The sequence below is a fragment of the Salvelinus sp. IW2-2015 genome, linkage group LG32, assembly GCF_002910315.2.
Source record: "Salvelinus sp. IW2-2015 linkage group LG32, ASM291031v2, whole genome shotgun sequence".
NCBI classification, from domain to species: domain Eukaryota; kingdom Metazoa; phylum Chordata; class Actinopteri; order Salmoniformes; family Salmonidae; genus Salvelinus; species Salvelinus sp. IW2-2015.
Genome location: NC_036871.1, coordinates 37,174,677 through 37,234,707, shown reverse-complemented (window position 1 = coordinate 37,234,707; position 60,031 = coordinate 37,174,677). Strand labels below are relative to the sequence as shown.

The 60,031-nt window shown below is 43.9% G+C and overlaps 4 protein-coding genes across 4 annotated transcripts; 3 read left to right on the top strand and 1 right to left on the bottom strand.

The window, feature by feature from the left end:
• Positions 1–2,153: 2,153 nt before the first annotated feature.
• LOC111956459 (zinc finger protein 502-like) lies at positions 2,154–10,176 on the top strand. The gene is made up of 2 exons (XM_070436589.1): positions 2,154–2,178; positions 8,149–10,176. The coding sequence occupies exons 1-2, from the start codon at positions 2,154–2,156 to the stop codon at positions 9,054–9,056; spliced, it is 933 nt and encodes a 310-aa protein (XP_070292690.1). The 3' UTR covers positions 9,057–10,176.
• A 1,958-nt stretch (positions 10,177–12,134) lies between these two features.
• Positions 12,135–28,147, top strand: LOC111956282 (zinc finger protein 436-like). The gene is made up of 2 exons (XM_023976729.3): positions 12,135–12,495; positions 26,972–28,147. The coding sequence occupies exons 1-2, from the start codon at positions 12,303–12,305 to the stop codon at positions 27,754–27,756; spliced, it is 978 nt and encodes a 325-aa protein (XP_023832497.1). The 5' UTR covers positions 12,135–12,302; the 3' UTR covers positions 27,757–28,147.
• Positions 28,148–32,189: 4,042 nt separating this feature from the next.
• On the top strand, positions 32,190–47,832 carry LOC111956458 (rho GTPase-activating protein 20). The gene is made up of 16 exons (XM_070436796.1): positions 32,190–32,698; positions 37,634–37,719; positions 38,950–39,120; positions 39,237–39,386; positions 39,788–39,829; positions 39,939–40,107; positions 40,235–40,301; positions 40,451–40,636; positions 40,863–41,044; positions 41,171–41,335; positions 42,342–42,466; positions 43,348–43,537; positions 44,410–44,512; positions 44,646–45,296; positions 45,332–45,648; positions 45,752–47,832. The coding sequence occupies exons 1-16, from the start codon at positions 32,603–32,605 to the stop codon at positions 46,583–46,585; spliced, it is 3,534 nt and encodes a 1,177-aa protein (XP_070292897.1). The 5' UTR covers positions 32,190–32,602; the 3' UTR covers positions 46,586–47,832.
• A 1,580-nt stretch (positions 47,833–49,412) lies between these two features.
• Positions 49,413–53,561, bottom strand: LOC111957215 (adrenodoxin). Its single transcript, XM_023977987.2, has 4 exons — positions 53,036–53,561; positions 51,956–52,080; positions 51,692–51,821; positions 49,413–51,151 (listed from the first exon to the last, which is right to left on the bottom strand). The coding sequence occupies exons 1-4, from the start codon at positions 53,212–53,214 to the stop codon at positions 51,043–51,045; spliced, it is 543 nt and encodes a 180-aa protein (XP_023833755.1). The 5' UTR covers positions 53,215–53,561; the 3' UTR covers positions 49,413–51,042.
• Positions 53,562–60,031: the final 6,470 nt, after the last annotated feature.

Here is a 60,031-nt window from a genome sequence, read left to right as displayed (position 1 = left end):
ACTCCAGGCAGCTGCGACAGTAGTCTTCCACGGCCCTCCTCATCCCGGGCCAGTGGAACCGGGCGACGATCCGTTCCCGGGTCTTCTCCATTCCCAGGTGCGCCCCCAACAGGTGGGTGTGGGCCAGCTGGAGAACAGTTCCCACTTCCTGTCTGGGCAGCAACAATACCTCTCACAGTTCCCCCTGCTTGCGCAACACCTGATACAAAAAGGTTATTCTTGATTTGGAAATGGGAGTATTGCCAGTCACTCACCCCCGGAAGTAGCTGTCCATCCACCGCTATCACTTGGGCTGCGGCGGCTTTCAAGTTAGGGTCCTCCCACTGGGCCATCCCGAATTGTCTCCTCAGMTGGCCCTCAGGGGGTGTCTCGACTGGCCCCTCGAAATCGAGGAGGGGGAGGCTGGGCACCCCCTCTGACTCTGGACACGTAGATACAGGTTGGTCAACCGTTTGCTTCCGGGCCACACAGACGATGGGTCGTCCTCACTCTCGTCTTCGGACGGCTCGTACCTTCTTCCTCAGCTCATGACCCCACAGGGCCGCGAACAGTGGACAATCTCATCCCACTAGGAGAGGTACCGGCAACTCTGGTACTGCACCCACCATCATCTGGCAGTTCCCTTGTGGCGTCACGATGTTGGCCCATACGGTTGGATACCACTTTGTGTCCCCGTGAACACAGGAAATGGACATCTCCCTACCCCGTTCAGTCTCCTGGTTCAGCAGGCTCGTGGTTACGAGGGTAACCATACTATCGGAGTCTAATAGAGCTTCCATGTCGTGTCCGTCAACCTTCACCGGGACCATGGGTGCAGTTGATTTGTGGTGTGCCCAACAGGAGGTGACGTAGTTCACTGCGTGACCCACCTCGCTTCCGGGGCTTGCTGATGGCATAGACCCCTCCTCTCGCAATTCCAGGCGCCACACTCAAAACACCTTTGGTCTCCATCAACCTGGGGTCGTCGGTGGCGGGTCGGCCCTACCCCAGCCGTCTCTCCACGGGTTTGCGGTCCTTTGGCCCTGCCGACTGTCGGTTCAGGGTGCCCAGCAGTGGGGCTGTCCTTCCGACTCCTCGAATGGGTCGTCGACTCGGCCCGGTTCCCACTRAGCAGAGCCTGAGTGTTCTGATGCGTCTCCACTGCTTCCAGGAGGCCCTCCAAGGTCTGGGGCGCGCATAGACTCGCTGCCCTCTTCATGTAGTGGGGTAGTGCCCGTAGGAAGCGATCCAGGACCACTTTGTCTAGGATGGAGAGGGTGGGTACGTCGGTTAGGAGCCATCCCCTGGTGACGCGTAGTAGGTCGCTCATCTGGGCTCGGGGGGATGCGTCGGCTACGAACCTCCAGTTGTGGAATAGTTGAGCCCGATGGGCCAGGCTGTACCCGTGGCGGCTGAGTATCTCCCGTTTGAGTCCATTGTAGTTAGCTGCCTGTTCATTGTTCAGGTCCCAATACACCTTTTGGGCATTCCCAGAGAGAAACGGGTCCAGCAGACTGGCCCACTTCTGCCTTGGCCATCCTTCCCGTAGTGCTGTCATTCAAACGTACAGAGGTAGTTTCGATGTTTCATCTTCTGTTAGCTTGATTAAAAACTGGTTTGGATGTGATTCAGTAGACGCTCCTCCTTGTAGCTTCCTGATTTCCTCATGAGGCGACGTTTTGTAGCCGCTGTTCCTCCAGCGTTCGTTCCTGCACTGCCTGTTGGGCTTGTTGGGCCCGGATGAACTGAGCTATCAACTCGTCCATGCTGATGCTGCGTAAACGTCAACCCTGATCTGAACACATTGTCAGAGTGCCCGCATTCTCCACCACTTGTGGCAGACCAGGGGGTTGGGTCTAAACGTTTACACAGATCAAACACGGATAGAGTAGGATTAGCTCAGTTTCAAAGGTGTTTATTAAAATAATAGTCCAAAGAAAAAAAATAGGTCTCCCCCAAGAGACCCTCTCCGGGATACCATCTTCTGGGCTCCTGTATCCTGTGGGATCAAAACTGAACTCCCTCCTGTTACCTCTGGTACCATCCCAACTATACGGGGTCCTTTCCTCCCCCAGTCTCTCCTGTGGCTGCCCTTTTGGCAGCTTTATGGACTTATACAGCTGGTGAGCAATCAGCCTTGATTACTCACCAATCCCCAATCAGCCCAATTAGTCATGGCCGGAGATCCCATGAGACCTGGTACATCCAGCAGATGGAGCCATCGCCTCGTGATCTATACGCCGTCTGTCACCAGGCCTCGACGAGTCTCCCCCTGGTGGCTGACCTGCTGAACGCCACAAGAGATGCACAGGAACAGACACACCATACACACACTAGCACACACGTTCACTGTAATATTGTTGTATGGTGGTATATACATTTTGTACTGTAGATATGTAGTGGTGTAATAATGTTATATGATGTACTGTTTGGAAGATTTTCACTTCTCTCATTGATTCTCAAACCCCAAACCCCGGCTTGGTCTGTTTCACAAGGATCCTGGAAGTTCCAAGATGTTGCGCCTCTGGGTTTTACGCATCGATCGCACCAACAGTGGTTTGGCATGTTGGTACACCAGAACTACATTCATTTCCAATGGAACACTGCGTTTGCCTTGCAGCATTGCATTGCAGAGGCAGTTGCAGTGCGTTCTGTGTGGTGCATACGTTCGATTTATCGAACGTATGCATCAAATTCTATGAGTGGACTTGACAGAAAGTAGCAAAATATGAATGTGATTTTTTTTGCACACACATTCAGTAAAAATTTGTGATTACATAAAAACAGTTTGATTGCATAATTCTTTACATTTTTTATAAATTTATTTGCCAAGTATATTATTTATTCGATGACATCCTCAAATTAATTGTGAGAGCCTATATATAATTTCCCTCCAAAATGCAGTTTTGGAGCGAAATGCAATAATAAATAGTAAAGATAGGCAGAGTAGTGTAATAAATATCATTTATTATAACACAAGCATATTTGCTAATACATTGTTATAACTAACTTCTTTCCAAACAGGGTTCTCACAACTCATAGCAGATACGGAGACCCACACACACCCAGAGACAGATGGCTGACACAGGCCTTTTCATAAAGACTGATAAGAAAAGTGGTGCCTGGTACTGCATATCACGAGAAACTGAGACCCACACACACCCAGAGACAGATGGCTGTCACAGCCTTTTCATAAAGACTGATAAGAAAAGGGGTGCCTGGTACTGCAGATCACGAGAAACTGAGACACCACATACCCAAGGACAGAGGGCTGACGGAAACCTTTCATAAACACAGATAAGACAGGAACATCTACGCCCACACAAAAACTCCTCTTCAGTCTGAACATTTTACAGAGACACACAGAAATGTCAAAATAGGAACATCTACGCACACACCTAATCTCCTGTTTTAGCTGAACATTTCTGAAGACAAAGAACTCTACTCAGAGCCAATGGACAGTGATACTGGCCTGAAGGAGACCTCGCCCAACTCATCAGAACCAACCAGAGGACCAGAACTTCCAGACTCAACCTACTTTCTGTACTGTATAAAATGTATATGCACTCTGTTATCAGGGCTTCTTTCAGAGATTCCATTTGAGCTTGATGAAAGGGTCCGTGCACGCTATTTCAGATATTTTTACCTCTGAATAAATTGCTTTTAATTAAACCTAATCCACCCTGTCCAGAGTCTCTACTTCGTCTCAGTTCTCCAGTAAACTTGTTTTCAACAGTAGGCTCTTTCAACAATGAGACCAACGTTGAGAAGGTGGTCTTGATCGCGTGTTGGCCGGGACCAGCCCCGCCGAAAGCGCAGGTCGTGTGGGTCCAGAGATGGTTAAAGTCCCGAAAGCAGGCAGGGGAGTTCCACCGTCTAATTCAAGAGCTTCGACTGGTAGTATCTACCATTTCCATGACTATTTATCTAGCATTCACTCTTTCAAACATGAAAATTTGGTAAAGTTATCAAGGGTAGTAACTAGCATAATTATTTGACTATTTTTCACACACACCTCATTGGCTAGGTTAGCAAGCTAGGTTAGCTAGCTAGCTAACGCTAACTAGCCACATCTAGCACAAGCTCACTACTAAACTGACCTGGCAATCCTACTATCGTGGACACTTGTCTCCAAGCAGCATTTTTGTGTTATGTCCCTGTAGCTGTCAGCAGTTGTGTCAAAAAGACACGGTTTTGAAGATACTGCGAAAATTATTCTCTCCTCCATGTGTCCAACCGCATGCGACCATTTGCAAAAGGTACCTGCATCAGTATAGTTGCCTAGCTGCGCAAAATGTTATGCAGCAGTGATGCAATGACGCAGTCGGTGTGTTCGAAGCGTAAGTTGGATTTATCGAACGTATGCATCAAATTGTATGTGTAGATGGCTTTGAAGGAAATTGTAGCAGAAGGTGAAAGTTAAACTTTTATTGCACACATATCCAGATGATGCTGCGTACCATTTGGCCCAATGACGCTGTAGGTGTGTTCAAGATGTTAGAAACTTTGTGGGTGCACTATGCAGAAATCGCTCCGCCATTTATTGGTTGCTCAAATTGTAATAGTTCGCCTAATTTAAGTTCGTGACAAAACAAGCAAGTATAGTGTAGAGAGTCGCCGTACCATCTCAACCTCTGAAATATATTTTCCATAACCAAAAACATTTTAATTTCAGCTATTTGAAGCTGGTGTACAAAACTGAAAGAAAATATTTGCTTTCAATGAGAATGATAGATCTATAACTAACATTCTAAGTGAATTTGGTCGTGTTGCCCAAAAAGTTAAATATCAAATCAAATGTTATTTGTCACATGCGCCGAATACAAAAGCTGTAGACCTTACCATGAAATGCTTACTTACAAGCCCTTAACCAACAATGCAGTTCAAGAAATAGAGTCAAGAAAATATTTACTAAATAAACTGAAGTTAAAAAATCAAATCAAATCAAAAAGTAACAAGAAATGTACATAACAAATAACGAGGCTATATACAAGGGGTACCGGTACCAAATCAATGTGCGGGGTACAGGTTATTCGAGGTAATTTGTTAAGTGACTATGCATAGATAATAAACAGCGAGTAGCAGCAGTGTAAAAACTAAGGGGGGGTGCCATTTGGTGACCATTTGATTAATTGTTCAGCAGTCTTATGGCTTGGGGGTAGAACTGTTCAGGAGCCTTTTGGTCCTAGACGTGGCGCTCCGCTACCGCTTGTCGTGCGGTAGCAGAGAGAACAGTCTATGACTAGGGTGACTGGAGCTTTGACCATTTTTTGGGCCCTCCTCTGACAAAAAGTTACATATTGCAGCTTTTAATTTTACTAGGTAAGTCAGTTAAGAACAAATTCTTATTTACAATGACGGCCTACCCCGGCCAACACTCTGGGCCAATAGGACTCCCAATCACGGCCGGTTGTGATACAGCCTGGAATCGAACCAGGGTCTGTAGTGAGTCTAGCGTAGTGTAGTCTAGCACTGAGATGCAGTGCCTTAGACCGCTGTGCCACTCGGGAGCCCGGGTGCTTTAATTAGAAGGTACTAAAAGACAAGGCAAAGGCATGAAAAAAAAGTGGTGTTTTGTCTGGTTGGGACCCATATTGAAACTGAGGGCAAAACTTGGTCCCGGTAATGTGGCTCAAAGATCTCGTACCTTAATTAACATAAAATATTTTGGAATATACTTACTGACAACAATGGTTTTCCATGAAATTCTCCAATACGGCAGGTGGCGCTATTGTAATGCAGTCTTTTTTTCACCGACCAACTTTAGTGAAACGACAACAAGGTCGCTATCAGCCGGTACGCAGAGTCAGAGAGAGAGGTTTCAACCAACATTTCTTTAATAAAACGAACAGCTTGACTTCCAAAAACCAAGCCATGAGGTTGAAGGAATTTTCCGTACAGCTCCGAGACAMGATTGTGTCGAAGCACAGATCTGTGCAAGGGTACCAAAACATTTCTGCAGCATTTGAAGGTCCCCAAGAACACAGTGGCCTCCATCATTCTTAAATGGAAGAAGTTTGGAACCACCAAGTCTCTTCCTAGAGCTTGCCGCCTGGCCAAACTGAGCAATCAGGGGTGAAGGGCCTTGGTCAGGGAGGTGACCAAGAACCCGATGGTCACTCTGACAGCTCCAAAGTTCTTCTGTGGAGATGGAAAAACCTTCCAGAAGGACAACCATTCTCTGCAGCACTCCACCAATCAGGGCTTTATGGTAGAGTGGCCAGATGGAAGCCACTTCTCAGTAAAAGGCACATGACAGCCCGTTTGGAGTTTGCCAAAAGGCACCTAAAGGATTCTCTTTGGCCTGAATGCCAAGCGTCACATCTGGAGGAAACCTGGCACCATCCCTATGGTGAAGCATGGTGGTGGCAGCATCATGCTGTGGGGATGTTTTTTCAGCGACAGGGACTGGGAGACTAGTCAGGATTGAGGGGTAGATGAACGGAGCAAAGTACAGCGAGATCCTTGATGAAAACCTGCTTCAGACCGCTCAAGACCTCAGACTGGGYCAAAGGTTCACCTTCCAACAGGACAACAACCCTAAGCACACAGCCAAGACAACGCAGGAGTGGCTTCGGGACAAGTCTCTGAATGTCCTTGAGTGGTTCGGCCGGGGCCCGGACTTGAACCCGATTTGAACATCTCTGGAATAGCTGTGCAGCGACGCTCCCCATCCTACCTGACAGATCTTGAGAGGATCTGCAGAGAAGAATGGGAGAAACTCCCCAAATACAGCTGTGCCAAGCTTCTAGCTTCATACCCAACGAGACTCAAGGCTGTATTCGCTGCCAAAAGCGCCTCAACAAAGTACTGAGTAAAGGGTCTGAATACTTATGTAAATGTGATATTTCCTTTTTTTGTCATTATGGGGTATTTTGTGTAGATTGATGAGGGGGAAAAACAATTGAATCCATCTTAGAATAAGGCTGTAACGTGACAAAATATGTAAAGGGGTCTGAATACTTTCCGAATGCACTGTACTGTACCAACGTTTACTACCTGAATTATTGGGATCATCTGGTTACCACCAGTGTTTGGAATACATTGAGCTCGTTGACAAAAACAGACCATGGGACACCTTTTCACACAGAGATGTATTTGTCAAAGGTCCGCGGTGGGTCTGTGTAAACTATGCGATTATATTGGAGAAAGGTTTATAGCAGTGATTGTCATCTATTAATTTACTGTTATAGTATTTCTAAGTAGCAGCCATATCAGCCAGGGAAACTAAGAGCATTCAGATTTTTCTGCCTGACTGTGGCACTCTTTACCTGAGTTAAGATTATCTTGTGATCACAACAAAACTACTTATTTTACTAAACTAGAGATTTAAATAAATTGTGATTTTTCAAAAAGATAGGCCTGAGTGACGTGGACTGTTTCCTCACCTTATTCTCCTTGTGGTTATCCGTGGTTGCTGGTTACTCAGATAAAAACGGAATGAATCTGAACAATCTCACAAGTTCCAACTTTGGCAGACAAGTTTCAAATTCATCACATTAAAACATCTCAGTCAGATCACGTGAAGGAGTTCCCATAGGTCGTTTAGCGACCCTTTAAGAAAACAAACGAGAGCTAGTTACGATGATTGACTGAACAGAATCCGTTTGTCTCCACTCAACTCTCGCTGCGCGACATGCATCATCAATTTTGTGCACCAGGCGTGTCCGTATAGCCTCTCCCATGCCAAAGAGCTTTGTCTCTTCCTCGGTCGTTACTAGTTACCACAGCCACAATGCCATAAATCCCGCCTTTTCAAAAATGATTCTTAAAATGTTAAACCTAACCACACCTTAAATTAAGATCAAGAAGCAAAATGTTCGTTTTCACAATTTAGCCAATTTTGACTTTGTGGCTGTGGTAACTAGTGGAAACCCTCTTCCTCTCTTGCGCGCCCTTGAACGCAACTCCTGGTTCGCCAACATTGCTTTGTTAAGTCACGTGCTGGGGTACCGGCTATAAGGCACTCCTGTCCTGTAACCAAAATCTAAAACTGACCCTTACCTTAATCCTAACCATAAARTTAACCTAATTTGAACTKATTCTGAAATMAYATATATTTTTGTAGGTCAGGAGTGTCAGTATAGTRRTTTCCGTGCTGTAGTGTAGACTAGTCAACAAACTAGTTTTKTTTTTGAGCACAGAGAGGCCTTCCTAACAAAATTACAGATATTAAGTCTATATTGATTGAATATATTTTTTCCCCTCCAGACTTCCAGCTACTGTCTCCTGCCGTTCCCCCTGAGCAGCAGAACTGTGAGCAGGAGTGGAGCCCCAGTCTAAGGCAGGAGGACCCAGAGCCCACACAGATTAAAGAACAACAGGAGCTCAGACTCAGTCAGGAGGACTCACCTCAGCCCTCATATCTGTACCAAAACCAAACTGTGGATGATGGAGAGAGGAGCACTCTAGCTATCATCATAACTGAGGAGATCAAAACAGAAGCTGATGGAGAGGGCTACAGAGTAGCAAAACCAACCAGTGATCAGCCCCTCTCAAATCATCCAGACTACTCTGCTGCAGTGGAGAAACCATATCGGTGTCAACAATGTGGCAACAGCTTCACACGTAAGGGACACTTGACCATCCATTCAAGGATACACATAGGAGAGAAATCTTATCTGTGCAAACAATGTGGCAAAAGCTTCATCCAGAAAGGTGACTTGGACAGACATACAAGGGTACACACAGGAGATAATCCATATCAGTGCAAACAATGTGGCAAAAGGTTTAGCCAGAAGGGACACTTGACCGTCCATTCGAGGATACATACCGGGGAGAGACCATATCAGTGCAAAGACTGTGGCAAAGCCTTCAACCAGAAGATAGAATTGACGTTGCATATGAGAGCTCATACAGGAGAGAGACCATATAGCTGTCCTGTATGCAGGAAAGGTTACATCGCATTAAGCTATTTAAGACGTCATCAGCGTGTTCACATAGGGGAGAAACTTTACCAGTGCAAAGAATGTTACAAATGCTTTGGTTATAAACATCGCCTAACATCACATATGAGCACTCATACTAAAGGGTATAAATTATATTACTGCACTGAGTGCAATAATAGCCTGAAATGAATCTGAYATGAAAACAACAAATGAATACTTTGTCATTGTGAATTTCTTAATACGTCCAACTTCTGAATAAAAATGTTCTCTTTTCTGGCAATTAACAACAGAACAAACTGAGTAATGTGTGTTGAGGGGAAATCACCAGTCAGTATCAGATTGGTAAACTGAATCTAGCGCTCAGTTTCAGGGACCTACCCTCCAGGACACTGCTGGCTTCAGGAAGTTCTCACAGCTGTATCTAGAAAGAGCACACACTCCTGTTCTCCGTATACACAAATAACAACTGTATGCAAAAACAGTGACCTCACCTTCATCAAATACCTGTATGCGGACGACATGGCTCTGGTTGCTTGCCTGGATGGCAAATCCAGCTCAAGTTTCTCCCAGTTAATTGATGACCTCGCGACATGTTTTGACAATAGCTTCATTGACGTCAATTTCACCAAGACTAAAGAACTATGCCTCGGTGGTAAGATGCGGAATAATGCAAGCAAACACACACTGACCATGGTGTAAAGATCCCTGATCGAGAGTGTTCTCACCTTCATCTCCACCTGGTATGGGAATTGGGAACCTCTCGTTCAGGGACAGAAGTAAAATGGCAAAAGTTGTCAATCAGGTCAGCAAAATAGTCAGCAGCAAAACAGCCACAACTGCAAGAACTGTACACACAGAACATTACAAGGAAATCACTCCAGGCCTTCAACGACCACGCCCGCCCACTGCATGTATCCTTCCAAATGCTGTCTGGTCAGAGATGAAAGGTGCCACTCGCACGGAAGAATGGCTGGAGAAATCCCCTCCGCAGTGACAATTCTAAATAAGATGAACTGACATGTAAATACTTTATGTAATATGTATGTTTTCATCCATTTAATGTAAGCCAGAGCGCCAAAGACACTTTTCCATTCTGTGCAAACTTAATGGACCAAAACGTTTTCTAATCTCATCTTTCTAAACAACAGGAGTTCTTATTCAATTGTTTAACAATGACATACGAGACATTTGGGCCGCTATCACATCTGTACTGACAGCTGCATGTTAGAATATTGATGTATCCGATCACATTTGTTTTGACATAATCCAGGAAACAAACTKCCTTTCCAGTGTAACCCCCTAGAGTCCATTGACACATCGGTGCGTCAATCTAAGTAACATAATTAAAATCTGTCAGTTTAAGATGGAGATGTTTGTTTTTGTTGCATCGGATGCTTCTCAATCCGCCTATGTTGCACTTCCGCATTTGTGGTAAACGGTGGCAGAGCTAGAGCGGTGTTTGTCAAACCATGTGACATCGGTCTTCTCACAAAAATGTCTTATCAGTGTAAACAATGTGGCAACAGCTTCACATGTAAGGGACACTTGACCATCCATTCAAGGATACACATACGGGAGAGACCATGTCAGTGCAAAGACTGTGGGAAAGCCTTCAACRAGAAGATAGAATTTACATTGCATATTAGAGTTCATACAAGTGAGAGACCATATATAGTAGCTGTCCTGTATGCAGGAAAAGTTACATCTCGTTAAGGTACACTACATGACCAAAAGTATCTMGACACATGCTCGTCGAACATCTCATTCCAAAATCATGGGCATTAATTTSGAATTGGTCCCCCCTTGCTGCTATAAAAGCCTCCGCTCTTCTGGGAAGGCTTTCCACTAGATGTTGGAACATTGCTGCGGGGACTTGCTTCCATTCAGCCACGAGGATTAGTGTGGTCGGGCACTGATGTTGGGCGATTAGGCTTGACTCGAAGTCAGCATTCCAATTCATCCCAAAGGTATTCGATGGGGTTGATGTCTGGGCTCTGTGCAGGCCAGTCAAGTTCTTCCACACCGATCTCGACAAACCATTTATGTATGGACCTCGCTTTGTGCACGGGGGCATTGTCATGCTCAAACAGGAAAGGGCTTTCCCCAAACTGTTGCCACAAATTTGGAAGCACAGAATGGTCTAGAATGTCATTGTATGCTGTAGCGTTAAGATTTCCCTTCACTGGAACTAAGGGGCCTAGCCCGAATCATGAAATACAGCCCCAGACCATTATTCCTCCACTAAACTTTACAGTTGGCACTATACATTGGGGCAGGTAGTGTTCTCCTGGCATCCGCCAAATCCAGATTTGTCCGTCAGACTTCCAGATGGTGAAGCGTGATTTATCACTCCAGAGAATACGTTTCCACTGGTCCAAACTCCAATGGCGGCGAGATTTACACCACTCCAGCTGAATATTTGTATGCGCTACGCGTTTCAGCAGTCCCGTTCTGTGAGCTTGTGTGGCCTACCACTTGGCGGCTGAGTCTTTGTTGCTCCTATATGTTTCCACTTCACAATAACAGCACTTACAATATACCGGGGCAGCTCTAGCAGGGCAGATATTTGTTGGAAAGGTGGCATCCTATGAGCTCTTCAGTAAGGTCATTCTACTGCCAATGTGTGTCTATGGAGATTGCATGGCTTTGTGCTCGATTTTATACACCTGTCAGCAATGGGTGTGGCTGAAATAGCCAAATCCACTAATTTGAAGTGGTGTCCACATACACTATATATACATGAGTATCTAAGATGTCATCAGCGTGTTCACATGGGAGATCTCCTACCAGTGCAAATAATGTGGCAAATACTTTAGTTTGAAAGGAAACTTGAAGTCTRATATGATCACTCACAAAAGGGGTTACKTAAAAGCTTCAACCTGAAGTGAATCTGAAGTTAAAACAATAKATGTATACTTTGTCATTGTGAAMTTCTTGYCACATCCAACTTGTGAATACGTTTTATATTATGTTTTCTGGCAATTGATAACAGAACTAATTGTGTAATTTGTGGAGAGGGAAAAGCATTAGTCTATCAGATCTGTAAACTGAATCTAGCTATGACTCAGGGACCTACCCTCCAGGACACTGCTGGCTTCAGGAAGTCCTCACAGCTTTCTACAACAGAGCACACACGCCTGTTCTCCGTATAGACGACATGCTCTAGTTGCTTGCCTGGAGGGCATATCCAGCTCAAACGTCTCCCAGTTCATTGACGGCCTCCGGACGTGGTTTGACGTGCTCCAAGACATCAGGTGGCGCTAATGTAATGCAGTCTTACACCGTCCGCGGTTGATGAATAGAAAACACAGCACGTGACATTGTTGTTTYCAAAGGTATCTACTAGGTAGCGTAAACCCGCTAGGCTGAAGCAGACAGACGTTTCAACATTTCTTTGATAAAACAAACAGCTAGACTTGTATTGCCCTCGCCAATATGTCCAAACTTCAGTTGCTGAATGTGTTCGTRACCGAGCGTTTGTCGGCGGCTGCTGTGGAGATATTCGGGGCCGTAGAGAAGACTATAGCAGAGTATCGGGAAGAAATCTTCCGTTCAGCAGAGGAGAACGAGCGTCTACGGAGGGAGATGGACATGATTATCAAATCAGAGATACAGTTATACAGAACAGGTCTGTAGCGAGTTAACGTTCGAGTTATAACATTTTAGTGGTAGAATAATGATAGACCATTTATGTGGCACGTTGTGCAATTCTCACCCTGACCGCAACTCTGGGGAGTAATCATTAGTGCAAACAGATGCAAAATTAGAATTTCTATTAAACAAATTCAGGTAGATCCCTCCCCGTTTCGTTCCGTTTGCTTCCGTCTAAGAAACGTTTTGCAACAGAATTAATGAATACACCCCTGGTTTGCCAACGTTGCTTCATTGAATCACGTGCTGTAGTGTAGACCAGGGTTGCGTTCAGTACGACAGAAAGGGGTGCAACGTTGAATTTAACGGAAACGGAACGACTAGTTGAAAAAGTTGTGATTATGGTGGCCCAGAGGGCAGTTACCATGTGGTGATGGACGACTTTTTGCGATTTCAGACTGAGGGGATTCGATTAACCTGCCCGGGTTGAACCGCTAGCCCGGGCTGGTAAGGGAAGCACGCCCTACTCAAATCGAATGGTAATCTGCGCTGCTCGGTCATATTGTCAAAAATGGAGCATGGTGCATCATTCAGGAACATTCAACATCTCTTRTCCATAAAATATAAAGTACCAGTCAAAAGTTTGGACACACCTATGCATTCAAGGGTTTTTCTTTATTTTTACTATTTTCTACATTGTAGAATAATAGTGAWGACATCAAAACTATGAAATAACACATATGGAATCATGTAGTAACCAAAAAAGTGTTAAACAAATAAAACTATATTTTATATTTGACATTCTTCAAAGTAGCCTCCCTTTGCCTTGATGACAGCTTTGAAGAATCTAAAATATATTTTCATTTGTTTAACACTTTTTTTGGTTACTACATAATTCCATATGTGTTATTTTATAGTATTGATGTCTTCACTATTATTCTACAATGTAGGATTTATTCATCGGCCAGAACGGGGCACCTGGGTCATGCCCGGGAGGCAGCCCGGTTCCAAAACAAATGCAGTCAACGCTAACCCGGTACACCAGGAGCAGGCATCGAATCCCCTCAATTTCACACCCATATGTATCAGGTAATACCGCCTAGCGACCAGGGGTGTGTTCAGTTCGCTTGAAAGTTTGCTATGTTGCGGAACGGTTTGTCTTGTACGTTCTTTGAACCCACAACCCAACCTTATCCGATTCAATTGAACATTATTTTAAGTTATGTACTGAACGCAACCCAGGCAGATGAACTGCCACAGGCGCTTTAAAAACTAGCACAGACCTCAAACAAAGTTGTTTTTCTACAGATTTTGGAAAAACTCAAATTTGAGCTGCTCATATCGTCCCAAATCTACTCCAGTTACTGTGTGTGGGGAGAATCCGTAATATTCAGTCAGATCCTATGGCTGTCTCATAGTCACCAATGTGATATCAGGTGAACATACAGTTTATCTTTTGCATTGAAGTGTGTATCAAATCAAACTTTATTTGTCACATACGCTAAATACAAGTCTAGACCTTACCGTGAAATGCTTACTTACAAGCCCTTAACCAACAGTGCAGTTCAAGAAGAGTTAGAACATATTTCCCAAATAAACTAAAGTAAAAAATTAAATAAAAAGTAACACAATAAAATAACAATAACGAGGCTATATACATGGGGTACCGGTACCGAGTCAGTGTGCAGGGGTACAGGTTAGTCGAGGTAATTTGTACATGCGTGTAGGGATGACTGCATAAATGGCTACCATTCTGAGTAGACACTGTTTTAGAATTCGTGGGCAGTGCACCATATGTTTGAGAAAAAGTAAATGGAAAACAGGCCCTATTCAATTCAAACGATCTGTTTACAGGTCCACAGCAATTTGCAATTGTTGTCTTTCCTAAGCTGTATGTCTGTCAGCCTAGGCCTACAGCAAGTTTAACATTGTGCCATCCCCTCCAAAGACATTTGATCAAGTTCACTATTGCTATTTCCTTTAGAAACTTGCCTCGGCCTAATTCAAATAGTTGAAAAGTATACAGCAAATAAGGGCCTTATTGTTACCATAAAAGGTGAACGATAGGCGTTTTTCAGGCGGAGTTTTAATGCTCGTTCAGGAGTGCACAGTTTCAGGACGGGTCTGATTGTATAACTGTAAACATGCGTATGTATGGCGTGCGCCAAGTTGATAAATCTCAATATTTTTGTATGTGCGCAAACTTTTCAGAAATGGCGCACGCATTTAATTGGTGTGAAATTTACACAACGTTATAAATGAGGCTGGTCTACTTACGCGCCAACCAGATAATATGAGCCTATGAGGTGTCTCGGTTTCTATACCTTCTCTGGTGTAGATGCTGCGTTCATAACCAAGTGGGAAAGTGTTAATTACCAGTTGTGAAGTCGGAAATACGAGTTGGATGCATCCACATGCTTTGAACTCGTTGAGAAATGCAGATTGGCCAATGGCAAACAAGCTGCWTCAACCATAAACTAAAAGTACAGTTATCATGCGCACAAACAAATTGTGTTCAAAAACCATATTCATAGATTGCTTTTTATAYATAATGTTTTGTTGCATTTACTGGCCAAAAATGCCATTCTCGAGAMAATTTTCTTAATGTGTGACGTCAGGTTTCAGCATGTGGGATAAGTCGGAGCTTGGGATGATAGATGAGTTTCCCACTAGTATTTACCAGTTGAAGGGACGTTTTTCCCTGTCGTATGTGGTAAATAGCATCTTCCCATTTGGTTATGAACAAAGCAAGACCAGTCTTCTTCTGAAGTGGGATTTTAGGGCAGACAGCGTCAGTCATCCAAAATGCACTCAGAACCCTACTGGGGACCTGACAGGACYGAACTGCTCCAGCCAGTACTCTGTGTAGCCCCTCGTCCATGACATCCTTCAATCCCAAGAGGTGTTCAGCTGCAGATATMATATCGATCAATCTTGAGTTCTTATCCACTCTGGCAGTGCAGTTTATAACCATAGRGATAAATGCCAAACGTCCACCTTTTTCACGACGAGGGTATCTGGACCCTGCACCTGGCGAACGGCACCCACYGGACTAGACTACGGTGTCTCCACCATGGCAACCGACCCACTAGCACTTTCTTTCACTCTTTTGGCTGCCTCGGCATAAGAGACARTGGACAGCTCTTATCCTGGAAATCRCGGCCTCCTTCACCCTTACAGGGAATTCAGGGAGCTCATGTTCATGTTTCCCATCAGTGTAGACAAGACAACAAATCATCTTGTTTTTTTTGCACAGACAGGCCTTCCAAGTAAAAGTACAGATTTTGTATTAAGATAAGTCAATATTGATTGAATATATTTTTTRCCCTCCAGYCTTCCAGCTACTCACTCCCTCTGTTCKCKCTYAGCAGCAGAACTGTGAGCAGGAGTGGAGCCCCAGTCTGGGGCAGGAMGACCCAGAACCCACACAGATTAAAGAGGAACAWCAGGAGRTCAGACTCAGTKAGGAGGACRCACCTCAGCCCTCARATCTMTACCAAAACCAAACTGTGGATGATGGAGAGAGGAGCACTCTACCTATCATCATAACTGAYGAYATCAAAACAGAACCTGATGMAGAGGGCTACAGAGTACCAGAACCAACCAGTGATCAGCCKKTRTCAGTTCKTCCAGACTGCTCTGCTACACTGGAAAAACCATATTGGTGTAAACAATGTGGCAAAAGCTTTACACGTAAGGGAAACTTGACCTTGCATTTAAAGATACACACAGGAGAGAAACCTTTTCTGTGCAAACAATGTGGCAAAAGGTTTAACCAGAAGAGCAACTTGACCATCCACACAAGGACACACACAGGAGAGAATCCCTATCAGTGCAAACAATGTGGRAAAAGGTTTAACCATAAGAGCAACTTGACCAGCCATACAAGGATACARACAGGAGAGAKTCCCTATCAATGGAAAGCTATTTAAGACTTCATCAGTGTGTTCACAKGGGAGAAATCTTACCAGTGCAAATAATGTGGCAAAAGCTTTGGTTATAAACAGCCATACATCACATATGAGCACTCACATTAAAGGGCATACATTATATTACTGCAGTGAGTAGCAGCAAAAGCTTCAGCCTGAAGTGAAAGTGAAAACAACAATGATACTTTGTATCATTGTGAATTTCTTCTCACATCCAACTTGTAAATTAATGTTATGTTCTGTTTTCTGGCACTTGACAACAAAACAAATTGAGTTGTGAAATCAGTGGGGAAATCAAATCAAATCAAATTGTATTTGTCACATACACATGGTTAGCAGATGTTAATGCGAGTGTAGCGAAATGCTTGTGCTTCTAGTTCCGACAATGCCGTAATAACCAACGATAATCTAACCTAACAATTCCACAACTACTACCTTATACACACAATGTTAAAGGGATAAAGAATATGTACATAAAGATATATGAATGAGTGATGGTACAGAACGGCATGGGCAAGATGCAGTAGATGGTATAGAGTACAATATATACATATGAGATGAGTAATGTAGGTATATAAACATAAAGTGGCATAGTTTAAAGTGGCTAGTGATACATGTATTACATAAAGATGGCAAGATGCAGTAGATGATATAGAGTACAGTATATACATATGAGATGAGTAATGTAGGGTATGTAAACATTATATTAAGTGGCATTGTTTAAAGTGGCTAGTGATACATTTTTACATAAATTTCCATCAATTCCCATTATTAAAGTGGCTGGAGTTGAGTCAGTATGTTGGCAGCAGCCACTAAATGTTAGTGGTGGCTGTTTAACAGTCTGATGCCTTGAGATAGAACTGTAGAAGCTGTTTCAGTCTCTCGGTCCCTGCTTTGTGGCACCTGTACTGACCTCGCCTTCTGGATGATACGGGGTGACCAGGCAGTGGCTCGGGTGGTTGTTGTCCTTGATGATCTTTATGGCCTTCCTGTACATCGGTGGTGTAGGTGTCCTGGAGGGCAGGTAGTTTGCCCCCGGTGATGCGTTGTGCAGACCTCACTACCCTCTGGAGAGCCTTACGGTTGTGGGCGGAGCAGTTGCCGTACCAGGCGTGATACAGCCCGACAGCATGCTCTCGATTGTGCATCTGTAGAAGTTTGTGAGTGTTTTTGGTGACAAGCCAATTTCTTCAGCCTCCTGAGGTTGAAGAGGCGCTGCTGCGCCTTCTTCACAACACTGTCTGTGTGGGTGGACCAATTCAGTTTGTACGTGATGTGTACGCCGAGGAACTTAAAAGTACTACCCTCTCCACTACTGTCCCGTCGATGTGGATAGGGGGGTGCTCCCTCTGCTGTTTCCTGAAGTCCACAATCATCTCCTTTGTTTTGTTGACGTTGAGTGTGAGGTTATTTTCCTGACACCACACTCCGAGGGCCCTCACCTCCTCCCTGTAGGCCGTCTCGTCGTTGTTGGTAATCAAGCCTACCACTGTAGTGTCGTCCGCAAACTTGATGATTGAGTTGAGGCGTGCATGCCACGCAGTCGTGGTGAACAGGGTGTACAGGAGAGGGCTCAGAACGCACCCTTGTGGGCCCCAGTGTTGAGTTCAGCGTGGTGGAGATGTTGTTACCTACCCTCACCACCGGGGCGCCCGTCAGAAGTCCAGTACCCAGTTGCACAGGGCGGGGTCGAGACCCAGGGTCTCGAGCTTGATGACGAGTTTGGAGGGTACTATGGTGTTAAATGCTGAGCTGTAGTCGATGAACAGCATTCTCACATAGGAATTCCTCTTGTCCAGATGGGTTAGGGCAGTGTGCAGTGTGGTTGCGATTGCGATTGCGTCGTCTGTGGACCTATTGGGTCGGTAAGCAAATTGGAGTGGGTCTAGGTTGTCAGGTAGGGTGGAGGTGATATGGTCCTTGACTAGTCTCTCAAAGCACTTCATGATGACGGAAGTGAGTGCTACGGGGCGGTAGTCGTTTAGCTCATTACCTTAGCTTTCTTGGGAACAGGAACAATGGTGGCCCTCTTGAAGCATGTGGGAACAGCAAACTGGGATAAGGGTTGATTGAATATGTCCGTAAACACCCCAGCCAGCTGGTCTGCGCATGCTCTGAGGACGCGGCTGGGAATGCCGTCTGGGCCTGCAGCCTTGCGAGGGTTAACACGTTTAAATGTTTTACTCACCTCGGCGCAGTGAAATCATCAGTCAGTATTAGATTTCTAGCTGAAACTAGCTCTCACTTTCAGAGACCACATGCATTAGGAAAGTATTCAGACCCCTTGACTTTTTCCATTTTGTTACATTACAGCCTTGTTCTAAAATTGATTAAATTGTTTTTTTCCCTCATCAATCCACCACCAATACCCAATAATGACAAAGCAAAAACAGTTTTTTCAAATTTAGCAAATTGATCTCTCTGTACTTTGCTCCGTTCAGCTTTGCCTCGATCCTGACTAGTCTCCCAGTCCCTGCCACTGAAAAACATCTCCACAGCATGATGCTGCACCACCATGCTTCACCGAAGGGATGGTGCCAGGTTTCCTCCAGATGACGCTTGGCATTCAGGTCAAAGATTTCAATCTTGGTTTCATCAGACCAGAGAATCTGTTTTTTCATGGTCTGAGAGTCTTTTAGGTGTTTTGGCAAACCCAAGCGGGCTCATGTGCCTTTCGCTGAGGAGTGGCTTCCGTCTGGCCATTCTACCATAAAAGCCTGATTGGTGGAGTGCTGCAGAGATGGTTGTCCTTCATACAGCGGCCAGCTCTAGGAAGAGTCTTTGTGGTTCCAAACTTCTTCCATTTAAGAATGCTGGAGGCTACTGTGCTGTTGAGGACCTTCAATGGAGCAGAAATGTTTTGGMACCCTTTCCCAGATCTTTGCATCGACACAATCCTGTCTCGGAGCTCTACGGACAATTCCTTCAACCTCATGGCTTGGTTTTTGCTTTGACATGCACTGTCAACTGTGGGACCTTTATATAGACAGGTGTGTGCCTTTCCAAATCCTGTCCTATCAATTGAATTGTAGAAGTTGTAGAAACATCAAGGATGATCAATGGAAACAGGATGCACCTGAGATCAATTCCCAGTCTCATAGCAAAGGGTCTGAATACTTATGTAAATACTGTATCTGTTTTTTATTTGTAATACATTTGCAAACATTTTCTAAACTGTTTTTCGCTTTGTCATTATGGGGTATTGTGTGTAGATTGCTGAGAATTATTACTTTTTTAATCAATTTTAGAATAAGGCTGCAATGTAACAAAATGTGGAAAAGGTGAAGGAGGACACTGCGGGCTTCAGGAAGCCCTCACCATGTCATTTGAGGAAAAATGTCTCTATGTATTTGTGTTTTTTGTTTTTAATGCGTTGGTTGTTTTGTGTAAAGAAGAWTTTTTTTWAATGAATTGTCTACAAATAAAGAAAAAGGAAGCCCTCACTGCTGTGTCTAGCATAGAGCACACATTTGGATTTCTAAACAARAGGAGTTCTTATTCAATTGTTTAACAATGACATACAGGATATTTGGGCCACTATCTTCTATCTGTACTGWRGYCTGCATGTTAGAATWTTGAAGTAGCCRATCACATCTGTGTTGACAGTTAATAATGCAGCAAATCATTTGTTTWAATAAAGTCGTTTTTTCAATGGATGTCATAGTGAAACCCTCTTTTTCTCTGTTGAACATGARTTCTGTGCTGGTTCATATTAGGCAGGTTTAATAGATCCTCTATCAGCTCTATTTCCTGCCTCTTACCCCCAACCCTATCCTGGACCGTTTTCATAAAGCGTCTGAGATGAGGGCCGATCTAGGATCAGTTCACCCCTTCCCATTCATTATAATTGACATAAATCATCTCAAATGAGTGCTGATCTAGGATCAGATTGCCCCTGTACATTCATTATAATTGAAAAYGCAAAACTAGATCAGCACTCCCACTCAGACGCTTTGGATCCGATTCCGATTTAGGAAATTATGCCTTTTTTACCCACTTCTCAGTAGTTGGTATTCAGACTTACCATATGAAGGTGCGTAATGGGCTTTGCAGGCGTGATTCTTTTATGTGCGCTGAACAAATGTAATTCAACCGCTGAAAACCGCTGGCCAACAGATGTTCTCATTGAGTTTTAATTCAGCAAGGTTTTCAGGTCATTTATCTTAAGCCGCGATCCCTTTAAATACAGTGTACCTTCAATTAGAATTTTGTCGACAGACTAGAATACACTGAGAGAACGAGTTCAGAAAATAGGGGTAAATGAAAGAAAGCCATCTAAATATATTTTTTTTTAATCAATATCCCTATTTTCTGAACCCGTTCTCTCGATGTATTCTAGTCTGTCGACAAAATTATAAATATTGCGCCATGGGTTTGGTTCAAACTGTCACAGCTCAGTCTGTGCCCCAGCTCCAGAACCATTTCATTAGCCTACATCAGTTTTTTTGGTAACACTTAACTTGACACCTAGCATCATAACGCGTTATGACACGGTCATATTCATGTCAAAATATGCCATAACAACTGACATAACTTGTCATAACCTGTCCATAATATCGTCTTAACACTGCCATGACCCATATATTTACACCTGTTGTGACATATTGCGTTATTTTATGGCTGGTTAAGACACCTACATAAGAGTGTCAAAATCTACATTTATTCAAAAGTGTTTTTTTCGCTGCCAAGAATTGTCCTTTAGTTTGAAAGTTTGCCAAGAGTGCGCAAAGCTGTAATCAAGGCAAAGGGTGGCTATTTGAAGAATCTCAAATATAAAATATATTTTGATTTGTTTAATACTTTTTTGGTTACTACATAATTCCATATGTGTTATTTCACGGTTTTGATGTCTTCACTATTATTCCACAAGTAGAAAATAGTAAAAATAAAGAAAACCTTGAATGAGTAGGGTTCTAACTTTTGACCGGTATGTACACACATTACATTTGAAATAATAGTATCAGACATCTCCGTATACATTATGTAGTTATGTAGAAATCTTACTTTGTGCATCTTGTCTTGGTGTCAATAACAATCCTTGCTTCCTGCCTGTGCTTGGTAAGGATATGAGAGGGGCCTGTATGACCTCCTCCTTTAGACAGTTGGCAGAACGCCCAGAATATGTTCTTTAAGTTAAGATACGAGACCAGTGCCAGACACATGCGGAACTAACCCAATGAACTATTCCTATGTAACGTGTCTGTAACCAGTCTTAAGTGAACTAAACGGGACTGCCCCGTTAGCTTCTGACAGATCTCACTATGGTGCATTAAGTTGTTGTGAACCTCTCCAGTGTGCTGACAATAAACCATGATTCATTTAGAATTGACTTCTAGGTTCCTATGTAAGAATTTCCATGACATAGTGTTTTCATACTAACCATTACAGATCATGGACTGAGATCTCCCACATAGACCACCCTCTTTATTTCCAAGTGCCTTTTTCAACTGTTGTTGTGATGTTTTACATTATTTGCATACTATACACAGATTGTGAGCTAAAGATTAAACCTTTCCTATGAGTGTTATTATGTTTTGATTGATTGACTATTGCATTCCAAATCACCCAACACTGCTATTTGTAAGATTAATTTAATAATGTTAATTGTTCAGCATCTGAACTGTGACAGAAACAAGCTAATTGGGCAATACCAGAATAAATCAATGGAGGCTTCTCAGAGGAGGAAGGGGAGGACCATCCCCTCAGGGAATTTCATAAACAAATAATAAGAAACATTAACAAATTATCCTTTATAGAAAACATAATACAATATTATTTATTTGTGTTGTTCCAAATGTCTAATATAAAAGTTATTAGTGCAGATAGTGCTTTTTGTTGTTGTTGGGGAGGAGGGGGGGCTGAAGGGGGGGTTCGTCCAGGGAGCATACAAGCTAGAACCGCCACTGATGTGCCTGGAATCTACATAGACAATCTCTTCGCAGACTATTTTGCGATCTGTATTGCGCAGCTGTCAACATTTTTGTCCTCAAATTAAACTGGTAAATTTGTCTATTAATGCCAATTTTTTTCACCCAATTTTGGTCTTTAATATAATGCTGACAAACTGTTCTCTACTTTCTCCCCCTTCCACTTGCCTCCTCCATTTTTGCAGGTAATGCTGCAATCAGTTGATGTAACTTTGGATAAAGCAAAAATTCCCATTTTTTTTTATATTTGCATGTGTGACATAACTCCACCATTCCTATTCATAATATCATTAATAAATATTAAAATTTTTTTTTCATCATAAAGAATTATTATTTTTTATCAATCAGTATATTTGAGTTTAACCATAATATTTGTTGTAATATTTGTTCTATCTTTTCTGGAGGATAAAACTGAAATTGTAACCAGCTGTGTATAACTTGTTTAAAACCTCAAGAGATGTAAAGACCCCTGTTTAGGCGACCTGCGTGGTTCTGGTACTGGTTCCGACCAACATTTTCACTTAAAAATCAATCTGTTTACACTAGATCGAAATGGCTTGCATTGAGCGATAGCCCAGGTTCCCACGGATACAGTAACATATTGTCTGAGCCTGTGTGATGTAGGATGTGAACATAGAAACCCCTTGAAGCTGGGATGTCCCTCCTACCKTTTCATTTTCACTTCTGACTGTCCATCAACTCCTGGCTGAACCCTACATCACATCCACTGACAAAGCACATGCCTGCAATCYTTACACCATAGCCCAACAGTGGTGGCTCATCACTGTAGCACATTCAGAGATCGATTTATAGCCATTGATCTAAAATGATTCATATATTTTAAACATAAAAATATTTGTCTGTCATATGATGTTTGTTTGTCATAGACGGACAATATTCATATGAAATGATAGGCGAGCTCCTAACTAGTTCAGGAAGCCAAGCTAGAGCTCTGTGAGATGTTCACAGCGACGAGGGCAAACGTTTTGATCAAGAGAAACCTTTAGAAAATATACACATTTTCTCTAACACTAGACACACAAATATGTATTTTACAGTTAGAACGAAGGTGAAATCTTATAGTTTGATTATACTATATTTAAAAAGCACACTGTAAGTCATTTCAAGCCTTATTCATAAAGTTTTGTTGAATAGGAAATGCATCATATCAAATATGTCATATTTGTATCATATTTGTACTGTGTACTTGAGCTTCTGTCCTTAAAAGTGAGTACACCTCAGAAATATATAACTATTTTTACCAGAATGGGGAGATTTACTTTCTTGGATTATGCAGGATGACTATTTATAGTCTGTGGCCCTCTCATGATAAATAATTACTTTTGGGGATTATGTAGATTACATTTTCGATTACATTTAGTTGCATTTAACTGAAAGGGCGATACTTTGAACAAAGTTTCATTTTCAATTAATCGAAAATGAGAAGTAGTAATCTGTATAAATGCAAAAAGGTCATTTTTGAACAAAGGTTGAGCCTTTCTTACTAATCTACTGTAAAACCAGTTTGGGTTTAAGTATAACTTACGTATGAGTGAAGCTTTTAGTGAGAGGTTTAATGCTTTAATATTTAAAGGCATAGCCACGGGAAGTAGCTGCAGCAGCCTCTGAAAATCACAATTTAAAAAAGTATTAATATATAAAATATACAAAATGTATGCAGCATTTGTTTTGTTTCACCAAATGAGTGCACTAGGCCTTTATTACTCCTGTATGAGCGGAGAGGAGCAAAATATTGGTCAGCAGAGCAGGGAGAAATGCAGAATCTTCCCGCGGCCATGTTTAATAATTTCAGTCGCCCAAACTCATATTCATTATATGAATAGGCACCTTTAATTACCAATATTTTTGTCTCATATGATTTAAAAACATGTTGTCTGGAGTAGACCTGCGCCATAAATTAGTCAGTAAAAGGCAGATTGGACTAGAGTTAATCAATGTGATTTGTCCATAAATATACAGGTATACCTCTCCATGGTTGCAGAATCTTGTCTATTTTTGCTAACTTTCTATTGAAATTTCTTGTAGTAAATGAATTGATAGCTTTAGGGATATGAATATCAAGTTTGTCTACTTCACCATCAGGCAATTTTATAGGTAAACTACAAGGTAATGTAAAAATGTTGTCTTTTAACGATCCAATACATAAGGTACACTTATCATAATTGGGTTTAAGTCCAAAAAGGATAGAAAAGGGARCAAGATCTTCAATGAGACTGTGCAGGGATCCAGATTTGCGGATTTAAGAGTAATTTTAGTCATTYGCATACATTGACACTTTTGTTTTCAAGCCCTGGATTTCTAACCCCCAGAATTGYGGCCTTTGTGAATACAACCCCTGGCCCTAACCCTGTGTTACTGGTTAGGGTCAACTTTGACCTCCTCCCAACTGGTGTCTCCTGGGACATGATGGTTTAAATAGAAGGCACTAAGAGACAATGCAAAGGCATGAAAAAAACGTATTGTTGTTACGGAATACACTGACTGACAACAGTTAGAAATCTWAACGAGCAATTCAGCGTATAGTCTGCTAGAAACGAAGAAGAAMAKATTTTAGCTCAATTTGGTGTTGGYGGTAGGATCCAGTAACTGGTTTTCCATTAAATGCTCCAAGACAGCAGGTGGCGKTATTGTAATGCAGTCTGTTTTTCACCGATCGCGACCCTGGGTCGTTACAATATGTTCTCGATTAGATCTGCTAGGCCAAAGCAGACCGAGAAGTTTCAACATTTATTTGATCGCCAATYTGTCAAAACTACAGTTATTCGGGGCGGTAGAGAAGACCATTGCAGAGTTTCAGTAACTAATCTTCTGTTCAGCAAAGGAGAACGAGCGTCTACGGAGGCTGTTGGCCATGGTTATCAAACCAGAAATAAAGTTACACAGAGTTGGTGTGTATAGCGAGCTACAGTTGTTATACGAGATTTGTGAATTTAACATCACTAGACTAGATAATRCAGYTGGCACGTTGTGATATGCGCACTTAGCCCAATATTATACCTTTGATCAATTATTTATTTAATTAACTAATAAAACGAGGTTTAAATAGCCAGCAGATGCGACCTGTTTGCTTACAGCTGCACTAGGGTCGGACAGTCTTCCTGCATAGATTAAGACCCCGTGGYGGGATGACAATTCGGAGTACAACGCATTTCTCATCCCTGGATTGAGATACATTTTTCGAGACATATCTCGSGTCGGCTCTGTAGGAAGCCTGTCCAACCCTACTGCAGCTGGRAACAAGCAGGTTGGATATGCTGGCTGATGTCTGAAGGGTATTCCATAAYACTGCATTAGAGAAGTCATAGTCCAATGACTTTACCTGTAGTAGACCCGCGTGTCCCGCGTCTGAAGCGATCTACATACTAGTTCTGATTATACCCATTTGTCCCGCGTCTGAAGCTATCTACACTCTAGTCCCGATTAGCTAAACACATTTACAGTGCATTCGGAAACTATTCAGACCCCTTGACGTTTTCCACATTTTGTTATGTTTCTGCCTTATTCTAAAATATATATATTTTAAATCCTCATCAATCTACACACAATACCCCATAATGACAAAGCGAAAAACATAGAAACTATTAAATCCAGTTTTTAGATGCTACCCCCCTCATCAAATAATTATCTAATATGGATGCCAATGTTTTGTTCTACATAGCCTATTTCTATCTGAACATTCCAAAACACTCCGTCTTGCTGAATGCCCCCCTGTCGGTTTTGCGGGACTCAATAGCTGACAACAGACGGGTGTGAACCACAGACAGGTGTGCTTGCAAAGCAGAAAAAAAACATTGGCGTCCATATTAGATTTTGATTTGGGGAGGGGGYTAGCATATAAAAACTGGATTTAATAGTTTTTTGTTCACTGGTCAGCGACGCAAACGGCGATTCTGTTTCTGCAATTTCTGTTATTCAATACGTTTCAATGGGCTTTAGTAGTAAAGGCAAAAATCTATATTTTATCCCCKAAAAATGTATTTATTTTTAATACCTAAAGGGGTCCTAAAATTAAAAATCAAATAGCTAAATGATCCATATAGTATGACCATCTTAAAACAATTCCATATGACAGCTTAGCAAATGTTTACTCTTGAACTTATTTAGGCTTGTCATAACAAAGAGGTTGAATACTTATTGACTCAAGACATTTCAGCTTTTAATTTTTTGTTAATTTGTAAACTTTTCTCAAAACACAATTCCACTTTGACATTATGGGGTATTGTGTGTAGGCCAATAATCACACAATCTCAATTTAATCCATTTTAAATTCAGGCTGTAACACAACAAAATGTGTCAAGGGGCGTGAATACTTTCTGAAAGCACTGTAGCTTTGGACTTGGGACACATGCTGCTAGTGGTCATTGAACCATGAGTTATCTCGAATGCAGTCACAATGAAATGCCCAAAGACCTCGTCWTACTAATTCATGAAATAATGAATGACAAGTCTAATATTGGGATAGCGCACCCTGAACATAACTTTAGTTGGCCAACATTGCTCTGTTGAATCATGCTGTAGCTAGTGTAGTAGACCATTCAACAAATCCTCTTGTTTTTAAACACAAAGAGGCCTTTCAAACAAAATCACTATTTTTAGTCATTAAAAATATTGATTGAATATATTTGTTTCCCTCCAGACTTCCAGCTACTCACTCCAGTTGTTCCCCCTGAAAATCAGAACTGTGAGCAGGAGTGGAGCCCCAATCTGGGGCAGGAGGACCCAGAGCCCACACAGATTAAAGAGGAACAACAGGAGCTCAGACTCAGTCAGGAGGACCCACCTCAGCCCTCACATCTTTACCAAAACCAAACTGTGGATGATGGAGAGAGGAGCTCTCTACCTATCATCAGAACTGAAGAGATCAAAACAGAACCTGATGGAGAGGGCTACAGAGTACCAGAACTAACCAGTGATCAGCCCCTCTCAGTTCATCCAGACTGCTCTGCTGCAGTGGAGAAAACATATCAGTGTAAACAACGTGGCAACAGCTTCACACGTAAGGGACACTTGACCATCCATTCAAGGATACACATAGGAGAGAAATCTTATCAGTGCAAACAATGTGGTAGATGTTTCATTCGGAAGTGTGACTTGGACAGACATACAAGGATACACACAGGGGAGAGATCTTTTCAGTGTGAAGACTGTGGCAAAGCTTTCAACCAGAAGATAMAATTGACATTGCATATGAGAGTTCATACTGGACAGAGACCATACAGCTGTCCTCTATGCAGGAAAAGTTACATGGCATTAAGCCATTTAGGACGTSATCAGAGCGTTCACACAGGGGAGAAACTTCACCAGTGCAAAGAATGTGACAAATGCTTTAGTTATAAAGGAAGCTTGAAGTTGCATATGAGCACTCACACAAAAGGGATACATAATATCACTGCAATGYGTGCAGCAAAAGCTTCAGCCTGAAGTGAAAACAACAAATTATACTTCATCATTSTGGATTTCTTGTTACATCCAACTTTTAAATTAATGTTCTATTTTCTGGCACTAGACAAAAAACGAATTGAGTTGTGTGTGTGGAGGGGGAAGCATCACTCAATGTCAGCTTTTTAAGATGAAGGACACTGCTGGCTTCAGGAAGTCCTCACCGCTGTATTTAGCACAGAGCACACACTTGGATTTCTAAACAATAGGAGTTCTTATTCAATTGTTTAACAATGACTTACAGGATATTTGGGCCACTATCTTCTATCTGTACTTCTGTCTGCATGTTAGAATATTGAAGTAGCCCATTACATCTGTATTGACTCAATACAGCAAATCAACTTTGTTTTAATAAAGTTGTTTTTTCAATGGATGTCATAGTGAAACCTTATTTTTCTCTGTTGAACATGATTTCTGTGATGGTTCATATTAGGCAGGTTTAATACATCCTCTATCAGCTCTATTTCCTGCCTCTTACCCCAACCCTATCCTGGAACAGCATTCCTAAACTCTCAGACGCTTTGTCCATACAGGCCCTGTGTCAATTTTACCTCCTGACTGGTGTCTCCTGGGACATGGCTGAACGTAAATCTGTGCCTTTGTTTTAATTATTGGGTCACAAAGACCTTTGTTGGGTAAAGGTCAGGCTGTAAAGGACTTTGGGAACCATTACCTTATACTGACAGGGGCTTCCTGTTGAATACTGTGAGTGTTTAAATGTAGGTCAGTGTGATATTTGACAGGCCACATTCCTAAGGAAACCAGCGTCATGGAGAATCCTCAACATTCCAACTGACCTGACGCGCCCTCCACAACCGTGTCTCCTTCCCCCACCCCGAGCCTGACCCCAGAGGGCCCCTGAGTACAGTGTTGTGAGAATCAGGACCAGCTTTAACTGAGTGTTTGGGTACATCTCAGTAGTCATAAGTCTGACCCCTCCCTTTCCACTCCTTTGCAACTCTTCTGCAGGTCGTTGTTTTTGTGAGAGAAGGGTTCTCCGTTAACTAAAGTAACTGGAGTAAAAATCAGATGAATAGTAGGATACCTATAATGATACTTTTTGCCTGTGCATACTGCTTTCTACTTGCAGTGCTCTCAACACATTTTTGGTTGTGGTTATTCCTCCTATGGTAGTGGCTGTCAGAAATTACACTATAATGAAAGCTTGGAACAGCTGCTCACCTGACACCAAGACAACTGTCTCATCATCTCTAATAAAACATGGCAAAGTAATGTTGTAGGGATTTATTCGGATAGATATTACTACATCCACAAAATCGATAATTTACGTTTGGCATGTTATACTTTTACCCAAATATTTGCCTGTAGGATTAGGGTGACAGTGTCGCCTGGCGCCGTTTTACAAAAACAATAAAGAATCAACGCACAAAGTTGACGAAGCATGAAATATAATAAAAATATTTCTGAAGATATAAACGGGTGGTCCCACTTCTAAACTAATCCTCGGCCAGCTGTGGGGTGGTTTGATTTGGCCCTATTTTGGTCAATGCCTCCTAATAATCTCCAGTTTCTTATCAATCAATAAGAACTGAATTTGACTAGTACTGGCCGCTTAACATTTGTCTGGGGCGACTTTTGTCAGAACTGGTAGTTTCCTCTGTTCAATGTGTTTCCCAGGGCAGATCTGGGTCTGTGTTTGTTATCATAGGCTGTATAATCGCTCCTCAGGCTCCAGCAGTACAAACAAAGAAGCTCTGAAGGAGGCCAACCAAAATGAAGTCCAACTGAAAGGAAGGCTCTGAAAGGAAGGCAACCGAAATGAGTCCAACTGAAAGGAAGGCCCTGAAAGGAAGGCCAACCGAAATGAAGTCCAACTGAAAGGAAGGCTCTGAAAGTTGTGGCAAGAAAATTGTTTTGATTGATTCATCTAAGCCGGCATTGTTCGTGTGCCAATGGTGGAAATGCAGATTAATTCAGAGAGAAATGGGTCAAGAAAACAGAGAGAGGAGCTGAGGGTATAGGACTCTTTTAATACTAGTTTTCAGAGTGGAAATATGTAGGATAAAAATTCCCTGAGGTCTATCATCTAGTTTTCAAAGGGGCCAGAGACCGTAATAGATGACATAGGCCTGCTAGCAGAAAACAATAGACCCAGATACGATCACTAGCAGGTAAATACAAATATAGCTAGCGAAAACAATAGACCATAGATACTATCAATAGGAGGCTACATACAAATATGGCTAGCAGACGTGATACACATTACAGGAATAACATGTAGGCTATCTGAAACACTACAGAGAAAGTACTACAATTGTTGCATACAACAAACATAATCAAAAGTTGCCATAAAAGCTTAGTACTGATGAGAATGAACCTTTGTGGATGCATTGAAACACGATCTTGATGACAATCCAATGTCCCAGTTTTATCTGACAGTCTTTCAGCGTCAGTGGCAATTGAGGCATACTGTCAGTAGAACAATGGTRAATTGGTCGATTCAGGGTACTCCGACTATGATYGAGGGTATCCACAGCTTTTTCAGYCCATTCTTGGGCAGCTATAAAGAGAGACGTGAGCCACTAGATTATGGCTATCAGGATGACGATCGCTGCCACGGGACAAACAGAGTGGATACCAAAGGACAGACTGTATGTGATCGTATCTGATCACATCTGTATGAACCCACTCTAAACCAGAACCAGAACAGAGCTCGAASCGAAGTCATTCAGCTCACATCTCTGGCCCAGTCTCRAAGTCCAAAAASTTCACTCTGTATATTATCTGTACAGAGGATGTGTTGCCGTTACAYKGCTGACACAGCAGAGGAATCTTTCCATAKACAGATGTGTGTGAGAGAAAAAGAGAGAGAGTTTGTCMACTGTTGGATTGGAGGGAGGGAATCTACACACTTCATAAATATTTATCTCACACATCAGTCTCTCATTTATTGGCAATAAACATCTCCTGCCTCTGACGTCTGCAGCTCATACAGGCTACGGAGGGCAGGAAGGAACATCAAGTGATAGGAGTAACTGTAGATGTATTCTAACCATGTCTGTTACATTGGTTTGGAAGAGCGAATATGACAATGACAATATAGTACTTAATGTAAATGGATGGCGCCAACCTTTTGCATTTGTAATATTCAGTCAATTGTAGTTCTCAGTTTTCAGTCATGGTCTACATGACTCTGTGTTGCTAGTTGCTGCAGGTAAATTGGGGAGGTGATGTCCTCAGGACCTTGTATAGCGAACGGACACACTCCTCTCTGCCTTTTTCTGTCTGGAACATTGMCTCATTAGGGAAGCTGATTAAATCGATGGGACGAGGGTCAGGCCAACCACTGGAGGGAGAAATGCTGTGCTGTGATGAACATGGAGAGAGGGAGGAGGAGATGAAGGAAGACAAAGACAGAAAGAGGTAGAGGGACGGACGGGGAAGTATAGGGTTGTTTGCAGAAGTGAAAGGGAAGGAGGCAGGGACAGAAAGAGGGAGAGAGGGAGGGACAGTTGAGGGAGAGAGGGATAGGCAGAGTGAGAGAGAAAGATAGGAATGTGTGTTAGTGATTGTAGTTGGCGGCTCTGAGGGCTCTTCGCCACATGTTTTGTCTGTACAGGGAGACCAGACGTTCCTTTCTAATGGAACCTTAAAGAGCACAGGCGAAAAGCCACTCAAATCCTCTATCTAATGAAATAACAATGTGTCTGTGTGTGCCTGAAAAAGAGGGGATGTCAAGAGAAGTTAGGAGGAATGTTACTTTTTCTCTTTTAAATTTCAACCAGATTTTTAATTGAGGACTAATTAGGTTCCAGGAAACCGGCCCTCAAGATTAAAGGAGAAAGTTGAAGTTTCAGAGAGACAATAATGAGGGTATGCAGTACTTTCTCTGTGTTCTGTCTTCCCAACAGCCCAAGGCATTTCATTATCACCCTCATTCATCTAATCATCTGAGTTTCTGAACCACTTTAAATGGGGCTATGATTGTGATTGGTTTGGGGAGCACACACTGTCCTGGTTCTTCTCACTTTAGCCCAGTTTGTGCTCCACTTCTGTCTGATGCGGCAGTAAAATGGATTTTATTACATTCTTTCTTTTTTTGAAACAGAGTTCCAAGTTTTACAAAGTTTTGGATCCCATTTCTTATCTCCTACTCTTATAATGACAGTGGGCACAGTGCCCTCTGGCCTATTACAGTGACCACCTGTTAATGAATGCCTATCATGTCTAATTCCTGCTGATCATAATAAGAATAGTGTTTTTCGCTAACAAGTCTACATTTCAAAGCTCACCTCTAGTCTTGGAGGAATACAACAAGCACATAATATTTTTTTATCAAGCTTGTAACATAGTCCCACTCTCATTGAAATGTTACCTGGTCCATTTTCCCTCAGATATTTCCCTTAAAAATAACCAACTCTTCTCTGCCAGACTCCGTCTGCAGTAGGACCCAGGGGCCACCGAGGCGCCGACTCCACAGGGCTCACGAGCTCGTGTGTAAGGGATTGGCACAGCCAATTTGTTTCAGTGTGTGGAGAGCCTGAGTGAGGTGCGTGCATAGTGGACCTATAACTTGTGAAGATGTGCATGACTTAGACAGTTCGTTTTCAACACCAGACAACTGAACTTTCATTATCAACCACGACGGACATAATACCGTATACAGATCCTGTGCGTACTTTATACGACTTTGGTTGGACTGCAAGGCGTCGACAGGAGAATTGACCTTTCTTTCGCACATGCACAGCGACGCATGGGTGGAATGCTTCTAACGAATAAGGAGTTTATTTCTTTACTTCGTCTTTGGATAGCGTTGGGACAGTAGAGCGCGGTTGCAGCTCCCCTTTTCCCGCGGAACTCTACCTGGATGGAAACCATGTCACCACAGCAACAGAACGAGCTGAGCCGCAGGACGTCACTCACCGGCGAGTCCAAGACCAGCACGCAACATGAACACAAGAGGGTAAATTAACGTCATAGGCCAAATCATGTGTTTTTACGCACTCATTCCCGATTCATGTGTGTGTGATTTGCTATGTGTTTCAAAACAGTGAAAATACTTTTTTGGTCAAGTAGCTTATTGCAATTGTGTTGTGTTGCGCGCTCTGTGCCCCGTAGCGCACAGGCTCACACGGGGATTGTCGGTGCTATGTTCGGACTCACGGTGTTCGCAGGAGGAGGGAGTAAATCGCCGTTAAACCGAACCCTCCGGTTGTAGATACAAATCAGAATATCTATAGACAGATCCAGGAATTAGGCATATACAACTCAGTTATTTGCTGAAAACAGCACTACTTGTTGCATATCCATGCGTATATGTGAATTGGTGACATTTCAAAAGCGTTTCAATYCTSTGAAACCGTAGATCTTATGCAGTATATCAAATATGACACCTTCGTTTGAAACTTTAGGCCTTTATCATATAGCCAACTGTAGGTTATWATAGGCCAATGWTCAACAGTTGGAATGTATAGATTCCCCCTCCGCAGTCTTCTGAATCAGTAGTTGTGGTGTTTGTGTAAAAGCTATGGTGTTCTGTAYCCGGYTATTTCAGTCTCTGGCACCACTATAGTGTCTGGCTGCGTGGGGACTGGCAGCCTTTTGCAATAGGCTTTACCCACTGCTCTGCTTTGTGTGGAAATAGCAGCTATAAGCAAGCCTGCCATTAATACCCTGACTGCTTCAGTAATTGATCGTTTTAATAACTATTTCATTTATCTGTCCAGTCACAAGATCTACAGTGCATTCAGAAAGTATTCAGACCCCTTGACTTTTTCCACATTTTATTACATTACAGCCTTATTCTAAAATGTATTCAATAGTTTTTTCCCCTCATCAATTCTACAAACAATACCCGATAATGACAAAGCAAAAAAAGGGTTTTATAAATGTTTGCAAATGTATAGAAAATTAGACAGACATTTTACGTAAGTATTCAGACCCTTGACTCAGTACTTTGTTGAAGCACCTTTGGCAGCGATTACAGCCTCAAGTCTTCTTGGGTATGACACTGCAAGCTCGGCACACCTGTATTTGGGGAGTTTCTCGCCGTCCGTCTCTGGAGATCCTCTCAAGCTCTGTCAGGTTGGACGGGGAGCGTCGCTGCACAGATATTTTCAGGTCTCTCCAGAGATGTTAGATTGGGTTCAAGTCCAGGCTCTGGCTGGGCCACTCAAGGACATTCAGAGACTTGTCCCGAAGCCACCCCTGCGTTGTCTTGGCTGTGTGCTTAGGGTCGTGGTCCTGTTGGCTGTTGGAAGGTGAACCTTCGCCCCAGTCTGAGGTCCTGAGCGCTCTGGAGCAGGTTTTCATCAAAGATCTCTCTGTACTTTGCTCTGTTCATCTTTCCCTCGGTCCTAACTAGTCTCCCAGTCCCTGCCGCTGAAAAACATCCCCACAGCATGATGCTGCCACCCTTACGGTAGGGATGGTGCCAGGTTTCCCCCAGATGTGACGCTTGGCATTCAGGCCAAAGAATCTTGTTTCTCATGGCCTGAGAGTCTTTAGGTGCCTTTTGGCAAACTCCAAGCGGGCTGTCATGTGCCTTTTACTGAGGAGTGGCATCCGTCTGGCCACTCTACCATAAAGGCCTGATTGGCGGAGTGCTGCAGAGGTAGTTGTCCATCTGGAAGGTTCTCCCATCTTCACAGAGGAMCTCTGGAGCTCTGTCAGAGTGACCATCAGGTTTTTGGTCACCTCCCTGACCAAGGTCCTTCTCCCCCGATTGCTCAGTTTGGCCGGGTGGCCAGCTCTAGTTTGGTGGTTCCAAACTTCTTCCATTTAAGAATGATGGAGGCCACTGTGGTCTTGGGGACCTTCAAAGCTGCAGAAATGTTTTGGTACCCTTCCCCAGATCTGTGCCTCGACACAATCCTGTCTCGGAGCTCTACGGACAATTCCTTCAACCTCATGGCTTGGTTTTTGCTCTGACATTCTCTGTCAACTGTGGGACCTTATATAGACAGGTGTGTGCCTTTCCAAATCATGTCCAATCAATTTAATTTACCACAGTTGGACTCTATTCAAGTTGTAGAAACATCTTAAGGATGATCAATGGAAACAGAATGCATCTGAGCTCAATTTCCCTGATGGGTTTAACATAAATAATTGGTCCGTTGAGGAAACATGAGTAAAGTCATGACACAAATGATTATCTGTACAGTCCAGAATAACATGTTATTTAGCTGTTTACTTTGAGATAGAACAGGCAATGCTTTACATTGTTGCCCATGTGCCATGTATTAACTTAATAACCAACTACTCTGGTAACCAGGGTTGGGGAGTAACAGATTACATGTAATCCGTTACATGTAAGGGATTACAAAAAAACGGTAACTGTAAATCCGTTACCAGCAAAAATATTGTAATCAGATTAGACACTTTTGATAAACTAGATGATTACTTTTACATTCAGAAAGGATGTTGGCAAAACAATTCTTTGACTCTTCTCTTTTTTTAATCAATGACACTCGAATCGGCATTGAAAAAAGGCGCAAATGTAAGTTTGTTCCACCTGAGCGAGTCTGACCACAAGTCAGAGACCACTATGATGACACACCGCATGTGTTTGATGAATCATGGGAAAAGAGCAGGAATAGGCTTTTGTAGGCCACAGTCAAATCTATGTCTTCCAATGGTACAACTGTTGTCGGCATCCAAAGATTATCCAACTTGAATAAACGCTTGGAGGTAAGGATGACAGCAGTGGTGTAGTCTACGGTGATACGGATATGCCTTATTATTGATATCTACATAGCGCATTGATGTGAATCACACTGATGCTCTCTCATTTTAACTATCTGCGCCTTACGGATTGTGGATGGCTGTTCACAAATCTAAATGTGTATTTGAACCCAATAATGGTTGAATTCAAGAAGTTTAAGATGCCTATCAATCATTGTTTTTGAAACCAGTGGACTGCCAGTGAAAAATGTGCTCTTGCAACAGCTGCACCGTGCGGATCCCAGCCTATGGAGTAAAATTGGGGCTTTTATTGCTCTGTCTAATTCATGCTGATAAAAATAAAATAAAAATCCATAGGCCTAATTGACACCTGCTCAAACGTGAACACTTTTTGATAGACTTAACGGGGAAATCTGTAGTTGCTACATCCATTTTTGTACTTATATTTACATTTATATAATTTAATCGTATTATTTATTATTATATGTAGTAGAAAGCGATGGGTTAGAAGAAGCCTACATAACCAACCCATAAAGTAAAATGTAACATCCATATATGGCCAGCTATGTAAACTTTAACATTGATTTATCCTGCAATAGATGTCGTTCAATTGGTAACATACATTTTTGTCTTCTTCTAATGCCTCTTAAGGGGAAAGTAATCTAAAAGTAACTGAATGTAATCAGATTGCGTTACTGAGTTTGGGTAATCCAAAAGTTACGTTACTGATTACAATTTTGGACAGGTAACTAGTAACTAACAGATTACATTTAGAAAGTAACCTACCCAACCCTGCTGGTAACATGTTGTAATGCAATTAATCAGCTGTACATTGGTGACCTCAGATGAGGTATGACTGACCCCACAGTTGTACACAGGGTTACCTGTAGATTTCAGAGAGGGATAACATCTGATTTTCCTATTTACATATTCACTATATTTTTTACCTTAAAATAAGATCATCCACCCTCCAATCCAATTTGAACTCCCAATCCAATTAATGAACAACATTTATTGTCCCTCAAAAGGAAAGTCTCTCCAGAGCTCCCTACAGTCTACACCTACAGTACATTACAGGAGACATCCCTCACTGAGAAAGAACCCCAGTCCTCTRCTGTCAGACGGGACACCTCYGCCCTGTTATATAATTGAAACCTCCATTGTTAAATTCACTTCCCTCAAACTGTCTGCTTGGAGGCCATGCTAGCGGTGACTGCTGACACCAAAGTCGATGGRGAGTTATCGCACACATCTTGTGTAAACGTTATCWCTTTACCMCAYACTTGTGCAATGTTMWGGCTGCACCACAGTACGCTTTTTAACCGTTKTTTTATCAGGATATGCTGTATGTGTCTGTCCAGCCAGCCAGCTGCTGCTGTGTACMGTAAATAAGGTAAAACCCATTAGAGAACATTAGTCAGAGTTGAAGACATATTTGGGCTGTTGGATCAGAGTCTCTGCTGTGTCTGGCGTGTCCGTACAGCTCTCTATGTTTCCCTCTATCTCCACCCCTATCATACCCCTCTCTCTGTTTCCCTCTATCTCCACCCCTATCATACCCCTCTCTCTGTTTCTCTCCATCTCCACCCCTATCATACCCCTCTCTCTGTTTCCCTCCATCTCCACCCCTATCCATACCCCCCTCTCTGTTTCCCTCCATCTCCACCCCTATCATATCCCCTCTCTTGTTTCCCTCCATCTCCACCCCTATCATACCCCTCTCTCTGTTTCCCTCATCCCCACCCCTATCATACCCCTCTCCTGTTTCCCTCCATCTCCACCCCTATCATACCCCTCTCTCTGTTTCCCTCCATCTCCACCCCTATCATACCCCTCTCTCTGTTTCCCTCCATCTCCACCCCTATCATACCCCTCTCTCTGTTTCCCTCCATCTCCACCCCTATCATACCCCTCTCTCTGTTTCCCTCCATCTCCACCCCTATCATACCCCTCTCTCTGTTTTCCTCCATCTCACCCCTATCATACCCCTCTCTCTGTTTCCCTCCATCTCCACCCCTATCATACCCCTCTCTCTGTTTCCCTCCATCTCCACCCCTATCATACCCCTCTCTCTGTTTCCCTCCATCTCCACCCCTATCTACCCCTCTCTCTGTTTTCCTCCATCTCTACCCCTCTCTCTGTTTTCCTCCATCTCTACCCGCTCTCTTTTTCCTCCATTCCACCCCTATCATACCCCTCTCTTTCTCCTCCACAGAGGATGAAGTCTCTGAGCCATCGTCGACAGTCCGCTCCCTCTCTGGTCATCAACAAAGCCCTGACCAGATCCAGAACTTTCTCCAGGTACGTTGGGGGACCAGGACATTTCACATAAACTACGTGTAAAGGTCAAATCCTAGCTCAACAAAAATTACACAACTCAACTTTTCCTGCAAATCTCCCATCAATATCACACTCGGAGCTTGAGTTAAGTGGGTTTTCCAGTTAGGATTAAGCTCTCAAGGTAGAGCTCAAGTCAACAGTTCCATTCTATTTGTAAGGTTCTCTCTTGGCTAGGGAAGTGGCCATGGGTTGTGATGATCATAGACCAGAGAGGTCAAGGGTCACACTGGCTGAACATGAGGAGACAGTTTGTGCGGGCGAGTGTGCGTATGTACATGCGTACCCTGGTCAAACAGAAGGAGACAGCAGTGCACTCTTAGGAAAAAAGGGTTGTTAGGCTCTCCCCATAGAAGAACCCTTTTTGGTTCTACCTGGAGATCAGTCTTATCAGTCTGAGTTAGCTGTCTGAAGGGACTGACCCAAACAGGGACACAGACCAGACATCCCCCTCCCAGCCTGGATGTGTGTCAGGGTCATTACTGCCTAGACGACCCCTGGGACTCTGAGCTGTGATTGAGAGGAGTGGAAGAGGCTGAACCAAGTTTTAATTGAGTGAGAGTTCAGCCTACCTTCCAAATACTCGGAGGGGTGATCTCATAATCTGCACCACATTACAGACGCTTAACAGGAAGGAGCGGAACGACTTCATTACTAAGAGAGGAACAGAGTTTTTCCATCAGTTTGTGTGTGTGTGTTCACATGCTATATGTCAAGGCAGTTGGGAAATGAATGGTTCACATTGATCTCCAGTTGTTGTTATATATATATATATATATATACACACACACACACACTCGTAGTACTAGAGTGGTTCTCCTCTCAGGCATCGCTAATCCTCTCAGATAGCTAATCCATCCCAATCAGGATCTGGGATCTATTAATATCCCTGGCTTTGACCCTCTGTCCAGGGCAGTGAATAACCATATTAAAGAGATACTGGAGGTGTGTTCATCCGCCCTGGTGACTACTAGCCTAACTGACCCCTTTCACAGCAGGGTCACATTCCATTTAATTCAACACTTCAAACACAACCACATACCCCATAATGTTGATTCCCTGAACTGAAGTTCGTGCATACATTTTTTACCTTTTGTTAAGATTGTTTCGGTTGTATAATTTGGTCAGGAAAGAATATATTTATTCTGGAAAACTGTGTTTAGATTGGATGTATACCTGATATTTTCTCCCCAGAGAGAGCTTCCTGGTTCCTGTGTGTCCAGAGACGTGCCCATTGGTCCAGTCGTTCCTGTGTCCTGATAGGGCGTTCCTCCTGCACGGCCACGTCACGCTGAAGACAGGGCTGCAGACGCAGGACAGAGACCTCTTCCTCTTCACCGACATCCTCATCATCGCCAAGTCCAAGTAAGAGCAAGAGAGGGAGGAGGAAGGTGGGAGATAGAGGGGGGAGGATGACAGAAGGGCAGTGAATGAACATGAAAGTGAGTGTGTCTCTGACATCTGTTGCTTGTCATCCTCAGGTCTCCCACACACTTCAAGGTGAAGGCCCAGGTGTGTGTGGGTGAGATGTGGACAGCCCAGTGTATGGAGGACGTATGTGAGGGCAGCACCAACCCAGAGAGGAGCTTCGTCATGGGCTGGCCTACCTGCAACTGTGTGGTCACCTTCAGGTACACAACAGACATTCTGGGTCTGCACTCTGCACTGCATATTTCTGAGCAGTGAAGCATTGCTTATATATACACAGCAGGGGAGGCTGGTGGGAGGAGCTATTGGAGGACGGGCTCATTGAGATGGCTGGAATGGAATTAATGGAACTGAGTCAAGCATGTTGTTTCCATATGCTTGACGTGTTTGATACCGTTCCATTTATTCCATTCCAGCCATCACAATGAGTCTGTCCTCCAATAGCGCCTCCTATCAGACTCCTCCGATATACATTATGACCTTTTATAGGTTGTATATATTTCAACCTGGGACATTTTTACAGGTGGTTCTATAAGTTGCTGTAGAAAGTGTTTAGGTTGCACGTGCTGCTGTTGTTCTGACGTTTATGGTTTATCTTTACCAGCTCTGAGGTCCAGAAGGAGAGATGGCTCTACCCGCTCAAAAGGTGAGCAACAGATAAGCCATCATGGTTTCTTCTACTGCAAACGTATGTTGATGTGTGTCCAGTATGTGTTCTGCCTGTGGGCTGGATCCTAACTTTCCTGTTTTTCCAGTCGAATAAAAGAGGAGAAGGAAAAGGATGATCCTAAAACCATTCCGCTGAAGGTGTTTGGGAAAGGCATCGGGAGTTGTGCTCAGGCCGTCAGTAAGACCTTGGGTGTCAGTAACTCTGATTCAACCAATGAGGTTGTCCGACTCGCTCTMCAACAGTTTGGTGTCACGGTGTGTATAGAATCGAGCAATACTGTTTGTTTTTTTGTCTTGTGTTGTTGTTTATCTTGACTAATGTAGTTTTTCGAGTGTTTTTGTTTATCTTGGATCTTAGAATATCTTTGTCTGTGTTCCATAGAGCTGTGTGAAGGACTACCAGCTGTGGGTAAGCTCCAAGAGGGACAACGCCCCTTACCCTCTCATTGGTGAGATTCTAACTAAGGTCTTGTCTACTGGTTGATTCCCTGGTGTGTTAGTTGAATTAGGTGTTGAGTCAGGTGTGTTAGTGCTAGCCTGGAATTAAATCCTACTGGAACCCCTGATCTCTGACCTTTACGCCCTAACCKTCTCCCAGGTCATGAGTTCCCTTTCAGTATCCAGATGAGTCATATGCGGGAGCCTCTGTCCCAGCCGGGCCGCAGGGACACAGTTCCACCTCCAGACAGACAGAGGGCGATGCACCGCGACCAGGTACAGGTGGACAAACAGTGCCAGTTCATCCTAAAGACCCGATGCAGCTCCACAACAACGCCTGTGATTGGTGAGGACTGAGGAGGCGCTTAATGTACTAATACTAGTCTATAAAAGGTTTATTAATGGTCTATTACTGGTCTGTTACTGATGGTCCAGGATTGGCTTSTTTTTGCTGTCACGCTTTCTCTTGTTATTTTATTGCTTCCCTTTCTCTCCTCTCTCTGTGTTGCACTGCAAATGATTTGATCTCTCTGTTGTGACCACGTCCTGTCTGACCTGACATCTCTCTCCAGTAGACCCAGCTCAGAAGCCCTTCAAGCGAAGGCGTTCTCTCATCAACTGGGCTTTCTGGAAAGGCTCCAATCCTAACCTCCACAGTTCCTCTACAAACCTCTCCTCTCCTGCCCCCGGCTACCTGTTTGGCCAATCGCTGAGCACCATCTGTTGGGACAACTCCCTGCCCAAGCCCGTCATGGTGAGGCGATGATGTCACAGTGACGTCCGAATGACATCATCACAGTGATTTGAGGAAGTCYGTTGAAAATGTATCAATCTCATCTGCAACCTCTGTCTCTCTCTGTCTCTCTCACTCTCTCTCTAGGACATGCTGGTGTTTCTGTACAACGAGGGTCCGTTCACGCGGGGGATATTCCGACGGTCAGCGGGGGCGAGGGCGTGTCGTGAACTCAGGGACAGACTGGACTCTGGGGCTCAGGATGTCCCGCTGACACGGGAGCACGTCTTCATCATCGCTGCTGTGTTTAAGGTACACTCTCTAAAACTCGCTAGACAACTCTGAAGTCTGTGGCGGCAGAATTACATCAATTATACCAATGATGTGTTATGTAGGCCTTATGGCAGACGGAGGGTTCAAGTGAAGTGYAACCAAATGTACTTTCATCACCTGAGGAAAAACCGGTTTAACCTTTTTTGTGCTTAGTAAATCTGGTCACCTTGTAGGAGCATGGCAGATGAAGCTGTAAAGAAACATGCGGCTGTCACATTGATGCAGTAGTGTTGAGGTTGGGCAAAAAAAAATCTAAAATAACCGCCTTAAACTATATAACTGATCAATGCACCATCATACCAGGTCATTTAATGCTTTAAAATGGCTGCAGAAGTGCAATTTCTTACCGATCTCTAGAGCTTCCGTCCTGTGAAATGACATCAACACATACAGGGGTAGTTGCTGGCTAGCTACAGCGGCTACATTTAGCTAACGAACTAGCTACGTCAGTCGCGGCGAGCATGACCAGAATGACACGTCGATGAACCACCAAAGGCACACTCCCTCTTCTGTTTGAAAATTGAGAAAGAGGCGGAGTTGGACCGTTTTTCGTGCCCAAAATCCACCTTTAAGCCTTGTGAATGACTAATGTCAGGGAAGGACATTGTAACACTTGGCAAGCAAGGACATTACACCTGTGCCCTTGTGGTGTGTTGTTGTCGTCAATCCAATTATCGACTCGTATCTCTATGGGTGACACATCCGAGCCCGTAGCAATGCAGCACAGGCTGTGCCAAAAACAATAGCTAAATAGAGATAAGGTTGTCAAATTTAATCTGTAGCTTATAATCTGTTCATCTGGTAGGGATCTACTGAATGAGTCTGAAGACATTAACAGTTACATCTAAAAGTCTATGACAACAAATGAAGGTGTCCACCTAAAACTTCACCTCAAAATGAACTTCAATGACATTTTACTGTCGTATATTTTTTCCACTATAAATTGTGTCAGTCTAGTGACTCTGGTCTCTGTCTCGACATTCAGGACTTCCTGCGGAACATTCCGGGCAGTCTGCTGTGTTCCGATCTCTATGAACAGTGGATGGATGTGATGGAGGAAGCAGAATCGGAGGAGGCGGAGGAGGAGGAGAAGGCACAGGATATAACGAGGTAGACGGACACTTTCCATCCTCACCTGTATCAGCAGTAGCCTACTCGCCCAGTAATAGGCTGAGTAATGAACCAGGTGACTTCGTTCTGAAAGGGAAACTCCTCTATAGGGTTTTAAGAGTGCCAGGATCCACTGCTTCCATCAGCTCAGTGTTCTAATCACAGAGAGTTTTATCTCAATTGTTCACAAAGCTTTTCAGCTAGCTCCTCTAAACAGGCAGAGCCCGGGGTTAGGGAACTGAAGAGAAGGACTGGACAGCGTCAGCACGACTATAGGCCACTTTAAAGTAGGAAAATATCGGGCAAACTGAATATTCCTCCTGGGCATTCAACTATTTGTTATCGATTCGTTCCACCCAGTCACAAGGGAGCCGCGTGAGTGTGAGAGAGAGAGAGAAAGAGTGTGTGAACTGTTCTGTTATCATTCATTTCTGTGCCGGAAAGCAGAGTCCATGTTCAGATGGAGGTAGAGGTAGCCCTTTAAGACAGATCTAGGATCAGATTACCACGTTACTTGAGTTGAATCCTAATCAAACCATCAGGCTAATGAGAAACATCTGACCACGTATCAGTCATTAGGGGCAGCTTGTGCCTACACAAATCAAATCAAGTTGTATTATTTGTATTTTTGTTCTATTTTAAATTTGTGTGACTGTCGTTGTCTATCAGTGTTTTGTTACTAGTCATGTGTTGTGTTTTTTGTAGTCACAGGAAGAGTAGCTGCTGCTTCTACAAAAGCTAATAGGGATCCAAATAAACAAACCAGRYTCTGGAGTTTTTCCTGTCAGGGAAAACTCAASACCCTGTTCATACTGTAAATAATACACATTTTGATAACCAATAWTAACCTTTGACCCATCWGTGACCCTCCTTCTCTGCAGGCTGATTGGTCTACTGCCCAAWYWGAACGCCCTMRTGCTACGCCACGTGGTTGCCGTGCTGCACGGTATCCAGGAAAACGCCCATGACAACCAGATGAACGCCTTCAACCTGTCTGTGTGCATTGCTCCCAGCATGCTCTGGGCRCCYGGRCCCAGCAGCCCCGAGGTGGAGGGGGAGGGCGCCAAGAAGGTGAGGGGACGACTGGAGSGGTAATGCACATAAGCACTTTCCCTTGACCCCTAACCTTTATCTAGGCTAGGCTCCACTRAAGCCTTTATCCTGTAACCTAGTGAATGGTCACTCAAACACTGGAAAACCACAGTAGAGTAACAGTTAACATGTAGCTGGGAACTCAACAGTAATGAGATGGTAGCTGGAAACATAATGGGCTCGCTAGGAAATATGCAACACATTTCCTTCAGCCTGCAGGGTCAGCACTGTTCTCACACTCGTCTTGTGATGCACACACACACACACACTCTACCCCTGCCCTCACAATGGGTGTTGTTTTTTCTCTAATAGTGTAGCAGTTAATTCTAATTCTATGGCTAACAGAGTTGTCTGACGGCTCTGCTAACATAGCAAAAATGTATTATGCAACAAAGTCTTAGGTTACAAGTAAGTTAATGTGTTCCATAGCCAGTTCAATAGCCCCTAGAAGCTTATCTTGCGTGCTGAGACTGAAAATACAGACAGAGCAACATCAATGTAACCATCAGAGCCATTTTGGTGCTGCATTTGTGTCAGTTCATCACCATATCAACAGAATGTCCAACCCACTCGGAATGGATTGTTCTTTCTCTGAGAAGGTTATCTGGTAAATTCTCATCACTCACGTCACTCCTGCGTTCCTGTTTCATACAGTTAGAAAGCTGTGAAGCCCATTGTCCTACGAATAGACTCACTTCTCTATCTTGGAGACTGATTTCTCATGAGAAAAACACAATGTGTATTAAATGCTAGTTATTTGTTTAACTCAAGGCCTAATAAAAAGATACATAGAGCTCAGTAACTGTAGTAGTTCCTCCAGGTTAAAGACCTGTCCCCTGTCCTGTCCCTAGGTGTGTGACCTGGTGAGGTATATGATAGAACACTGCCAGGAGGTCCTGGGAGAGGATGTCACCTCTGTGTTTGGAGGTCTACCCCGGAAACGTGCCGAATCGGGTATCTCACACACACCCACACACTAACATCTCTGTTTATGCAAAGATTCCCCTGCTCAAAAGCACACGCCTTCTAATTTTCTCCTCTTCCTCTCTGTCCACCTCTATCTCTCTCTTTCTCATTCTCTCCACAGACGTGTCTTCCTTCCACCTGACCGACTCGTCTTATGACAGCCTGGAGAACATGCTGAATGATGACAGCAGTGAGTCTCCATGCCTCCACACCTCACGGCGGCGCTGGAGAGCCAAGCCCCTGCAGGGCAGCCTGGACTCGGTCCTCACCCTGAGTGACTGCGACCTGGAGCAGCCCGACCTGGACACAGACCCCGACACCACAGACCCCCAATCTGGCAACCACCACCACCGTGATACYATCACACAACCTGGKTCTGGCAACCTRCTCCAGCCCTCAACCCCAGCCCGYGGCAGGACCAGGAAACTCAGCCCAGCTGCGCCCCCCTCCTCCTGTCCCAGCCCCCCAGCTCCTCGGAGYGGGGGGAGGAGGTGCTCAGAGCCGGCCATAGGGTACTCTGTGGCCAGCTTCATGGCGCGACTGGCAGGGAACGCAGACAGGCTGGGRAGCATCGATGACCTGGCTGGAGGTGGGGAGATGTTTCACAGCTTACGGAAGGATGGACAGACACACGGACCCACACACACAGGGGASTGGAATGGCAGTAAGGGTGTGTGTGAGGGTTCGGGGTCACAAGGTGCACAGACGCGACGCCGGGATGCGAGCTACTCCAGTCTCTCTTCGCCGCCCACCTCCCCCACCCCCACACTTCGCCGCCCACCTCCCCCACCCCCACACGCTCCTCAGTGGACTCCCTGGACAGCCTCCTCTCCCACTCCAGCATCCAGTCCGCTGCATTCTGGCAACCCAGGGTGGGACCCAACGCTGCAAGATTGACTCCCTCCCCTGGTCCTCCTGTCCCTCTAACCCCCATATCTTCCCCTACTTTAACCCATAGTCTACCCATCCCAGCTCCAGGCCAGGGGCCCAGTCTCAATATCTCCCCGCCGAAGGAGATCCCTTCCTGGGGTACGCTGAAGGGCTGCAGGGGGCTCCATCCCAACACCTGGTTGAAGAGAGGCCGCAGACTGTCGCTGTCGCAGCAGGAGGATGAGGGAAGTGTGGTGAGTTCCATTACATGTGGTTGTTGTTTATTAGTACTGTTCATTCATGGAAGGTCTCTCTCTCACACAGACTCATAATTTCTCTCTCTTTCTCTCTCTGTAGGTGGGTTCCACTAACAAGACTCTCCCCACTAGCAAGTCATGTCAGGATAAAGGAGGGCTGAAACAGTCATCTGAGGACCCCCCCAAGTCCAGCCTGGCCAGCTGCCCCCCAAAGGCAGGAGGGTTGCAGAATCGCGGCAGGCTGACCAAGGACCGAAGATCCGGTCAAGGCTCGGTGAGCCCACCATCATCGCGCCAGAGGTCCCTGGAGCATTTCCACTCCTGCCGCTCTCCCTGCTACCAACCAACAGACAGACCCCTCACTGTCAAAGAGCTGAGAGAGATACACAGCCGGGCCTGCGCAGCGAGCAACACAGGATATGACGTCACAAACCAGGGCAGCCGTACCCCTCCCCAACATGTGTTCTTTGGGCAGGGTGGACCCAGCTTGTCCCTAGCCAGGCAGAAGTCCCACTCCCTATTCCCAGGCATGGAGGGTCTCTCCGGGGGCAGGTGTTCCCAGCGCCGGAGCTCCGAGCCTGGGGCAGCACATCTAGGTGAAGCCCTGGTTCTGAATAAGGCCTCACATCCGGAGAGGCTTCACAGAGAGGCCAAACTGGGTCAGAGGTCAAAGTCAGTGGACGGGTCCCAAGACCTGGGGTTGAAGGTGTCTGACACGGACCAAAGCGGGGCTCTGAAGTTTTGCCTGTCTCCCTCTGCCACCAAGGCTGTGAGGGACTATTTCTCGTCTCACACGCGCAGCAATCCCCATAGTGGTCAGCAGGTGGCGCTAGCCCTGATTCAGGGGCAGAGGGAGCGGCTCAGGAGGTGTAGTGATCCCATGCTGGAGCCTGACTTTGACCAACTGCTCTTTGCTGAAGAGTCCTACGTGTGAGACCATCACTGGTTGTGAACAGTCACATGAAATGCTTCTACATACAGCTGTGAATGTACAGGTAGAGTCATTTAGGACCATAACAGAACCAAAACATAGGTCTTATGAGAATCACAGATTTAACAACCTTCTGCTTATTGTGGACAAACATTCCTATACTTACAATGCACTTTGCTTTTCAGAATCAATTGGTAATAAGACTCTTATATATTATTATGGATTCTACTAAAAGAGCTCACTGAAGTGAATGTATCATGTAGGTATTAGGACTAGCGAGGGAAGAGTAGATTCAGATTATGTAATGTGTTGTTTTAGATCGCAGAAGTGGACAAATGTACTTTAGGGATCAGGCTATTTGGTTGGATTACATGTGAGATTATTCACAGGGACCCTTGCAGTGAACTGCCTATGATCAGTATAAGATTACTAAAACGTTTACTTTTAAACAAAAATTCCTTACTAAACCGTGTCATATTTAGACAGTGTATGCGATGCTGTGATTTTGCATTGACAGTATTTTGTAAATAACAAAGACGATCTTGACTGCCAATGAATAAATGTTGATAACGACAAAGCAAAGTGCTTTAAGCTTACAGCTGTAGTGTTTCCTCAAAATATTTCTCAAACTCTGTATTTCAATATGTACTGTTTATGTGGCAGGATGTCTGAGAGATGTTGTGCTCCATTCACTCTGTATTGCTGAAGCGTTACTGATTCTGCGATAGAAATGTAAAGGTCGTTTCCCGATTGAGCTGACATACAGTATGCAGCGTTTACCGTGAATGCAGTCTCCGCAAAAGCGGGAACGTTGCCTTTAAATTTCAATCACGCTGAAAAGCTGAACTTCCACGATGCGGATTGAATAGAGCCCTATGTTTGTATAGATGTGTCTGAGAAGTATACATGAATTATATAATCTGTACGGTAAATTTACAGTATATGCAGTATGATTGTTCGCTAATTTTCTACATTTGAAGGTATTCATTTCATACTAATTGCTGCCAATTGTGTTATGTGCATTTTCACATAGCTTTCTACACCATAAATTGTGCTTTGTTCTCTTTGTATTTGTGCCCATAGGATGCTTTATAATGTTTAAAGTGTACACGCTGTGCTGTATTGAGATTGTACAAGCTGGCAGATACCGCCGCTGCTTTAATAAACTGGCTACTACACTRGTTTGATGTGTAACGCATAAGATAATCAGATCATCAAATAAAACAAACCACCTTGGCTAGTAAGACTAATGGTGCCGTTGTTTCGTTTTCTTTGAAATGTTCAGTCCAGTAGCACCTGGGAAAATGTCTTTGGAAGTTTGTATTCAACTCAATTACACCCAAACCCCACTGAACTCAAGTTCAGCCAATCACCCACTGTCACCTCAATCAGCAGGGCTGGTGCACCCTGGGGACTCCAGAATGCCAGTTTGATGCCAAGCTGTTCTGAATGACTGATGTAAGAACTTATCTAATTAATTCTGCCATGTTGCCAACCAATTAGCCTAGCGCAGTAACTTCAAACATAGATCCAGCTAATAATATCTACAAAATGTAGATCAGGGTGACTGTCATAAGAGGAAAWCTACTGATGCACAACCACATTTCTAAATGGCACCTTGTATATTCTACTATTATAACTCTCAACAGTAAATTGAGCCCCTGACTTGAGTCCCCACCCAAAATGAAATAATATACATTTGTCTACAAAAGGCAAATGCAAAAGGCAAAAGGCTGCCAATTTCCCAACCCGGATGTAGATTGTATGTCGTTCCTGTTTGGAAAGAGATTAGCAGGCATACCAAATCAACAGATTCTGGTTCTATTTGAAAACAGACTCTTCCCAAAGTAAAGTTTAAAAAATATATATAAATGCAACATGTAAAGTGTTGGTCCCATGTTTCATGAACTGAAATAAAAGATCCCAGACATTTTCAAATACGTACAAAAATGTAATTTCTCAAGACGTGTTTACATCTCTGTTAGTGAGCATTTCACCTTTGCCAAGATAATCCATCCACCTGCCAGGTGTAGCATATCAAGAGGCTGATTAAACAGCATGATCATTACACAGGTGTACCTTGTGTTGGGGACAATAAAAGGCCACTCTAAAAAGTGGTTTTGTCACACGCCACAGAAGTCTCAAGTTTGAGGGAGCATGCAATTGGCATGCTGACTGCAGGAAGGTCCACCAGAGCATATAATATTCATTTCTCTACCTTAAGCTGCCTCCAACGTCGTTTTAGAGAATTTGGCAGAACATCCAACCGGCCTCACAACCGTAGACCATGTGTATGGCGTCATGTGGGCGAACGGTTTGCTGATGTCAACGTTGTGAACAGAGTGCCCCATGGTGGCAGTGGGGTTATGGTATGGGCAGGCATAAGCTACAGACAAACACAATTGCATTTTAATCGATGGCAATTTGAATGCACAGAAATACCGTAATGAGATCCAGAGGCCCATTTCTTTTAAAGTATCTGTGACCAACAGATGCATATCTGTATTCCCAGTCATGTGAAATCCATAGATTAGGGCCTAATTTATTTAAATTGACAGATTTCCTCATATTAAATTTAACTCAGTAAAATGTTTGAAATTGTCACATGTTGCATTTATATTGTTTCAGTATACATTAAGAGTGAAGCATATGAAGGACTGAAGTAATGCCCCTTCCTGCTGTGTCATTTTCTCATTAAGAACATGTTGGAGGATCCATTTTCTATGGTTGTGCAATACATAATGTTAGTATAATAGTATATTTCCTTGAGGGTGGTTTCTCTTCAGCACCAACAACAGGACATGGGACAGACAGAGAGAAATCAGACTAATTAGAAATAGTCTATTTTAATACAGCATTTCTCTGACTATACACAGATGAGTGCTATTTACAATCATGTGTAATATGAAATTAATATTTGGTTACACGAGTGGTAGGACAACACTAAAGACAGTAAGGGTACACAACTTGATAAAACAAAGGCTAGGGTGGCCATAGAAATGACAAGATAAGGCATCCTAACCAGTCTTGCATCTGGCCATATTAATGGGTGTCATTCTGAAGTCTGGATGGGTGACTTTACAATCCTGTTTCAACTGGTATTTACTCAGAAACTACATGGTGACAAGCTGCACTTCTTGGTACTTATTTTAAAGAATTCAATACAATTGGTAACGTGTATTGGTAATTGGTAATAGCACAAAAAACAACTATTTGAATGTGTTATGTCTAAGTACTCACCAGGGAGGTAGTGGACTATGAAAGTGATCATAACCCCTTACATTCACTGGAGAACATCTACACAGAATAAAAATATAAATGCAACATGTAAAATATTGGTCCCATGTTTCATAAGCTGAAAATAAAAGATCACAGAAATGTTCCATATGCACAAAAAGCTTATTTCTCTCAAATTGTGTGCATATATTTGTTTACATCCCTGTTAGTGAGCATTTCTCCTTTGCCAAGATAATCTATCCACCTGACAGGTGTGGCATATCAAGAAGCTGATTAAACAGCATGATCATTACACAGGTGCACCTTGTGCTGGGGACAATAAAAGGTCACTCTAAAATGTGCAGTTTCGTCACAACACAATGTCACAGATGTCTCAATTTTGAAGGAGCTTGCAATTGGCAGGCTGACTGCAGGAAGGTCCATCAGAGCTGTTGCCAGATAATAGAATGTTCATCTCTCTAACATAAGCTGCCTCCAACGTAGTATTCGAGAATTGGGCAGAATGTCCAAACGGCCTCACAACCGCAGACCATGTGTATGGCGTCGTGTGGTCGAGCGGTTTGCTGATGTCAACGTTGTGAACAGAGTGGCCCATGGTGGCAGTGGGGTTATGGTATGGGCAGGCATAAGCTACAGACAACAAAAACAATTGCATTTTATCGATGGCAATTTGAATGCACAGAAACACCGTGATGAGATCCCGAGGCCCATTGTGAGGCCCATTTCTATTAAAATATCTATAACTAACAGATGCAAATCTGTATTCCCAGTCATGTGAAATCCATAGATTAGGGCCTAATTTATTTATTTCAATTGACAGATTTCCTCATATCAACTGTAACTCAGTAAAATCTTTGAGATAGTTGCATTAATATTTCTGTTCAGTATATACTACTTCACAACGGTTAGGGAGGGGGGGGGGGGGGGGGGCTGATTGTAGACTTCCATCTAAACTTTCTTCTATTCTCCAGAACCTGCTTGGCACAGAGGAATTATTTGCCAACTTTCCCCATTGTTCCCTGTATAAAGTGAATGTAAAACTGTGATGGGGACTCATTCAAATGTTAATATCTCATAATCTCTATAAATACAGTGTCTTCCATTTCAACATTTATACCAGCATACCACTTAGAATTGGGCATTATTTGGTCATGCTAGTGTTGAAATAAAGCGTTGATTTGGGCAAATTTCAGTACATCTATTACTCTGGTCTGGGGTTGCCATTATGAGGACCCGTCTCCACTCTGTCGGATGTCTGCCACACTCTCAGGCACCCTCGCTGTCATGCCTTCCAGGGACCTGGTCAGGCAGATCTGGCAACCCAGGCGGGACCTGGCAGAAAGAGAGGAAAAAAATAAAAAGAAGATTATGACAAACATATTTGAAAACGTCACAATGCTATGACCTAACCAAAATGGATCCACTTGAAATAATTGAAGTTGGWGAGTGAGGAGGTAATCTTATTCAAGATCTGTGTTCAGGGGGTAACGTTTTGGGACAACAGAAGTGAAGTGGGCTAGTGTCACAAGGGGTTCAGTCAACACTCAGCTAATATGATTAGTGAGGTCGTGACTGTCACCTTTCTCATCTTGCTCTGCCTAAACCAGCAACAGCAACACAGAACTCAAATCCCCTTCCGATTGGTTGGAAAGCAGGCTAGCAACAGTACAAGGCAAGCGTGTGCCACTGTGTGTTTATCCCTCTGTTCTTGTTCCTCACAATGATTACCTCCTAATCTCATTATAAAATCAACGCTGAACAGCATAACACTCTGGTTACACTGATGGCAGTGTGTGTGTGTGTGTGTGTGTGTGTGTCATTTCACTTGTGCGTCCAATCAATGGGCCTCCAATTCGTGTGTGTATGTCTCACGTGTCTGTGAGTCCATAGGCCAGGTCCAGCATATCCATCTCCTCGTCAGTAATGGGGCCCAGCTTATTATACACGTCTTCCTCAAAGATCAGGTGACAGGTAGAACAGGCCAGTGTCCCCTCACATGCACCTGACAGACAGACACAAAACACACAGAGAGACAGACAGAGAGATCAAAACATCCCACAGAGTGAGAGAGCAGGCGAAACCTACAATAAACAACCGTATTAATTCACTTAACCACATTAACGTAACCCAACTCACCGAACCCATCGAAATCGAGGTCCTGGTCGATAATGACATCTAGGAGAGAGTCTCCAGGAGAGCCTTTGACAGAGATCTTCTCTCCATCTCGATTGATGAAGTGGACCGTCACCTTATTGTCAGCTCTGCACAGGAACAGACACAAGGGTGCAATTACAGACAGTAGCTGTGGTCATGCTGGGGATTGGGAATACATTGGATTAACATAACACTTCACAGATGTTCAAGGACTTTGCATTGTATGTGGGAAATGGGTAACTCCCAGAGACTAGGTAACTCCCTCTCAGGACTTCGGTTGCGAATGTACAGGCTGTTTTTGAAGATGTATTGGTTTCGGGTTTCTGCACACAGATCCAATGGCTTTAGCGTTGACATCTATACCAGGAAGTGTTGAACAATATTTCTACAGTCGTTCCATACTCTACCGTGTGTAACTAGTCCCACAAGCAATCCAGCAATGTCCTAGTCCAACAACTYTTTAGAGATCCTGAACAAAGCCCTGGTTTGATGGCGCTTATCTGCCAGAATGATCAGTCAGTTGTACCTAGCTGTACAATGGTGACAGTTTGCAAATGAATTGGTTTGCACATGATTTTCAAATGATGAGATGCACATAAGGTTACAGGCAGTGTGTCATGGTTAATAAATTGATTAAATAGAACGGTGTGTTACTGAGGAAGTAGGTAGCTAGACAGATGGTTAACCTTTGCTCATCATTTTCAACCAGAAGMGGTTATTGAGTGACTGACTSWCTGACTTTTTCGTCACACTGCTGCWAGTTTGGAAGTTATGATTAAACACACAGTTCTAAGAAATMWTTGCTACCTAGTTGGTTCGAWCAAATACATCGAGTACTGACACAATGATTACGCAACAAGCCTTTCTGCTGAAGTTAGCCTTCAYMTATTGGCTTATTTGATGRGATACTAACAAGTTTGTTAACGTTAGCATTCTTCCTAACATGAACTAGTTAAGTTAGCCAATATGACTAGCTAGCAAMTAMCCTAACTAAGCGTGGATACCTTTATAGCTAGCAYGTTAAGTACSTTTGGGGAKATMATAMATGACACGATTCCTTACCTAAGAGGTTGTGRGTTGGTGCTAAAATCCCTTACACGAATACAGGCCATTCTCTGACCGGCCAATGATAAGTTCCCCGACGTTGTGTTTGTTGCTGAAATGAGTGCTTCTGTTCGTCGTAGAGAATTTTCTCGGAACGAAACATGAAATAGTCTTCTTGCCGATGTCATCAGAGCCATTGCTTGGAGATGACGTTCAAAATCTAGTTTAAACGGCGGGGAAGAGAGTACGATTTCTCCTTGTATGAGACCGCTATACAGTCCTGACAAAACAAGCTAACTTCATGCTAAAATGGCTATATCTAGCCCTTTGCGTAACCAGCAGGCACTGCTGCTCGGTCGGTGTCACGGTGATTACATAACATCTTAGCTAATGCTTTATGGAGGCCATACTGCTACACGATCACTTTGGAAATAAAACCTGAAATATATCTAATTTGTTTCAATTAATTAAGCTTAGCCTCTGGACTATTTCAAAGGCAAAGCGCAAGGTTTTACTTTTTTATTTAAAGATCTCAAAATAACTTCCTGGAAAAATTCTGACATGCACTCTCATGTGACCTTACGTGACCAATCACAAGAGTTTTCTTGGGGTCTTTTTCGGGGCAGTGAATAGTTTCTTGTATTCAAATGTATTATATCATGTATTCCATAATGTATCCAAATGTTAGCGCATGGTAAATGATGATTTTGAAAACTAGTTTTAAGTTGTCTACTGTGGTCTTGAAAAGTACTCTTATCCTCAAAATCTGTATATGAGCTGAAAGGGAAATTATTACTCAATACTCATTATGGGAAGAATTAACTACCACAAGTCTCCTTTTCCATTCATACATAAGATTCTATATGGTGTAGCGTGCCAGATATGTGTTATCATTTTAGTGGCTTACACAGGGCAGTTTAAATGGAATAAAGTCATTTGATCAAATGTTACTGATATTTAAAAAAAAACGAATTCAATCAATACTGCTCGTGCTGGTGTGGAGTGGGTAACAGGTGCGCTATCTCGCTTATTAGCTGGATGCCTTGCCATACCTGACAATGACTTCCAATCAAATCCCAAGTTAAAAAACATTGGGATATGGCGGCAATCCAAAATGTTTATAAAAAGGTGAAACGAGGTAGTCTTATTGACATTTTTTTATTTTTTAAAAATGGGATTGCTGCTGTTTCCCAATGTTCTTGAAATTGGGATTTCATTTGAACTGTTTGTGTTCATATCAGAGAGTATACGCCCCTTATCATCTTTATTGCTGCAGCTGAATACTTATTGACCAGTGAGTCTTTCCTTTCCTCAAATCACTTTCTGAGTCTCCAGACCTCCACCTGTTCACCATACAGGTAAGTGAAATACAACTACGCACACTCAATACACACAAACAAAGACACACAGACTGAGCATCTGCTAAATGGCATATAGACAGTATATATATATTATTTATAAAAGGATAACGTATTTGACACAGACACACATACACACAGTCAATGTAGGCTAGKTACTCACGTACTTAGAACCCAATGTTAAATAGACACTAAGGTTGAAACATGATCTAAGTGAAGGGAGAGGCTAAGGCACTGGTAAACTGGACAGGAACTGAGCAGAGGTACTTGGACTAAAAGGTAAGAGAGACAGTGAGACTTTTAGATTGAGAACAGTCACAGAGCACTAGCACAGCTGGATTCACCCTACAACCAACAGGTGAGATTACCTGTCTGAGWTAGGTAGATACAGTATATACATTTAGACACCATGTACATTTAGACACCATCAGTGTACCTATTCTCTCTCATCCATTTTTTCTCTTCTTTGCTACTTGTCTTGTTCACAGGATGTTGACGTTTACGTTGTTTTTTATTTTATTTAAATATATATATATATATATTTATTTTTTTAAGGGGTGGATCAGCTTAATATTGTGGAAAGAATGTTGCCTCCAATGTAATTGTCTGCATCATTTCCAATCCCCCACATTTTTTGGGTAAATATATACAGTGGGGAGAACAAGTATTTGATACACTGCCGATTTTGAAGGTTTTCCTACTTACAAAGCATGTAGAGGTCTGTAATTTTTTATCATAGGTACACTTCAACTGTGAGAGACGGAATCTAAAACAAAAATCCAGAAAATCACATTGTATGATTTTTAAATATTAATTTGCATTTTATTGCATGACATAAGTATTTGATCACCTACCACCCAGTAAGAATTCCGGCTCTCACAGACCTGTTAGTTTTTTCTTTAAGAAGCCCTCCTGTTCTCCACTCATTACCTGTATTAACTGCACCTGTTTGAACTCGTTACCTGTATAAAAGACACCTGTCCACACACTCAATCAAACAGATTCCAACCTCTCCACAATGGCCAAGACCAGAGAGCTGTGTAAGGACATCAGGGATAAAATTGTAGACCTGCACAAGGCTGGGATGGGCTACAGGACAATAGGCAAGCAGCTTGGTGAGAAGGAAACAACTGTTGGCGCAATTATTAGAAAAAAGGAAGAAGTTCAAGATGACGGTCAATCACCCTCGGTCTGGGGCTCCATGCAAGATTTCACCTCGTGGGGCATCAATGATCATGAGGAAGGTGAGGGATCAGCCCAGAACTACACGGCAGGACCTGGTCAATGACCTGAAGAGAGCTGGGACCACAGTCTCAAAGAAAACCATTAGTAACACACTACGCGCGTCATGGATTAAATCCTGCAGCGCACGCAAGGTCCCCCTGCTTAAGCCAGTGCATGTCCAGGCCTGTCTGAAGTTTGCCAATGACCATCTGGATGATCCAGAGGAGGAATGGGAGAAGGTCATGTGGTCTGATGAGACAAAAATAGAGCTTTTTGGTCTAACTCCACTCGCCGTGTTTGGAGGAAGAAGAAGTATGAGTACAACCCCAAGAACACCATCCCAACCGTGAAGCATGGAGGTGGAACATCATTCTTTGGGGATGCTTTTCTTGCAAAGGGGACAGGACGACTGCACCGTATTGAGGGGAGGATGGATGGGGCCATGTATCGCGAGATCTTGGCCAACAACTCCTTCCCTCAGTAAGAGCATTGAAGATGGTCGTGGCTGGGTCTTCCAGCATGACAACGACACGAAGCACACAGCCATGGCAACTAAGGAGTGCTCGCGTAAGAAGCATCTCAAGGTCCTGGAGTGGCCTAGCCAGTCTCCAGACCTGAACCAATAGAAATCTTTGGAGGAGCTGAAGTCCGTATTGCCCAGCGACAGCCCCGAAACCTGAAGGATCTGGAGAAGATCTGTAGGGAGGAGTGGGCCAAAATCCCTGCTGCAGTGTGTGCAACCTAGTCAAGAACTACAGGAAACGTAGATCTCTTGTAATTGCAAACAAAGGTTTCTGTACCAAATATTAAGTTCTGCTTTTTCTGATGTATCAAATACTTATGTCATGCAATAAAATGCAAATTAATTACTTAAAAATCATACAATGTGATTTTCTGGATTTTTGTTTTGATTCCGTCTCTCATAGTTGAAGTGTACTATGATAAAAATTACAGACCTCTACATGCTTTGTAAGTAGGAAAACCTGCAAAATCGGCAGTGTAATCAATACTTGTTCTCCCCACTGTATATCCATACACGCATGCATACATATACACATATATACATACACATACCTATATAGACATACTTTTTTAAAGAATATACCTTTATTATTATTCCCGCGCAAAACTACCACCGATCCCCAATTGGAGTAAACTAATAAACACTTCTGCTTTTACCTTCAATTTATACATCTTATACACATTTTACAGACACAGTCTACTTTACATAAGTTCTCTCTTGTTGTTCTTAGTCCTTCCTCTATTTCTGATGTCCATCCAGTTTGATTTCTATTTGTAACTGTGCTATTTTCACAAAAGTTCCGAACCTAATACATTTTACAGGTCCGTATGCTTTACATTGTTTATCTTGTTATTAGTCCCACCTTCAGCTCCATTCACCCTCCCATCATCTCTCAACATCATCCATTTCGGATTTCTATTTGCCATATATTTTTCAACTGTGCTGTGATGCTTCACAAAATATTGAACCTTCCTATTCTCATAGCTTCTACAGATTGTAAATTTTAAAATATACATTTTTGCTAAAATAAATATTATATTATTGATTGATTGACTATGGATTTTCAAATCACCCAGTATTGCCATCTGTAGCGTTAGTTCTAGGCAAATGTTGCAATTCTTCAGCCTTCCTGGATCTGTGACCAAAAACGAGAGCTACATATGGACAATACTAAATAAATGATCTAATGACTCTGCCTCCTCACAGCAGAATCTGCAGAGCTGGGAAGATTGTATCCCCTAATATGTAACATTGTATTAGTTGCAAGAATTTTGTATAGTATTTAAATAGAAAAATTCGAAGTTTTGAATCCGGCGTTGTTTTTGCGTATCAATTCATAAACCATGTGCCATGGAATGTGTACATCGAAAATCTCTTCCAACTATTTTTGCAATTTATATGACAAGCTGTCAGTTTTTTGGTCCTTAATGAAATTGGTATATGTTTTTATTAATCACATTTTCTTTAACCATTTATGTTCTTTAATACAGGGCCGACATACAAGTGTAACGGCAGCCTTCCTCCTCTTCATCTGAAGAGGAGGTGTAGCAGGGATCGGACTAAGACGCAGCGTAGTTCGTGTTCAACATGTTTAATAAAAGACGTAACGTGAACACTACACAAATACAAAATAACAAATGTGGCAAAACCGAAACAGTCCTATCTGGTGCAATGAACACAAAGACAGAAAGACAACACCCACAAACCCCAACACAAAACAAGCTACCTAAATATGGTTCCCAATCAGAGACAATGACGAACACCTGCCTCTGATTGAGAACCATATCAGGCATACATAGAAACGGACAAACTGACACACAACATAGAATGCCCACCCAGCTCACGTCCTGACCACACTAAAACAAGGAAAACACAAAAGAACTATGGTCAGAACGTGACAGTACCCCCCCCCCCCCCCACAAGGTGCGGACTTTGACCGCACAACCTAAACCTATAGGGGAGGGTCTGGGTGGCATCTGTGCGCGGTGGCGGCTCTGGCGCTGGACGTGGACCCCACTCCACCATTGTCTTTGTCCACCTCTTTTGCGTCCTTGAGTGGCGACCCTCGCCGCCGACCTTGGCCTAGGAACCCTTACAAAGGGCCCACTGGACTGAGGAGCGCCTCTGGACTGAGGGCGCCTCATGACTGAGGAAACTCCTCCGGACTGAGGGACAGCTCCAGACTGAGAGGTAGCTCATGACTGAGGGTAGCTCATGACTGAGGGGTAGCTCATGACTGAGGGGTAGCTCATGACTGAGGGGTGCTCATGACTGAGGGGTAGCTCATGACTGAGGGGTGCTCATGACTGAGGGGTAGCTCAGAACTGAGAGGTAGCTCCGGACTGAAGGGCAGCTCCGGACTAAGGGACAGCTCCGGACTGAATGGCAGCTCCAGACTGAAGGCAGCTCCAGACTAAAGGGCAGCTCATGACTGGAGGCAGCCCATGACTGCAGGGCAGCTCCTGACTGGCGGGCGGCTCTGGCGGCTCCTGACTGGGGGCGGCTCTGGCGGCTCCTGACTGGCGGGCGGCTCTGGCGGCTCCTGACTGGCGGGCGGCTCTGGGGCTCCTGACTGGCGGCGCGCTCTGGCGGCTCCTGACTGGCGGCGGCTCTGGCGGCTCCTGACTGGCGGACGGCTCTGGGCGGCTCCTGACTGGCGGGCGGTCTAGCGGCTCAGGACAGACGGCGGGCTCAGATGGCGCTGGACAGACGGACGGCTCAGATGGCGGCTGGCAGACCGGGCAGCTCAGACGAGCTGGGCAGACGGGCAGCTCAGACGGTGCTGGGCAGACGGGCAGCTCAGACGGCGCGGGGCAGACGGACAGCGCAGGCCTGCCTGAGGCGCACAGTAGGCCTGGTGCGTGGTGCCGGAACTGGTAGTAACCGGGCTAAGGACACGCACCTCAAGGCTAGTGCGGGGAGCAGCAACAGGGCGTACAGGTTTCTGGAGACGCACAGGAGGCTGGTGCGTGTTGCTGGAACTGGTGGTACCGGGCTGGAGAACGCACCACAGGGCGAGTGCGTGGAGGAGGAACAGGGCTCTGAGATGCACAGGGAGCCTGGTGCGTGGAGTAGGCACTGGTGGTACTGGGCTGGAGACCACGCACCACAGGGCGAGTGCGTGGAGGAGGAACAGGGCTCTGAAGACGCACAGGAAGCTGGTGCGTAGTGAGGCACTGGTGGTACTGGGCTGGTGCGAGGAGGTGGCACCGGATATACGGCCGTGAAGGCGTACTGGAGCTCTTGAGCACCGAGCCTGCCCAACCTTACCTGGTTGAATACTCCCCTTAGCCCGGCCAGTGCGGTGAGGTGGAATACCCGCACTGGGCTGGGCTGTGCTGGCGAACGGGGGACACCATGCGTAAGGCTGGTGCCATGTACACCGGCCCAAGGAGACGCACTGGAGACCAGATGCGTTGAGCCGGCTTCATGGCACTGTCTCAATGCCCACTCTAGCCCGGCCGATACGAGGAGCTGGGATGTACCTCACCGGGCTATGCACACATACAGGAGACACGTGCGCTCTTCCGCATAACACAGTGTCTGCCCGTACTCTCGCTCTCCACGGTAAGCCCGGGAAGTTGGCGAGGTCTCCTACCTGACTTCGCCACACTCCCCTTTAGCCTCCTCCCAAGAAATTTTTGGGCGTTGCCTCTCTGGCTTCCAGCCACGCTTCCGTGCTGCCTCCTCATACCACGCCTCTCGGCTTTAGCTGCCTCAGCTCTTCACGGAGCGGCGATATTCTCCAGCTTTAGCCCAGGGTCCCTTACCGTCCAGAATTTCCTCCCATGTCCAGGAGTCCTGTGTACTAGGCCGCTGCTGCTGCTGTCCTTACCACGCTGCTTGGTCCGGTTTGGTGGGTGGTTCTGTAATGGCAGCCTTCCTCCTCTTCGTCTGAAGAGGAGTGTA

Excerpts from the sequence above, each read along its gene's own strand:
- LOC111956459 (XM_070436589.1), top strand. The coding sequence starts at position 2,154 with ATGGCCGGAGATCCCATGAGACCTG. Across the intron at positions 2,179-8,148 it reads CGGAGATCCCATGAGACCTG|ATATTAAGTCTATATTGATT; the intron begins GTACATCCAGCA and ends ACAAAATTACAG.